Genomic DNA, 56,540 nt, shown 5'->3' on the forward strand with positions numbered 1-56,540 from the left:
GACCTCTATAAAAGTAATTTTTTGTAGATTTTCTTAAAGCCAAGGGTTTTAAACTTCCTGTGTCAGCCAGCTTTAAGAAGAGACACAATGGTTGCGGTTAAATGGTCTTTTTTTGCTTAGGAAGGTTCTTAACTGAGTGAAATGACCCTGAAGTATCTCAGTGGTAGCCATAATAAGAGCTGGTAGAAGTATCTAAATGCTAAGGAGAGGTGCCTCAGAGCTTCCTTTCTTATTTCCTTTAGTAAAGGGCGCACTGGACCATCTTTGCGAAAAGAAATGAGATAATAACCCCACAATTCCTTGCGGCAGCAAGCATGACGTTTCCCATCTGGGTCAAGGAAAAGTGAAAATAGGACATAGTTTTCTAACCGTAGCCATTCTCACTATAGGTTTCAGTTAATGCTAAAACTGATGGTGTTGTGTGAATGCCACTTGAACAAACTGTTCTTTGTGTTCAGCCTACTAATCTACAAACCCACAGTTTAATCAACCTGATGTTCACAACATGTGACAGCAGGAATCTTTGAACCTAGATACTGTGTAATAATAATAACGTGAAGTTGAGTGCTCTCTCGCTCATCTAATCTAAAGGTGTTGACTCTCGCTGAAGAACTGTCAGATGTCTTCCAGGTGTGTTTGCTGAACTGTTCTGTTCCTCGTTGGGCCACATTATGAACCCAGCAGACCTCTGCGGTCTAATAGTATTATGTGGCATTAAACTGTGCCACAGCTCAAGGTTCAAACCCTTGGACAACTTGTTCTGTTTCTCCTCAAGCAGCAGCAACACACACACACACACACACACACACACATACACACACACACACACACACACACACTGGTTTCCAGAGCAGGGCTAATCAGAGCCAAAACAGGCCTGTGTCTGCAGGGTGATTGGCCCAAAATTAACAAGAGGGATTAAAAGGGAAACACAAGGCAATCTTTTATGTGTAAAAGCAAGTAAACAGGATTTATTACTATGGTTACACTTCATTTCAGCAATGGAAAAACACTTCAACCGCAGGTGCAACTCAAAAAAGACAATGTATTATTGGTGTTTTCTACCTTTTCATTTCCATTCAACAACAGAAAACAGATGTGATGGGTGGTCATGGTGCCCACTTTTATCCATACCTGCTTTCACCTCCACCCTTGCTCACCTCTCCCATCCATTTTTCTCTCTTGTGTGCACTTGTGTCACCACCTTGCCAGATGTCATCCATGTACAAGTCAAATTTACTGCTGGGACCAATAAATGTCATCATTAGGTGGGGTTTCCAAATAAATTCTCTACCCAACAGCACAAGGGACACTGTAGGTGCACCATGCAGATCTTGTGTATTTTTAAACAAGCCTGCGCTGTGTTGGACCATGTGTGTGCCATAGTGTTGGCTAGTGTCCAATTAGGAGGATTTATCTTTGAGCTGCAGTGTTGCAGGTCAGCAGGGCTGGGCTCATGTCACACAGTCCTGTGTTGGAGGGGAGGAGAAAATGAGGACCCAGAGTTGGCGATGTGACAGATGCACCATGAGGTTTTTTTAATGGTTGGACAATCTTATTTCATATTATTTTTTCCTGAGTAAAATTTGAGTGTTTCACAAATTCTAAACAATTCAGGGAGCAACAACATGATCCACTTCTTTTTTTCCCCCTCTACGGAGAAGTCTTGACGGTTACAGAGTTTAAAATAGCCTGTTGGCAGCATGTCCTGTTGGCATAGTTACACAAGGTGAAGACAAGTCGAAATCCAATAGAACCTTTGTGGCAGACAGCCTACTTCTCTCCTTACTCTTTTCACTCTGCACAGGGCCAAACCTCTGCAGACTGCTATAGATGGCTTGTGTTCGAGGGTGTCATGTTCTTGATTCTGGCGACTCCTAGTTAATCAGGGCATGTGCACAGTTGGGAGTGGAAATGGGCTCATAGCTTGAACCAACTACGCCTGATGCCTTCCTGGTGGAGCTCATCTCATATGAAAATGCGTGAAAAGAAATTTGATTTCTTTTTATTTTTTACTATTGCTGTGCAGGTTAAAACCAGCAGTGATGGATGTTTTATCAACAAATGATCAAAAATAAAAGTATTTATTAAAAGTACTTGTTATTATTAACATGTTAGCAGTACTTTAATGTTGTGGCTACTTGAGATGGAGCTAATTTAAACTATTTTATGTACACTTTTGGGTAGTTTAATCACAGCAACGTATCATATTTTAGACACTCATTATAGGGTTTTTTAATGTAAAATCTTAACCTAAAAGTTTTTTTTTAAAACGTTTTTTTATAATTTAGAGATTAATTTGGAAAACCCACCCTGTGCCCCAAGCATTCAGAGAACTTTCACCTTAGCTCCAAACATAACAGCAGTAAAGCTTCAGACAACTGAACTGAACCCATTCAACAAGTCCTTCCATGTTGTACATTGCAATATAAGCGTAGCATCTACTGTCAGCATATCTCAAGGAGAGTAGTCTTCTTACCTGAGGGAGGCTACTTAGATCTCAGAGAGGAGCAGCACAGGACTTTGGTTGGAATGTACAAAATACAACCCAGTTTTATTTAAGTTTTACCAAAAAGAGTAAATGGTTACAAGATTTATAAAAAGTAAACAAAAGCCAAAAAGGCAAAAGCCCAAAAGCCAAAAGCCAAAAAAAGCAATAAACCCAAGGAAAAGAAACCAAAAAAGCAGCCCGAGCCTTGTTTGGCTCTTGCTTTTATAACCCTCGCCCCCTGCTGTCTGGGTGTCGAAGATCCATAAAAGGTCAAACCTCAGTACATCATCTTAGCTATTGGATGACAATATGTGAGGTCACAAAGCATAGTCGTTAGACTTAACTTTAGCAAACCTTCTGCAAACCCACATGACCTGTGAGCACAATGGAACAAACTGGAGCAACAGGACATATGTCGCATTTCATTGCAGGCGTAGGGTATCCATCAGGTGCAGAAACCACAGGCTTATTGTTGAACCACAAACTGTCTGGTCTGCTGTTAGTTTTCCTGGCAGTTTTAAAGGTGAATTCTGGTCCCATATTGGGGAAACAGGTCACTTAAAGTTCATCTTTGAGTGACAAGATGTCCATATCAGTTTATTTGAACTTAATTTGAACTGTTACTTGGAAGTGAGATGTCGGAGGAGGGTATGACTCGGGCACATTGCAGGTGGAAACCTTCAAAATCAAATTGACATTAAGCTCTTAAAGACGTCCATGTTTGATTATTGTTTGTCTTGTGAGGCTAATTTCCTAACACAACCTGTGAGTCCATCTAGTCTCCAATGTGAGGGCTTCTCACGAGAGCTTGAACACAACATGTGAAGACATTGCTGTGGCTTTAAACGGCATTTTGACCTCAAGCAAGGTATCCATAAGATGATTTTTATATATTCTGGACTATGCAAGTTGTTAACCGCTTGGACGATTAGATATCAACCTGAAAACCTATGATGTGTTTGGAAACACAAAACAAATAATAACAACTATATTCCTTAACGTGACATAAGATTATTAATTTGTGGGATGATCATATGAACTGAAACCTGTTTTACTGTCATACATCAACCCTATTGTCCCTTCAGAGTTTGACTTTCTCTACTCCCAAGCTGGAGTTTCAGTAAACTGTCGAACATCTCTGTTTTCTCACGCCGTCAGTTTTTTTCAACAGACATGTTGGCTGCTGTCCAGCCATAGGAAACTTACTGTGTATAGAGAGGTGAGAGGGGTTCAGCAGGAAATGCATCAACATCATAAGCTGAATGACCCCAACAGACCTGAGATTTCCTGCCTGGACTGACAACATGGCCACTTGGTCTGCCGTCTCTGTATCATCAATGGCCAATCATGATTTCTTTGGTACTGTTTCATGTATTGTTTTCTGTTAAAGTTATAGCCCACTAAAAATATATCCTTTGAGTATAAAACACTCTGGAAAGTGGCTATAAAATGTTTGGAATTTCCTGTCAGCTTGATTTTTACATCACTGACAAAAGATTCCAGTAGTGAGAGGAAAAAAGTACCATTAATCCAGTGCATTAATCCATATCTAAAATGATTGATTTTGAACATAAGAAGCACTTGGTTTGAGAGGAAAAGTTGACTGTTACAGGAGCAGTTTAAGAAGTTCTTGTCACTGCTTTCATACTTTTCTACCACTGTGAAAACTTGTCACTATTGGAAATTGTAAGTGACTTGAACCAACTGCAAACTTTTCAAAGCCACCATTCAAGTCTACAGAGGGTACAGAAGGTGTTTCATACTGAAAAGGTAGATTTTGGATGAAGTATCTCTTTAAAGCAGCTGTGAAACACTGGTTGAATGTGCACTGATTGCTGTTGTTATTTTTCCACTGAGAAGTTCACTTGAATCTAGAATCGACACACACTCACTTCATTTGACTCACATTCATTTCCTGGAGACGGACCTTGACCATAACCACCACTTGTCTAACCCTAAACCCTAAACCTAAACCTAAATCTAACCACCTTAAATTTGAATGATTAACCCTAAACCTGCGATGTGACTGTGTAAACTTGGTCTTGGTCAGATATGGTGGAGGCTTATTTGGGACTTACAAGACAGTTCCAGGAGCTCATTTGCAAAAGATCTGCGTACCGTTACCATACACACACACACACACACACACGCACACACACACACACACACACACACACACACACACACACACACACACACACACACAGCTTTGACAGGTTGGTAGAACTATGGCCCTGTCGCACTCTGGGATTTATTACCGTCTGCAGACGCCTCGTCTGAGGCTGATGAAGTCATTATAATGAGTCTCTGCGGTTATGAAAAACCGCCGAGCTCTAGTTTTGCAAATGATGATTGTTTTCATTTGAACTAAAGGTTGATGCTTTCCATAATATTTTATGTAAATTTCATAGCTGTGTCCAGCCACATAAAAGCTGAATAATGAAGATGTATGTTTTCCTAGGATGATCATGTGACCTTAACGATGCTGCTTTATTATCTGAGGACAGACGTGTGGTACCTGGGAGGTTATGAAACATCTGCGAGGTTGAAAGTAAAGAGCTTGTGTTCCAAATTCAATTATGTTTGTTTTAACTTCCAATTAAACTGGAGTGCAATGAATCAGAGACACGGGTCCATTAAAGAGAGTGGGAGGTTTTCCTTTGATAAGAAAAAGCACAGTGTGGTTTTATGTGAGCATACAGCGACGTGTATGTCTGTATGTTTTCTGTTGTCAGTATCAATCAGTCTCATGAGGACTACAAAACATAACAGTATCATTGTTAAGCATTGTTGCACTGACCTCTGTTGGTTGAAAGTCTTATTTTTGGTTTATATTATCACTTGGGGTTGAGAGAGATTGTGCAACATCACACAGCTGTTAAAAAAGAAAAAAACTCAAAACTCAAAAGGAACTAATTCTAATTCTACTCTTCAGGCGCCATGTTATGTTTTCATGTTACATTTGTCTTTGGTTTTCAGATTTGACCCTCTCAGATGAAGAGGCTGAGAATCATCCAGAGTTCATCTTTTCCAGATTGAACCTCATTTGAAACACTTGCTGGGACTTTTTTCCCTTAATTTACCCTTAATTTTATGTCTTCTTTTGCAATTAATGGTCAACAAGCTCAGTCGCCATGTTTCCAAACTCTCTCAGCGTGAATCTACGCCATTCACTGTGTTGATTGGCCTTTTGAAAGTCCTTAAAAGGTACAAACATGGTTGTGGTAAATAATTATGTTTTGGAGTGTCCCTGGCGTTGGTTGCCAAGATAAAAAGCCGGGATTATCTGTCATTAACTAGAAGAAAAAGGGATGTTTTAAGTAACATGAATTCATAATGAAACAACAACAGACTTCTGTGCAAGACTGTGTACATTTCTTTGGTGTCATTCATTATCTTTTACATTATTGTTTATATGATTTATTGAGAAACAAAATACGCTCACACAAAAATGGCAGACCAGTCTTCAATTGCAGTGTGTGTCTTCTCTTTCTCTTTGTTGTTGCGGCTTCCAATTCATCTGTGTTTTTTGGGCATTTGTACTTTGTCCATCTTTACTGATATGATTTGGGCAACTGAAGAGGTCCATAGACATAGATATTCCCCTATGGCCTTTAAAAGGACACAGTGTTTGTATGCTTTTCCATTTCCTCCAGTGAGCTCCCAAAAGACCGAAAAGGCTTCAAACTTGAGTGAAGGAAATGAGCTCTCTGTGCTCTTTGCTGTAGCTTACACAACTTCTTCTGATTGACCACCCTGATACGAGCATCACACGTCTCTGGCCTGGGTATTTATTGGACATTAACAAGGATAAAACCTTATAGTTTGAATATAAACTGTTCCACAGTGTACAGCACAGTGTAATCACTCCAACAAGGGAGCAACAGTAGCTGTAATCGGATGTAAATGACCTCTTTCTCCTCCTCCTCCTCCTCCTCCTCCTCCCTCCACACGCAAAGAGCAACAGGTCTAAATCCTGTCTGTGCACAACTGTACAAAGCTTGTTGATAACAAGGGCCTGAAACATTCACTCATTCATCATCATTTTATTTCATGCATTGTTCCTAAGTTTCTATAAACTGGAGCGATGATATTTCGGACAGCAGCAGAGCATGCAAAGAAGCACCCTGGCGTGAGTAATCTTTATTACTCTTTATCACTATTATTATTTGTTTCTTTTTAGTGCTTTTATTGTCAGTAACAGCAACCTGTTTTCACATCCAAACATTTTAACATGTAGCTAAAGTTTACTGAGATGAATAACAATTTGCACCTTTCATGATTTTGCAAATCACAGAGCAGCAACTTAAGTAATTAACATTATTAAATTAAAATTATTAAAATGTGGACATGTTTCACTGAATGGAATCAGCATTTGGACAGCCACAGTGTTTGTAATTGTATGTCAGATACTGTAAAAAAGAAACGCACTATTATTCAACATCGTTGCCACATTAATATCAATGTAAATACACAGGGACAATACAAATAAACATTGTTATATATAGGACAAAGAAATGTAGTCTATTGTACAGGCTGTAGATCTAGCTGAAGCTAATTTTCAGACTTTTTAAATTCAGGTTTCTGTGTTTTTCATACTAACCCAATTGTAATGTATTACCGTCTTCCATTATACCACTTTAACATAGTATCACATCCTCTTACAATGCAAGTATTGATTTACGATATATCTCTAAGAAAAAATTGCATTATGAATTTAGCCAAATAAAATTGAATTAACTGACTTAACTATTGATTAAGTTCTAGCTTTAGTCAATCAGGCAAACTTGATGATTGCCTGCAGTGCCTGAGTGTTGGTAAATGAATTGGTCAAAGCAGGAGACATGATCAGAAGCCTAATTTTCTAATCTTAATCAGATTTTATTTTAACTTTAATTCAGTCGGTTAAGTTGCTCCAGTGGCTCATTTAAAATCAAGCCAAACTTTAAGAACACATCCATGACCTTGACAAACCTCCTACAGTTAAATGGACAAAATCTAAGCATTTAGGAAATGAGTAGTTGGAATAAAATAAATATATAAAATATGAGTTGTCCCTACAGGGAAAAGGATTACTTCTGCGCTTTTAACCAGCTCTGCTGTCAGAGAGCGAAGTGACAGAGTTTTAACTTCTTGTCATCAGCCTCCTCCCAGGAGAGAGAGAGAGAGAGAGAGAGAGAGAGAGAGAGAGAGAGAAGCTGCAGGGAGGAAATCCCTATGAGACTCTACCAGAGCTCCTTGATATGGTCTATCATCCTAACAGACAGACAGGCTGAGAGACAGACAGTAAGAGAGAGAGAGAGAGAGAGAGAGAGAGAGAGAGAGAGAAGCTGCAGGGAGCAAATCCCTGTGAGACTCTACAAGCCTCCTTGATCAAGTTACAACAGTCAGACAGACAGAGAGAAAGAGACAGGCTGTTAGAGAGAGTCAGGAAGTTTAAGAGTCAGCGAGGAAGACGGAAATTCAGCCAGACAAATGGACAGATAGACAGACAGAAAGGAAGTCACATAGAGATGGAGAGAGTCTATTAAAGCCAGAGAGTCAGATTGAGAGAGACAGAAGGTCAGACAGGTGGGTGCAACATTGAGACAGAGAGACAGATGGAGTCAGACAGACAGACTGAGACTGCGTGCAAAATCCCTCTATAGTCCCACTTGTGTTACCTGAACTTCTGAGAATTATTGTACTCACTAACCAAGTGCTAACCACCATCATGCATCTTGAAGACAGAAAAAAAGTGAAATTAGTGGACTGTGTAGTGTCCAAAATGTTTTTTGATTTTGCCTTACGCACTACATAGTCCTTTATATAGAATTGAAGTGGTGGAAGAAGTAGTGAGATCTTATACTTAAAGGTCCCATATTATAGAAAGTGAGATTTCCATGTGCTTTGTGATTATAAAGCAGGTCTAGGTGCTATGAAAATAACGTGAAAGGATCAAAATGCTCAGTCCATGGAGAAATTAATTCAAAATTCATTCAAAGTCTCACTGAAGTAAAATTACACAGGTATTCAAAGCAAAAAGTACTCATAATATTAAAAGTAAAAGTGCTTGTTATGCAGCAGAATGGCCTCTGTAGTGTTATACTTTATAATACTTAAAATAATGACTCAAATTGATGGTGGAGCTTATTTTACTTGGGTAGTTTATTCTTTAACAATGTATTGTATTTTACAAGCAAACTCATTGTGTGTTTTGTATGTAAAATCCTAACCTGCAAAGTAACTAGTAACTACTGCTGTCATAAGATGTAGTGGAGTAAAAGGTACAATATTCAGATGTAGGGGAGTAGAAGTATAAAGTAACATTAAAATGGAAATATTTAAGTAAAGTACAGGTAACTCTAACACTCAAAACTGTGCTTAAGTACAGTATTTTGGTAAATGTACTTTGTACATTGTACAATGTTTCCACCATTGTAGAATTTCCTACAAAGTAAGTAGTGATTAGAATAAGTGAATATTTTCAGTGTAGTGTGAGCACAGAGACAGTGAGATTATCAGACGTATAGAGTTAACAGACAGACATAGAGAGACAAGTTATCAGGAAAAGAATGGGAGAGAGACAGTCAGACAGATGGACAGAGAGTCAGACAGGCAAATAAAGGGTCAGACAGACAGACAGAGTTTGACAGGCCGACATAATTAAAGACAAACATGATGATCATTCAGTCATGTTGCTGTGGATCTTAAGCTGACAGTAAAAAGTGTTTTGTTAAATGATCTTTGTCGACTACAAATCAATGTCTGGCTTTCTCTCTCTGGCTGTGTTTCACCAGTGGTCCTTTACTCAAGTAAAAGTACCAATAAAACAATGTAGAAATACTTTTATAAGTAAAAGGAGTCGAGAAGTAAAAAGTACATTATATTCCTCTGAAGTGTAGTGGAGTAGAAGTATGGAGTAGCATAAAATGCAAATGGTGAAATAAAGTAAAAGTAGCTCAAAAGTGTACTTAAGTCCAGTACTTGAGTAAATGTACGTAGTTAGTTTCCACCACTGCCTCACACACACATACACACACCACAATACTGTATGTCAGCAGGTTCATCAGGGTGATGGAGTAAAATCAGGCCAGTAGTTAATCCTCGAAGCTCTTGTTGGTCAGCTGCTCAGACCTGTACTGTAACACTGTTACAGTAACTATAATCTGTAGACAGGAAGTGTCAAATAAAGTATCCGACTGGTCCCACAGCAGGCTACACTTAATCTCGGCTACTTCAGCAAAGACATTTCCTACTTCATGAAAACCTTGTGGAGTATAATTCAAAGTCACTTACCATGAATTTGGAATGAGTTCATATTTTCCCTGCTGCTACGGGTGATGGTTGGCATGTGATTCAGAGGTGAGTTTCTTGACTTCGAAAAATGCTGCATCTGCCCTTTTTTTAATTCAAGAATGTGCTTTCACATTTGCAGATTCACTGAGACTTTCAGGCTGTCAGGGTGATGAGGTTGAAGCTGACTGAGGCTGATGCAACGTAGAAAAGGAGTTACTGTTTTCCATCATGATAAAACCTGCTTGACATACTGTGTAAATATAATTCTCCGACAGACATGACTTTGGTTTTCATGACCGGCAAATTAGGCTTTTTGTCCCTCACTATGCATATGGGTACATAGCTATGCAGTGAGCTAAACACACTTCCAATAAAGGTTGAAGACAGCGGATTGCCTTCGAAGTCTTTTCTGGAAGCACTTGTGAACTTGAGAAAACAGTATTGGACAACAATTGTAATGAAAACAAATCAAAAAAGGGACACAGCTAGCCTGGCTCTGTCCAAAGGTCTAAAAGCCCACCTACCAGTACCTCTAAGTCTTATACAGTGACTTCCTGGAAGACAAGACCTCAGGGAGTCTGGCCAAGAAATTGTTCCAGCACATAACTTCTAAAATTGTCATTTTTTATGGATTAAACTAACAAGATACAATGTGTTAGCGGTGTAAAATGCACAGGTGCTGATAGGTGGATTTTTTTTTTAATTGTGGACAGAGACAGGGTAATTGTTGTCCTCTGTTTCCAGCCTTTATGCCAAATTAAGCTAATTGCTGCTGGCTCTAGCTTGATGTAATGTGAGGTACTGAGACAACTTAAAACATTAAAGCACTTACAGGATAATATGACAATAAACATTGATACTGACATTAAATATTTCCTCTATACCGTAAGTTAGAATTTGAATACTGACTATATTTAGTATTTGACTCTCAGCCAGAGGTGAGTCACAGCTGTCTCTTCCCTCTAATCAGTCAAGCGATGTCAATCAATCAAAGAGATGTGTTGCCTGTGACAGTTATTAACTTAATTAACTTTATCTGTACATACACTATGGATAATAGTATTGCACCACTCTCTAAGTGAAGTGAAGTGATCCAATGTGTGGTCTCAGAGTCTTATTGTGAAAGGTTCACATATCACATATCAAATTCAGGAATAGCAAATCAACTAATGTTACATAAAATAAGATTTAAGAAGCTTAATCTTTTGTTTATCTCTGTCTGTCTTCAGCTCATCCCCCAGTTCTTCTTCATCTGTTTGGGAATGGGTGGGGCGTCTCTGTATCTGATCCGGTTGGCCAGAGGACCCCATGTCACGTAAGGACCTTCATTTTTCCCCACGACCTATAACATAATATATGTAATGTAAGACAATATGCAACAGAGACAATATGCAATCGGTAAAACAAAAAAACTCACTTTCATAGGCTGTCTTGAGATGTCTACTGACGGGATTCTGCTAATTAGCTTGTTAATAAGTGTGTTTTTTCTGGTTTAGACATCTGTTTAGTTCTGCTTCATATTATTTGGGAACAATTAGACTGCAAAAAAAACCCAGAATCAATGGCTCCCTACAGGATGGTCACAGGATGGAGTACACCACCATAGATGACATTAAGATATGAACAAGGAAATAATGGACTAATTAAATTAGTTAGATTTCTTATAATTTCATCCTGAAATGCAGATTTGTGACATTTTAACAAGACGTGTGGTGGGCAGATGGATATTTCTTTTAAATTGGATATTTCTATTAAACAGAGGGATTTGCTTTACGATTGTTCCTGACAACAGGGATCCCCGCTTGCTTTCCTTTCCCCCCTCGAACTGCCTCTTGCTTGGACTTCCTCTCCTCCTGCTGCTATGCAAACTGTTGATTTACCCTTAATGATACTCCAATGACAGCAGACAGAGCTAACTTCTTTTAACAAGAGCCCACAGGATGCTGCACTGTCTTGTCTCTTTTCAGGTCTTTCATCTGTTCTTTGCAGCCAGGATTGTTTATATGCTCGAAAGAGTGTCCTGGTGGTGGAACAGTGGGCTTAAAGCACGTGCTGTGTGCTGAGTTTGAATCCGACCCTCAACTTTTGGTTGCTTTTGCTTTCATTTGAGTTTTTAGTGCATGTAATCTACCAAAGCAGGGATGAAATAAAACAGATCTCAGGGGTATCAAGTCACTTGAGAAGGAATATTGGCGAGCTAGGTGAGAAATGAGAGCTTTATTCATGTGTATCAGATTCTCAAAGAGCCTATCTTATCCCAATTCTGTCTGGATCTGTTTGTGTGTTTAGCTGGAACAAAACCAATAACCCTGAGCCATGGAATAAACTTGACCCCACATACCAGTACAAGGTAATAAAGCACTACACATACAAGTATTCAATGTTTTGGGATGACAATCGAACTGTAATGTGATTTATACATCATTGTTTGAATGTGAGATTGGCTACGGAAAAGATTTCTTCATGCAACAGCATCAATCTCCTCAGTTTGATCTTCTTCTTCTTCTTCTCCAGTTTGTGGCCATCGGCACAGACTACAAAAACCTGAAGAAGGAGGGACCCGACTTCTGAATCTGACACTGGCCTCCTCTCACAAGCCCAAGAGGAAAAGTAACAGAAAATCCTGATCTAGGGTCAGATTCACCCCCCCTCCCTTTTTTCCTTGATGTCCTCACAGCAGGTGGAAAGCGATCTGTAACCCTTTAGTGTCTCTATGCCTGTGTGATGTTTATAATGCAGCTGGTGATCTGGTAAATATGACCACGATTGTCAGTGAATGGATCCTGAAGGCACATATGAATACTGAAAAAGTAAAATATGTCGTATTTCTACACACTTACACTTATGCAGGAGATATATGACACACATATGCACATGCTCCTCTTAAGCACCAGACCAGTGATATTGCACTTGCTAGCCAATTTAATACAAATAAGGAATATTACATATCATACATACGTGTTTTATCAACCATGCAATCAATTATCAGACTACAAAAACCTGCAGTGGATTATGCAAATACACTTCAGGAGTCTGCTCATTGATTTTTATACTGCACAGAAATAAATGGAGGTGAATAGTTGCGTGGGACAGAGGGAAAAAAACTGTATGACATGCATCCAAAATGGTCAGAATAAATGTAAAATATGCATGATTTGTAGTTAAGGAGCTAAAACCTATCCTTTCCCATACGTTCTGTAAGTGTGAAGCTTTAACTGTTTCCTCTCAACTGGCACATGATTGTAAGTTTAGCAGCCACTAAATTCAGCAATCACTGAGTAACTTATGGTGCAGAAGGCAGAGATGTGTAAACTGGGCTGGAGTCTTTCAATAAATAAACTGTCTGATTCATGGTGGGATAAGAGAGTGTTTGTTGCCAATCTGCTCCGTCATGCACATGCAGACAGACAGGTGACTTTCCTCAAACACCTGCATGGAACTGAGTCAGATGCAGATCTTTTTCCACAGCCAAAATAAAAATACTCAATTAGTAACTCTGGTGGAACAGATCCATCTGTCAGCAGTGCAGCTGTCAGTTTGCAGCCGGATTGGTGCTTCTAAGACCACATTTAGTAGTGTGTGTGTGTGTGTGTGTGTATGTGCACTAGTGTGTGTGACAGCAGCCCTGAGTCTTTGATCAGCTGCAGCAGTGGCAGGATGCTGAGCAGTCCCCCAGCATGGCGTTGATGTATGATAGCAGAGCACAGCGTGTACACGCACACACACACACACACACACCAGTCAAATTCCAGGTACCACTGCCTCTCCATACTGCAGATGCAAGCATATACACTGAGTACATGATGTACAGGATGAAAACAAAACAGACTGATGAGGTGAATCAGGTGTAAAACTCTTTCTCTGATTCTCCTCTAACTTTTAAATCCATTTCTGTCTTTAAAAACAGATACAGAAGGGGAGAGTGGTTGACAGTTTACTTTTTAAGCGTGTAGATTGAAATAACAAACTGTTCATGGATCAAGATTTTAAAGTAACCAAATCTCAGTCACGGACACTGTTTTCTAGGAGGATGTTGGCTTCATAATCGACTCTGCTTCCTCTAGTTTTGCTTCATTCTATTAAAGATGACACTCACTGTAAAGAGAGAAATGTTAGAATAAATATTTACTGGGAACTCTCAGGAGACCACAGGATTTGTCAATCCCTAACTTGTGACTGGATGTCTTATATTGTTCTTCTTTTAAGACTTTACCCCTTTGTCATATGAAATATTGGCGCACGGTGTTTATCACTCCCTTATTTTCCTGTTTATTAACTTCCTCAGTAACATCCTTGATACTTCTGAAGGATAAACTAAAAAGAAACCTGTAAATTCTTACAGGATCTTGGCTTTGTTCAGTGAAGGTGAGACTTTGTGTTTCATCCTCTTACGAAAACCTCAGACCTTCCCTTTCGGCTCTCTGCGCTGTGAGCTCATATTCATCTCATTTCCTCGCCGAATTACAACAAAAAGAGCGAATGAAGAGACAAGAAAGAACAGAACATCAAAAAATCATCCTACTTTTAAACACCACAAGAATTGTTATGGCAATAAGAAGAGGGCTAGAGACCCAGAACGATGGAACATGAGGGATGATGATTTCCCTAACAGATATTTAAAAGCCTTAAAACTCACACACACTCATCAAAGGAGTTGTCAGGTCATGAGAAACAGGGCAAAGAGATGAGTCGTTATTTGTGTTGTGATGCTGCATGTGTGTATTTGTGCGTCCTTGTGTTTGTTTGTGTGTGTTTTCTGACGACAGAGCTGAGAGCTTCCCCTGACCTTTGACCTGTGATTCAGCTGGCCGGTCTCTGTGGAGGGGACACATTCCTCTGGCAGAAGCTGAAGCAATAACCCTCAAACGAAAAATTGGAAGACAGACCGAAAAGCCAAGCAGGACACAAAGATGTCTGACACAAAACAAAAGTCCATTCAATTCTTCAGTGAAATAAATATCAAGCGCTTCAATGGGCAGCAGCAGCAGCAGCAGCAGCAGCGCTTCATGTTGCAAAGCTCTTTTAGTGCTACTTTATACAAGAGGAAACTTTCCTTTTAGAATAAGAAATAAATACATCGAAATAAAATAACAACCAAGTTTATAATTTATAAAAAAAGAGGAGGCCTGCTCTTTTTTTGTCTGTGTGGGAGTATAAAGATCTGACTGCAGCAATTTGAGAAACAGTGGGAGAGGAGTTTCAATAAATAGAAATGAAATTTCTGAAGGTTTTGTGAGGACAGGGAAGGACTCTGGTGTTACATAACGCTCTCATCTTCTCATGTATATAATGAACGGCCTGTGTTTATTAGCATTATGTAATGTGGGGTAACGGTGACATAAAGAGACAGTAGCACAAAAATAAAAATGGTATCAAAGTAAGTTGGAACTTTATAGCGGGTACAGTCTGGTTGTTAGTCTTCATGCAAAATAAGTTTAATTGAAGTCATGAAGCAATCCATTCACATAGAAAACAATACCAGCTGTCCAACTATCTTCCTGTCAGATCTCTGTCACTGTCTAAAGATCAGCTTTTATTTTCTTTTTCTGAGCTGTTCCCTGGAGTTGACAGTGAGAGGAAATGACCAGAGGAAATGCCAGCAGCTTAACACGGATCAATGTTTATAAACTCTGCAGAGTCTCCTCCCGCCTTGTACTGAAAACATAAATCATCTGCCTCTCTAACAAATGCATGTGTATGTGTTACATAACAGCAAGTGACAACAAAGAGCTTATGAAATATTAGAAAATCCAATAAACTTGTAAACACTCAGGATCAGATTTTATTGCACTGAAGGAGATCTACTGTATATACATTGTACATTCTTCACAAATCCTTTACAATACATATGAAAGTGAAGGTATAGAAGGTGACATTAATATGTTTTACAAAAAAATAAGCCTAAAAACATAGTTTGTGCTGTTTATCTGTTTTTGGTTCATGGTTTTGTGGGTGTAAGGTGAGCTGAGCGTGTGTCAGTTCCAAACAAGAGCTGCTTTGAGTTTCCCAGGGTCGGGGACAAAGCCTGCCGTTGATAAGGCCTCTAAAAAGAGCTTAATGACAAAAAGCCAAATACCTAAAAACACTCACGGTCCTTCTTGGCTTCTCGGGCAGCAAAACAATAGTCCTGTCTGAGAAGTGGAAAATGCATTAGAGCAAGTGCAGCAGCTGTTGATGTATTAACTGCAAGATCATAACTTGCCTGCACAAAACAAATAATTTTCCATTTCTAAGTTCAAAAACATTTTGCCAAAGTGGCCTACAAGAATTTTGCACATTACTGTAATAAGTTGTCAAAGTGCAATAAATTGTTCCACTAAATGAGTTTCTAATATAATGAAACCTGCTGATGTGTGGTATCATTTCATAAGGAGCATAAGACATTTAGGCAACACTTAGTCCCCCATATTCAGCATTTATAAGCTTACAACTACATTATAGTGTGTTATAAACCATTTATTAAATGTTTATATACTGCTTTTAAATGCTTAATAGGGGACTTAATGTTAAGTGTTACCGACATGTAATAATAGCAATAATAATGACACAAAAACCTGTAAAAATGACAATGCAGTAAGTTATTACATTATTATTAAGCATTATTATTATTATTGTTACAAAAAAGTACTAAATGTGTCATAGAGGAATTATTTTACAATTATATTGTTTCACTCAACACTGGACTTTTCTCTTTTGATCAAAGTTGAGTGTTGATGTTAAAAATTATCTGGCGATTTGTATTATATGACTTTTTATTATCAGGCATATATTGGCATCACATTACATTTTTCATGTTATTTGACAGATATAATGTCATTTTTTCACATGGAAATGTGATGACCGCTGATGCAGCACACTGACCAAACTGACATGAGCCTGACTGAGAAATGATGCTTGTTTCCATGGCAACATTATCAAAAAATCGAAGACTACTTCATTAGATGAGTTCTAAAGGATATATGTCCATGATGTGGTGGGTAAACTGCCTTTCTTGCGTGTGGTGTCATTAGTGGTCAGTGAATCCGGGCATGGGGAAGGGCCTGGCAAATAGCTCCACCCGCTGGCGGAGCTCTGTGACGCGTGACACTGTCTCTGGGTCCTGCAGCAGGAAGGACTTGAAGCTGGCCAGATTTCCTGTTAGGAGACATGAAAGCAAAAACAACTAGCTTAAGGTTTTAATAATATAAATATGCCTAAAAATATCCTCTAGTGCTGTAAAAAACGTTCATGTTGTCCTTGTACGGACAGATGTTTCTGTTGTTTTGTCCATCCCATTACAATAAAGGAAGGCTAAATAGGTGGAACACCTCTCTTTATAATGCAATACAATTCAACGGCACCACAAAATACTCGAAATGATCATGAAGTTGATTTAACACCTCTTTAAAACAGTTTCAACAAAAACTCATTATAACCTTCATGAAGACTTATTGCAGGACTGTTGAAAAAGACTGCATTCATTTTAGCTAGGTGTACCTAATAAACTGGCAACTGAGTGTGTATGCACATCATCATGTCATTTGTGAAGACATTACCAATGGTTCACCTTAGTCATAAAGCATTAGAGAGCCTTCTCAACAAACAAGTGATGTATCTACCAGTATATAAAACCCCAAATAATACCACTGTCACTGGATGAAAGTCCACTCAAAATAGAGAAACTTCTTCCTCTCTCACCAGTCTTCTTCTTCACATCCAGTGCAATCTGTATCCCTTCATCAATAAACTCCACAACCTTTTCAAAGTCTGCCTCTTTGAACTGTCGCGAGGTCAGAGCCGGAGCTCCTGTAAGAAAGCAATGACAGATAAAAAAGGTAATGGTACTTTTTTTTAAAAAGATATGACAACATTAGGGCGATCACTGTTGATAAAGTTGATAAAGAGGTCAAGACTGGTGCGGTTGAGAGTCACAAGCTGACAGACTGACTGACAGGCCGCTGGATATCCAGACAAATATACAGACAGATCAAAGCAAACAGAGACACATCACACACAGAGAGAGAAGAAACAGTCCAGTATCATACAGGTAGGAAGACTGACTGGTTGACAGATTCTGCCCAAACAACCTCCACTCCTGCAACTCTTTCACCAAGAGTAATAAATTAACCAACAAATCCTGAACAAGCTTTAAATCTACTCATTTGAGTACCGAGCCTGAGTCCCCCTGGAGTGAGAGCGCTCTTGTCTCCGGGGCAGGTGTTCTTGTTGGCGGTGATGGACACCAGCTCCAGGACCCTTTCAGCTCGAGCCCCGTCCATCCCGCAAGGTCGAAGGTCAACCAACACCAGGTGGTTGTCTGTTCCACCTGAGAGGAGGAGGTAGAGCGATTTAATGTTTTTGTTTGGTTGATGGTAAACTTATATTCAGTTTAGCTCAGGGGAAAATGTGTCTGACAGTGAGATGAATTGTCATTTCCCTTCTCTCTCCACTCTAACCTTCGTAGAGACATGATAACATTTTCATAGTTTTTCTAAAATTCCTCTTAATGTTGGCTTTTTTTCCAATTCAAACTGTCAAGCAAAAGTTAAGATAACTTTTCTTAAGTCACAAAAGCAGAATGCAAACTAGGTTGGAGCAAACACAGAAGCAATCCAAACGCGATTGCATCAGGTACTTTGAGGGGCAGAAATGCAATATTATTTCACTAAACCTAACTCCATAGTCAGTGGGAAAAAAATAAAAACATAAACAATGCAGTGCATCTTATTATAAACAAACACTCTTCTTCTCCCTCAGTACCTGACACCAGGGTGTAGCCTTTCTTCAGCAGGGCGTTAGCCATCGACTTGGCATTCAGCAGCACTTGAGCGATGTACTGTTTGAACATGGGAGTGGAAGCCTGCAGAGACAGAAATGATGCTGTGTAAAGAGAACGACCATATCAGGACACTCCAGATGACAAGCAGGACTTTGCAGAATGTTTTTCTCAAGGATTTTCTCTCTCGTTTGTTGCAGGCTATTGAATATTAATAATTAAAGTTGGACCTGTTTGAGGGCGACGGCCACCCCAGCAATAGCGTGGTTGTGAGGTCCTCCCTGAAGTGATGGGAACACAGCAAAGTTCACCCTGTCCTGGAGGTCGTAGGTCACCTCCCGACCTTTCTTATCCACAGACCGCACACCTTTACGGTAGAAGATGAGACCGGCTCTGAAAGAGCAAGCCAAATGCACTCAACCTGAAAAGTCCCCGTTAAATGTTTCACTTGACAATAAACAGTTTGATCCTGTGTTATTGTGACCAGGACCACCATTAACACTTATTCTGTGACAGATTGAAAAACAATTAACACACATAACATCCAGGCCCTCACCTTGCTCCACGCAGGGATTTATGAGTAGTGGAGGTGACCAGGTCAGCGTGCTGGAAAGGAGAAGGAACAGCTCCTGCTGCCACCAGGCCGCTAATATGAGCCATGTCTGCCAGCAGGTAGGCATTAAGCTCCACACACAGCTGAAACACACAATCACACATATTAAGTGATAACATTTTAAAGCTTTTTTCATTATACATCATTTTTGTACCCTGTTTTCTCTTGTTTGTGTTTCCTGTTTTTATTGCCCTTATATTTAGCTGCTGTTGCTGTTGGAACTTAAGGAATTTCTTTTTGATAGAGTTATAGGCTATTCAAATATTTTATATACCACTACTCTGGAATACAACATAGCAGACATAATTCTTGACCTAAGAGGTACCTTCTTCATGCGAGAGTAGTCCATGAGACGGGCATAGGCGCTGGTTCCTGCTATGATGAGTCTGGGTCTGAAGAGTCTGGCCGTCTTCTCCAGCTCGTCATAATCTATCAGACCTGTTTTGGGCTGAGGTGATACGGGAGGACAGGGATGATGGAAGAGTCACACACACTAGTAAAAAGTGAACACCTTGTAATCTTGTTTTTACAGCTAGAGCAACTGTCTTCTTTGGTTCGAAACTTTATTTCTATTTTAAAAAAGTCAACCAAACTACTCACATCCAGCTTGTAAGGCATCGATTCAAAGTAGATGGAGGTGGCAGAGATTCTCTTGGTGTCTGTCATGTAGCCGTGGGTAAGGCTGATATGAGGTGGAATAAAAAAACATTTAGAAATTAACTTTTAGTAGAGAGTGAATCCCAGAAGTTCAGCAAGTGAGGAGTTATGCGAGTTCCTCTGCAACGTGGTGAACTTATTCTGACCTCTACAGATCCTTATTTTTTTCCCCATATAACCAGTATATTTATGTAATTAAATATGGTATAGAATAATTTCTGTGAAACTGAAAAACCTTCTTCACCATGCCTCTTTCCTCTGATCTACAGATCCTCTTTAGTTACTGTAGCTTGTAGATGAATACAAAGACTAGATCTATTACATTGTTATATTGTTGATTTTTTTAAAGAAAAATGCGAGAAGTTTCATGTTACTACATTGTGCCACTGGGTGTAAAAACTGCGTATGCATTTATATAAAAATCCAATCCTTCTCTTCTTACTGTAAACCTACCAATTCCCAGCCAGCCATCATACAAGTTTTATATAGTGTCTGACTGGCATATAATAGTTGCAGATCTGCATTCAACTTAAAGCTAACTATCACCTGCAGCAGTAACATGGCTAAGAGGTGCGTATTTGGGCATCAGTTTGGAAAAATTATTGTTTACATTTCCCACAGTTCTGTGGTTGTAGTTCAAATAAAATTACATTCATTTCAAAGAGGGTGGTATAATGTGACAACTCCAGACTGCATGACTAACATTTTGTCATTTACATTAATTCCTCTTGACGTTAAGTCCCATAACAACATCCAGTTTCATGCAGGAAAATGTAAAAACCACACAGGCAAAATCTCAAAACATTTCGTGGCACATTTAACAAAACTGGAGCAACTAATGACATAATGGTCAGATAATGTACTAACATGTCTATCTAAATGCATTGAATAAGATTATCTAATAATTAATTGTTAGGAATTCCCAGTGATGGCACAACATCACATTGTTGCTCTATACCCAGTAATTATTAAAAGTCATAAGAATGTTATCACCATTGTCATTTGGCAGTGTTATCATTATGTTTGGTAAAATTTGATTGTTAACTCTAGAAAAAACCTATCCAATTAAAACTAAACTGAATTGTCACTTTTGTAGAAACCAGCAGAATCAAGTATGGAAGTAGAAGGTATAACTAGATTTACTCTAAATGTATGTGTTCCTTCTTCTCCTGGCATGTATTTTTTGGGGGGTAACTTAATACATTATTTGATTTTGGTTTAATTTAGAGTGTTGTTTCTATCACATTTTGACAAGCAGTTGTTACACTGTCACTTGCTATACATATAAACAAAATAAAGGACCCAGGACCCTCTATATTTGTGTATCTCTGGCTTGAACATGTTCACTCACTGTCCTCCGTCAGGCAGATCCAAGCCCATGATGCGGTCATGAGGCTGCAGTACAGATGTGTAGGCTGCAAAGTTAGCGGGGGATCCGGAGTACGGCTGGACGTTGACGCCCCACAGATTTGGGTCCAGACTGAAGGTGGTGAGCGCTCGCTTCTGACATAGCAGCTCAATCCGGTCTATGATCTCCGCACCTCCATAGTACCTGGGAAAGGCCAAAGAGACTGATTGCATCATAATTTATCATATTGTATCGCATTTTATCACATCGTTTCGTACTGTATCATACCGTATTGTATTGCATCATTTTGTATCCTATCATATTGTATTGTATTGTTTTGTAATGTTTTGTATCGTTTTGTGTTGCACCGTATCATATTGTTTAAAATAGTATCATACTGTATCAAATTGTTTTGTATAATATCACATCGTATTGTATCATATCATGTTGTCATATTGTATTGTATTGCATTGTGTTGTTTTGTATTGTATCATATATAATTCTGTATCATATTGTTTTTTTATCATTTTGTATCATATCATATTGTATTGTTTTGTATTGTATTGTATCATATAATTCTGTATCATATTGTTTTGTATCATTTTGTGTTGTATCATATCGTAGCATTTTGTATCACATCTTATGTATCATTTTGTATCACATCTATCTTATCATATTGTATTGTAAATACAAGGCCTGAGAAATACAATACAATCGTACAATCGTAGTTACCTTTGTCCTGGGTAACCCTCAGAGTATTTGTTGTTCAGACAGGACCCCTGGGCCTCAAGCGCTGCACGGCTGCAGAAGTTCTGACAGGACAAACAAGCACAGTGTCAAGATCCAGAGCCACACACTGTACTTTCTTTATCATGCTTCTACATTCAGAACATTGTCACCATCCAAACATAACCTTTATTTACCTGGAGAAGGGTGACTGAACACCCCTGCCCAGCGACACAGTGCACAGTCTAAACTTGAGTTATCCAGTATCCGATTTAATTAAACTATAAGCATTTCTCTTGCAAATACAAATTATAAAAACAATAAGACACGTTTCCAATTCAGAGAAGGATAATCAAGGCTATCTAAATCTGTTACATTTCTTGCATAAATAGACTTTTCTGGAAGCTGCAAAAATGAATTAAATTATCTTATCTTAAAATATTAAAGTATTAGAGGTGCTATAGTCAAATTAAAGGATGAATATAGAGGAATCTAACTAATACTGAATCCCTGGGGGGTTCAGCACAGTGTCAAATCTCCCAAAGACGCTTGAGAGTCAGAGGAGAGATGGAGATACAAAAAAGGAAATTAATGTAAATTAAATTTTCACCCTGTCTCAGTCTCTTTTTTTTCTCCCACTCTCACTTCTGCTCGTCTTCTTTCTCTCTCTGTCTCACTCTCTCTGTCCTCCTCAGCCGCCCCCTCTGCCTTGTTATTATACTAAACCTGTCACTGTTCAGGGATCCCTCAATCATTCCAGTGGGATTTAAAACCAGTCCCCCATGTGACATAAATCTCTCTCTATGACATTTCAAAACACTATCTCAACACACACACACAAACACACACACATAAATGGTCACCTCTCCTCCTCTGTCTCAACAGCACTTGGAGATCAATGGCAAAAATCAGTGAGGGAACCTAATGGGATCATTTGACTGTGTTCCTGAAGAAAAAAAACGGGGGCTCTCCATTGGGAGTCAGCCTGCAGCGGCAACTGACAGCACATGCACAAGAGTATGAAAATCTTTCAGTTGTCATTGTGGCTGATAGTGCTGTGGATTCATAATTGCTGGAGAATAAAAGAATGAAAGCTCCCGTCTTTTCCCACAGCTTCCACTTTGATGAAATCAGTGAAAAATGAGAAGGAAATCTCAGCAAACTCTCTGAAGAAAACAGTGAAATTCTAGAAACTACAACTCTGGTGACTTGCGGTTACACTGCTAAAGGAGGCTCCTCTGCAGTGTAAGTTGTCCTTGGGCCATTACTGTGTGTGTACTGTATTCAGGGCTGTGTAGGAAACTTATACAGTATACAGTTATTTCTTCATACTTTTATTTAAGCAAAATAATCCCAGGGATCACCCCTATTCTCCACTGTTGGATCATTACTTACAATTGCTCTCCACCCTTCTTTCAATTTTCAGTTTGAATAAGCTTAATTCGCAAGACCAATGATTTGTTTAACTAAGCTTACTGTGGAACCTCGTCATTACATGTAAGACGCATTATTGGAGGAAAGTTATGAGTGAATGTCAGTCGAACAGATCATGAAACACAAACCATCTCCACTCTGCTGCTTCTGTCTCTCTCCTCTTACTGTAATACGAGGGCCTCACCTCTGATGCGATTAGCTCCAGTCCCCGACACTGCCTGTCCTTCTCCTGCTGCAGGAGGCTCCACATCTCTGGGTCGTCCTGAGCCAGGCTGTCCTGTCCCGTCCACCCACCAGCGCTGCTGAGGCTTCGCCTGCTCGAATCCGCTGCGACCTGCCCCTCTCGGCCCATACATCCTGAAACCCTGAGGAAGATGGGCTGCATGGCGTGGTGGACATACAAATCAGTCAACAACTAAACGTCCACTTCCTCAACAACGGCTGTATAACTGTCCTCTGTCACTGTAAATAATATGTCAGTCCTATTTGGGAACACCCGGGAGAGATGGTGCTGTATTTCTTACAGCTTACTGTTCTATTTAACAGCTCAGTGTAGTTAATAAAACATTAAATAGGAGACAAAAGAGCCACAGGATTTGATGCAACTCTTCATTGTGCTGTAAACTGTCTGTGCAGAGTCAAAAAGTTTCTGAGGGGTTCTTTTTTTGTTGTTGTTATTGTCCAAGATTGCTCCTTTGGTGTCTTTTGAAAAGCTCAGGAAGAGTGAGCCTGCGCAAAAACACTTTCATCACTCAAAATTATAATACTTTGCACCGGGGGCTTGGAAACAAGGGAGTTAGAATAATGTGTCTTTTGATGTTCTAAACAATCCATTAAATGAAAGGCAGTGAAAAAAGCAAACATTCAGTGGAGCGGTTAAAACCTTGGACATGAAAAGTGTAATGTGGGCTGGCCACACACGCAGTGACTTATTTATCAGGGTCTTGTTTGTTGAAGGCAGCTTGTAGCTGCATGATAGTTATGTAACAAAGTGTTACTTTGGGCTAACAGACAGATTACTGTTCAAGCATGAATATATGTTGAAACAAGTCTCCTTTCATCTTTTGTGTTCATTATGTTTTCAAAGCCTTGAGTATATTAAGTCTTACATAAAGGGCAAGAGTGTACAGTAAACTCTCCTTCAACAACAAAAACCATTCTGGGACAAACAGTAGCACTCTTTTCTCTTTTGACGACCTGAGATAATCACAGTTATCAGATAGTTATGCAACTGGACTGACAAATTGAAAATACAACACAAAGTCATACACAACATGCATCTTCAAAACCAGACATTTCTATCATGGTTCAGGTGACCTGGGGTGACAAGCTGACCTAGTTTGCAGTAAAAAGTGATTTAGTTACAACTGCTCTTCGGAGCAGGGGGAGAGATCTTCTAGTGCAGATACATGTGGATCTGTACGAACATTTTAAAAAGCTCTGAGATAAATACATCAAAAAACAAATGTACTCACCTGTAATTTTTGCCGTAAAGACAGAGAGAGCATGTCTGTGACAGCTGGGAAAACAGAAAACTTTCAAAGGTGCAAAGGGTGAAAGCAAAATCTGTACTGGATGAACGCCAAGGACATGTGAACTTTGTGTCACTGATAGAAGTGACTACAGCAGTAAATCATCTGTTTCATTTCACTCTCTATCAGTTCTTTGAAGAAGACATATCTAATCAATCATAGTCACTGTACAATGAACAGGCAAGGAATTAATTTCATAGTAAAAAAGCACTGGAAGTCAGTCCATGTTATAAAAGATGATTCTGTCCCTCAAGATGTATCTATTTTATATTATTAATGAGCCAAGAAATCACATTTTTCAATATCAAATTTTGGATTTAAAGTCTTCACTTCTATTAATGCATATTCAGAAAACTGAATTCATAAAACAATACACACAAAGTTATATCATGGATCAAGTCACTGCTTTTTTAAAGACAAAGTGGAGCAGATGAGTGTAGTTTCAGACAACACAAGCTCGCATAATACATCTCATCATTAACAAGCGCTTAAATCATCACATTAATACACGTTTTGGCTCAAACTAGACTGCTGAAAATGTGTTTTTAACAGCGTATAAAAACAGTCAATCTCAAACCTATATTGAATACTGAACACGTGATTTTGAAGGATGTATGAAAAGTCAGAGTTTGATATCTCAGTTTCTGCATCTCAGAATCCGAGTCATCCGAAATGCTGCTGGTTCTGCTCCGTCTGAAAGTTGTGGTCCGGACAGACTTTCTGCACCAGCCTGTAATCGGTGCCGGTGAAGGCGATGAAGATGCATATAACCTTAAAGGGTTTGGCACAGATCCAGGCTGCCTGGGACTGGGTGTTTTCTGAGTAGCAGGTCTGCCCTGGGTCGTACATGCAGGGCTTGGTCTTCTTGGACCGGTTCGTTCTCTGGTATTCGACCCGGCAGTTGAGTTCGGTCACCATCATGTCCTGCTGCTGCTTCTGCTGGTCTGGAGGAGTTGAGCTGGTGGACTGAGGCGGGCTCTGGAACTGGGGTGTCAGATCCGGAACCAGGACTGAGTTTCTGGTGTGAACGCCCTGATCAAAAACCTCCCATCCTACAGCTTTGGAGGGTGGGACGATGCTGACGGATATGTTCCCCAGACGGGATGAGTTGTGGCGGAAGTAGACGCTGAACGTGCCGTTGATATGGTCCACTATTTTCCCCGTCACTAGGAGGCTGAACTTCACTGTTTTCACATTGAAGTAAAAATCGCCCCAGCCCAGGATCTTCTTGGCCTTGGAGGATGTTTTTGCGGGAGGTTTGGATTTAGGAGGAGGGCGGTACAGATACTGATCCAGGGCTTGGGAGACGTTCTGAGGCCAACCATACGGGCCGAGAGAGCCGTAAGCAGGTGTTTTGTGTTTGGTGGAGATGATCTGTAAGTCTTTGGAGATGTGTTTAACCTTCAAAGCAGCGCCCACTGCTTCTCCTCTTCCTCCTTCCTCCTCTCTCAATTGTTGGCTCTGGAAGTCCAAGGGCTTGGTGGTTTCTTGGACCTGTGGAGAACAAACCATAAATCTGCTTAAAATTCAAAGTGCTGTTTTTTCTAATCTAAAAGGTAAATTCACCCAAATCACTAAAAAGCGTTTCTATTTTCTCACTTACCTGTATCCCTAGCGATAGCCTAGCATGCAGGTAAATTTATCTGTCTCTGAGATTTCCTACCTAAACACAATGGAGGTGAATGGATTTTTGTTTGTGGTGTTAACAGTATTTAAAAATGAACATTAAAAGAAATTCTACATCAAATTTTATTTCCAGAAACAGTATCCCTGTTACTCTGGATAACTGAGCTGTTAGGTTTTCTTCTACCAAAGAAATAGTCCCTATTAAAAGAAACCCTGACAGTATGTTCTGCGCATTATCCAGAGGAACAGGGACACTGTTTCTGGAGAGACGTGCTGCTGTTGATTTTCTATGCTGTCAACACCACTAACAAAATTCCATTCACCTCTATTTTGGGATGGAAGCTGATATCTCAGAGACAGATATCTCAAAACTTGGGCAAATAAAACCCAACCTCTTTGACACCACCAGAGGTAAGTGTTGTTATTTGGGTGAACCAACACTTAAATAAAACATAAAAGGAAAAGCGTTTTGGTAAAAAGTGAAATCTGAGTTTTTTTTGGATGTCCATCTACATCTGTATCTGTACAACTTATCCTTTATGATCTTGTCTTTTTGTGATACAATATTTTCTTGTTCCATTTCTTTTCAACATGGTTATCGTCAGCATAAAATGAACGGATCTACAGCTGTAAATGTTTTCCAGGGATTTTTGATGGACCACATTTAAAACATTCATTCATTCGTATCATTAATTTTAAACAGAGTACAAGGTTTGTGACTCTTTACAACACACAGATAGCTCAAAGAGGGCCCGCCACAGCTTCAGTGGTAGTGGGTAATGTCCTGTAGGGTAAACGGTCCACAGCAAATTTGTAACTCTGAGAGCAACGGGGGTGTTTTACTACGTGTAGATAGTTTTGAAGAGCTCATTCATGTCAATATTAGCGATGTGAGAGAACAAACAATTCTTCAGTCAACAACTGTCAACTCTAAGTAATACAGTCCGTACAGTATTGTAGGATTTGTTTTGTGTGAGATGCACTGTAGAAGGTGACGAGAAAGACAAAAGAGAGGAAAAGCCTCTGGACCACCAGGACGACCGCAAATGAAGGACAGTTTTGCTGTAGCTACATTACAAGGTAGCAGATAATCGATTACAATAATTATGCTTTGAGGTGCTGGGCCCTCTGAATGAGAATGACTTGAAACTGTGATCAATAGGTCAGCTCCTTCAGGCAAGGACTAACAAGGAGCATGCACACACACAGTCACATTCATATTGCCATTAACACATTTTAATTTGGCTGTCCTCCCTGACGCTCTCTCTCTCGTTCCCCTGTTAAAACTCTCGATTCTCTTTTCCAACGACCTTGATAATGGACTGAACCTGTGGGCTTATCAATCATTATGCTTGCAAGAGAGAGGATCACGGTCAACTCACAGGTCACTGTTGAAGATACTGCAGAGAATTAAAAAAAATAACATGCATTTTACAGTAAATCATTTACAAAAGTGTTAGCAGCATCTTTTTCATACTGAGGTCCCTCCAAGCCGAACATGTCTCAGCTGTCTCAAAAAGACTAAAAATCCCTTTTTCTCATTTTCACCTTTCTCTTCTGCGTCATTGGTTTGGATTACTTTCTTGAAATTAATATGGGATTAAGCTTTCATCTGGATTCACCTTGTCATGTTATTATTTCATACGAAGAGCAGTTCGTGTTTCATTCACTTACTGTATTGTCATTGCATTTCTCTATCTCCATACACATCCTCCTCCTTCCCAAGATAAGACAGTATGGGTGAGCAGTTTGCAGATTACTTGCAAATCAACATGCTGATCTGCCTTCTTACAATGTTAAACTCAAAACAAATGACCTACTAAATGCAACAATGCCATTTATTCCTCCAAGAAGTAACATGTGGAGAAACAAACTCCTAAATATGTTTCCAGAAAGTACAGCATGTATTGCTCAAAGTGTTTAAATATTTTGATAAGTAGCAGTAGTTGTTTTTGTCATAGCGGTGTCAGTAACAGTTTTGTTTTCATATCTCACACAGAGCAGAATACATCAGTAACATACAGAAATATAGTTCATTAATTCAACCTGACTGTCCCTCTCAGTTAAAAAACTGCACCGCATAAAAAATATAAAAGAAGTGTGAAAAATTAAGTGCATGTTAAGATTAGTGAAGCAGCTTATTATAAGCCTGGCAGCCACCTGCTGTTGTGTCTATTAAAATTCTCAAATCCAAATAAATCCAGTCATTAGTGAGGCTGTTTCATGTGATATTTCTGAGATGCACTGCACCGTTGACATGCACGGCTGTGATATGTTTCAATATGCACAATGTACATGCATCATCATAAAAGGTAAGTGTAAAAACTAATGGGACCACCTTCCTGGTTAGGTGACTTCAGGAGTCAAGACTTTATTTTCTCTCATTAAAAAAAACACTTCCATTTTTAAGTGTCAATGCAGTGTGGGAGACAGGTCAATGTTTTTTATGCCTCCAGAGAATTGAGACATGAGCTGGGCAAAAAGTTCTGCGCACTCATTGTTTAGGACTTGATTTCTATTTTTATCATAATGTGTCAAAGGCAGATGGAGGTTTAAGGTTATTCACCCCCAGACTTCTGAATAAACAGCTCACCGGATATCATTATTTCTCACCAACAAGTGGGATTCACATCACCCCTTACCACCCCAGCCCTGTGTGCCAATCTCTGCCTTCTCCTGTAAGCAAGTGAGCTCCAGCTGTGCCTATTGTAAATCTCCAGCTATGTGCTGTTCTTACCTACCCTAATTGGAGCCCACTGTGTGACAGCCATGTCATTGGCTCTGTGTCAAGATGCCAGCACAGAAACTGCAACTGAGCAACAGTGGTGGAGTGGATGCAAGCACAACACCTGTGCAAAAGCATCTGCAGAGGCAAAAAAAAGACCTGAGAGCAGTAATTGCATTTTAAGGACAGACAGAACAGTCTTGCCATTGGCTAAAAAGATCCTTAATGTGTCAGTTTTCACGACTTAACAAAAAAACGAAGCGACAATGTTTCTTAAGCCCCCGGGTGACAAAACTTTATCAAACTGACAAAGACTGTGCAATCATTTAGTTCAAGTAGTAAAGCACAAAATTAGATTGCTTTGAGGTTTTCACCTGACAACTTCAGTGTTAAAGTTACAGATACTGCAGTCAGCTGCTCATGCAGCAAAGTTAAGAAAGTTAAATTAAAGACAGGTGAGCAGATTGAATTACAATTATGCCTGAAAGAGAATTACAAACCACAAGACAGGAACAAATTAAAAATGTTGAGGATGGTATATGCCCATTGGTTGGCTGAACTTCACTATGTAACAGAAGAGTCAACTTTGTTCAAATCCCAAGACATCAGGACATACAAGTTTTCCATTCTGAGTCTGGATGTAGAAAACCAAGTCAGAACAGAACAAAAGACCAGTGCAAATTCAATTCCTTGAATAAAACAGCATGTCTCAGACTTTTCAGTGAAACATTTTCAAGACGTGAAAGTCCAAGTTGAATCTCAAACCAGCAAGTCAAGTCTCAAGCAAGGGTCAATTAAATTGTAGTCACATGAGCACAAGTCAGTTCTCAACTCTGTCAACTTCTTAAAATTATTAGGAGTATTTGCTCTGAAACCAATGTAACCATGTCAACTTTTTTCAACCTATTATCCTCTAAAAAAAACTACAATAAAACTGATTTTTATTTTGAGCAATGAATAATTTCTAAGAGCATATTTGTTCAGCTGGTAGATAGGCTATCTCCTATTCCCTTTCATATACACAGAACCAACACATCCTTCCATCAAGAAAAAAAAACAGTTGAAACAAAAAAAAGACCACTGCTTGATTGTGAAACAATGCTGCAATATGATGAACAGTGGCAGAAGCAAAGCATGAGGGAATTAGAGACTAATTCCTTGACAAGAATTTAATGATGACCTATTTGTTTCACTAATTAGCAGCACATAGGCTTCAAGTAAATCTGCAGTAAAAACAACACTTCTCAGCGCCACTTCAACAACACCTTGCGTTAATAATGAGCCACACAACCTCAGGAGCAGAGCCCAGAGCGGCCGCTGGCTGATCTTTACTCACCGCTGAAGGAAGAAGCCACAGACAGGTGATGGCAAAGTTCAAACACAGCGCCCTCATTTTGCGGCAACGGTAGCAACGTGTCGCCATCCAGAGAGCCGAGTTGTCTTAGAGACAATCTGCCCGACTGAATAAGTGGTGATTTACTGAGTCAAAGCTTACACTCACTTCAAAAGTAGAGAAGACATTCCGCAGCGAGAGACTCAGAAATCCCCAAGATCTGGAGTGAATACTCGGCTTAGTGAGCCCCCCCACCACCACCACCACCATCTCCATCTCGCTCTTATTCTCTCTCTCTCTCTCTCTCTGCATCTTTTCTTCCCCTCTCTACCTCAAGCGCGCGCGCGCACACACACACACACACACACACACACACACACACACAGTCCTCACTTGCCTCCCTGATCATTTTCACCACCTGGCCGGCCCTTATTATGACTAATCAACCCGGGGAAAGGCGCTCTCAGGCGGGCACGGTTTGACAGCCCTCCCCGCCGTCTTCGCATACTTTAGCCACGGGGAAGCTGACAAAATGACAAGGGCTCTCTCTGGGAAATGTAAAAATCACTGACAAGTCTGGTGAGATGCTGCCACTGCCTCAGCCTATCAGTGGGATTTCAAGCCAACAACACATTGCAATTACTAACCAACCAGACAAGTTGTCTTTAATAAAGAATGAGAGTCTGTGTGAATACAGAAACCCATGCTTACTCATGTTCAAGTAGCCTACCTCTTAGCATGCTTATGTAATCGTTGATGATCGGGGAAACCAAGTTGTCCCATTGTTTAAAAGACATTTCTTTGGTCATATATCCGGTCCACAAGAAAATAACTCAAATGTATTGTCAAAGTGATTTTTAACTGGCCTTACAATCATAGCCGGAAATGATGGGTGTGGCTACGGCAGCCATCTTTGATTGAGTTAATAGAGTTGAGGGACTGGTCATGGACCTCGTAAAACAGGCTGAAACTCAAACTTTGTTGTACAACTTAACCAATATTTTTGAGCCAGCAGCAGAGAGGAGTCTGTGGGATTGTGGACAGCTCTTCAACTCGCGGTAATGTCACAGCATTTTTCATGACGGCAGGCAATCTTCTGTCAGTTTGTGTTTTCAAAGTTTGTCAATCTAATGCTATTAATTTGTGATTTGTCAATCGTATAAAATCGATGTCAGGTATGGCCTGTGGCTGTACCTGTAAAGGGATCAAAGGCATTTGAGGCAAGCGGGCAGATTCGGGTGTCCCAACGGGAGTGCAGCGCCATCTATTGGAAGATGTCAGGATTTATACTACGCAGGAAATACTTCATCTATTACATCACTAAATGTTGTGTTAATAGTCTCAGACTGTGGACGACTGCTCTTCGGTTATGTGTAGGCTATAGGCGAAGGTAAGGGTAGAGGAAGGCCCTAAATAACTGCAGTATCTGTAGGCCTTAAGTGAGAAAGATTTCAGTTCATTGGAAAGATGAGTGTGTAGGCCAGGTTTTGGTTGGTTTTTAATGGACACAGGTCTACAGTATTGTTTTTGCATTTTTTGCCATTGGCTATGTTTATGTGTGTCGGCTTCACATGTCAAACCCAGCCATATCACAAGTTATGAATCTCTCTACCATATCACATTAGTAAACATGATGGTGGAGGCTGTATCTAGATGGTAACCCTAACCCTTTGTCAAAGCCCAAAAAGGAATATAAACTAAGTAAAATGTTCATCTATTAAAACATGTTGTCATAAAGTTTGCGCCCGCCTAGAAATAGTTTCTCACAGTATGGATGTCCTGAAACCGCTGGAGCTGCATGAGCGGAGGACCCCTGGCAGAAATAGCTCTTACGTTAGCGCATGCGCACGATTAAATGCTTGTAAGCGAGAGAGCAGTGACACTATTCCAATTTATCGTAAACTTTTCACATCCTCGCTTTATTGAAGAGTCACATATTTTCTCTGGAGAAAGGAAAAAGAAGGGTTATGTTTTTTCTAGAAGCTATTTTTAAAAGAAACAGAGGCGTGGCCAAGATCGCCATATTCCCACAATGCATAGCGCACGTGTTGGCAGTTACAGGCTAAACTTTTTACATTTATCTCGCACCCACAGCGTTTTTGGTGCTATTATCGCAGGTATTCAGTGTAAACACGTTATATGTCTGAATTCAAAATATTTTCAAAACTGGTACGTTTGTACAGCGAAACGTAAGTGAGGATCATAAGGCGGAGAGTTAAGATGGCCACGAAAATCTTTCAAAGGCAGTACACTCTTGTTTCTCTTCAGATCGTATAAATCTTTCGCCTTTTACTAAAGATTTCCGTGGAGAGGAACAATAAGAGTTTCACCCAATTTTTTGATGCTCTGCGTAATGCGGAGCTTCCTAACTATGTGAAAATAAAATCGAAAAATCATAGGAATGATATTGCGTTATTATCTCTTTCAGATTGATATAAACATTAATGCGGTTGCAGATGTACCTCAGTTAACACAATCCTGAAATATTTTTATGTATGTTTATGTATAATTTGTTAGTATTGTCGCTATTCTTAGATTGATATTAACGGTAATACGACAGATGTATCTCAGGAAAGACCATCCTGAAATGTTTCTATGTGTATTTATTTGTTATTTGTAAGTATATAGATGTCATACTCGACTTCACCGTTTAACTTATCTTAGAGACGATTGAAATTGGTTTATCTTGTCTTTGTCTTTAAGACAAAACTTCTTCGTCTGAATTGATCACCAAATAAAACAAGAGAGCTCCGTCTCATTTACAAGTTCTCCACAGTGAACAGTCTTTGCACTGAGTCAGTTGATTTACGCGCCCATGACCACCAGAGGGCGCACACTTCAAAATAAACCCACACTATAATTGATCACTGTGTGCCCCATATCAGTTTATCGAAAAACATTTGTTTTGACGCTTTAGTTATGAATTCTTGACAGATTTATGTAAAGATGATGGCTTGCAGACTTCCCCCTCGGATTTGAATATTGGATTTCACTTTCAGTGACACAAATACAGATTCCTCTTTTTTAATAATCCAGAAATATCCTGCAAGCAGTGAGTGACATTTTCTACAACAAACAAATCAAGTTTTGTATCATATGAATTGTCACATCACAATACCGTCATAATAAACCCACCACTATATCAACGTTTTTTTGTTGAAAGTCAACATCAAAACGTGTTGCTTTAAAGAAATTCAACAAACAGCGATTTCAAAATGTGAAATATTACGCCGCTACATGACTGAGTAGCTGCATTTCGACAAGTGGCCTATAGGGGGCAGCAGTACACCAGCGGCGCTAAATCTGCAAGAAAGTGCAAGAAGAAGAAGAAGAATTTTGGCAAAAGAAGAAGAGGCGAAATAATAGAAAGAAAAACAAAATGTCGAACCCCACTAAAACTGCCCAGTCAGTGGCACAATCAGGCTGCAGGAGAGTTTATTTTTTCCTTCACAGATTTATTGTGTACATCGCTGATATTCACAGTCGCATCGCAGCCGTTCGTCCGGTGCACTAGCCGGTGAAAGAGGGGGGACGCTTAAACGCCGAAGAGCAAAGAGATTGTAAAGATTGAAGACTGCGACAATGCTGCTGCTAGTGATCAACAGCAAGACGTGGGAGATACACCACCAACTAAAAAGCAAAGGAGGAATAAGAGTGCGATCTGGAATAATTTTACCACTTGTGATGATGATGTGACCGAGGTGGTGTGCAACATATGCACAAGAGTTGTGAGCAGAGGCAAGGATTTAAGACATCTAACCACCAGTACTATGCACAACCACATGCATTACAAACATCACAATGTGGCAGGAGATCACAGACAACCCCCACCCCTCCTGCCTCACTGCCCTTTGCACCACTTGTTCCCCCGAATTTCCAATCTGAAGCCCTTGATGAAGCAAATCACCCAATGGCCCTGACAATCACTGAAAGTGTGGGTGAAATGATTTGCATAGATATTCATAGTATTTGTTTGTGGAAAGGTTTCTATAAACTTATGAATTTGGTGGCACCTCAAACACTTCCTGCGGGCACTCACCTCAGTACTAAAGTTCATCACAAACACAGCTTCATCAAAGAGTAAAAGCTAAAGTGAAAGAGAGCCTTGAGAACATTGAGGGCAATGTTGAGCTGATATTTGGACCAGAAAGTTCTCCACCAGCTCCTACCTGTCTCTTACAGGACATTGGTTTATACAGAATATATCAGGGGGTGGGGCTGTGACACATAAACGTGTCAATATGTTGCTCAATATGAAGGTCATCGATACAGAATACACTCCAGCAGAAATGCTTGCAACACCTCCAGGACCTTGTTGAAGGGTGGCAAACTTATATTTCCAAACAGATTTACTGTTGTGTCCTTTGTCATTAACAACACATGTAATATGGTGAAAGCCATGTCAGACAGTGGCATTACATTTACATTAAATGCATGGCTCACTCCCTACACTTGATTGTAGCAGGTTCTGTTGAAGAGTGCCACAGTGTGGTGAGTGTTATCAACACTGCAAAACAAATTACAAACAGTACATAGCGCATATGTCAAATAAAGCCATAGCTAAGCCTCACCGCGGCTGCTTTAATCCATGATGTACCGGCCAGGTGGGACACAGTGTTGTTCATGCTGCAGCCATGTCCACAGAGGTGGACCTTGGTGGGTCTGTCTCTCATCTCAGAGCATCAGTGGACTTTGATGGAGGCCATAGGCAAAGTGCTGGAGCCATTTGAGGAAGCAACATGCACAACGTGCTAAGATGATACATCTATTTCCTCTGTGATTCCATGCATCCAGGCCATCAGAGCTGCACTGAACAAACTTCTAGCAAATAAGCATTTGAGTGATCTGTTAGAGGCTCGCAAGCTAGTTGGTTTACTGCAGAGCCACACTTTCAATGTGTCTTTAAAATCTGGATCCCAGATTTATTTATTTTATTTATCATGCCCATGGCACTGCTCAGCAAACTGGATTTTGAAAGCTGCTGTGGCAGTGGAGGTTGAGGAGTTGTTGGACCAGGACAGCATGCCTTCAGCAGGTGAAGCTGGCTCTTCATCAGGTGTGGTGCTAGATTCAGAGGCAACCAGCAACAAGCCAGCAAGCCTTTCCTGGGGTGCAATGCAGAGTCTTACAGCAAATAATCCCACATCTTTGTCAAAGACAGTGACATTGTCAGGTTTAGTGGAGACCTACCTAGCAGAGAGCAGCACACTGTCACTGACCTCTGACCCCGTGGTTTCATTGTGGTCAGCAAAAATGGCACAATGTCCTGCGCTAGCTCGAGTGGCAATCAAATATTTGGCGTGCCCACCGACAAGTGTCTCCTCTGAGAGGCTGTTGAGCACAGGAGAAGATGCTGTTGCCCCAGATTACAGACTCCTCCCATGTGCTGCAGCTGGTTTTCACCAAGTACAAATTTGGTGACATTAAATAACTGTCTTTTGTTGCATGCTCTCTTGTCTTAATGGTGCTGTACTCTTTGTCTTATAGATGCTACTCTGTTTGACATGTCATTGTTCAGACCTTAAATTAAGGATGCAAAAAAACAACAACATGGACATTGACACGAGTGGGGCAAAAAAGAAATGAAAAGCTGGATTCATAGTCTTTAGTATATGGCTGTGTGAAAATATGTGAAAGTTCTGATGCTGTTAATTGAAGAAGCCGTTGTAAATGCTGTAGAGATGTAAGCAAAATTTGTGCCATGTTCAGTTTGAAGAAAAAAGTATCTTCTACATGTTCCCCAAAAACTTTTAATCTTCACTGGTCACACATCATTCTTAATGCTTTTCACAGTCATAAATAAGGTAGATTGTGTCTGCACAGAGGCCAAGTATTATTTTGTATCTGCAACTCATTGCACAGTAAAGTTGTCAAAGCAGTTTTTTCTTTAAAATGTTTTTTTGTATTTTTGATAATTTCATCTTGGGTGTATTTTATTCACTTAATATTTCATACTCATCACTCTATGTAGCAACTTACATTTTGATTTGTATATTTTAACATCATAAAATATTGTATTGATCTCTCTATTTCCTTTAAATCCTTGGCCTTCATGAGTGATGCAAATTGTGCTTTATATGTAAAGATCAGGAAAATCAGGATTTTTTTTCTATTGAGAGTTGATAACAGTACTCCAATTTCAACCTCGATTTGAAACTGGATTTAAGCTGCCAGTCTGAACACAAACACAGGATATGATGTGAGCTAAGCCAGCGTAGGCTACAGATAATTTAAGCAGCAACAGTACCAAGTGGTACTATTCTGCACATACTGCAGCACTGCTTTATGCATTACACTCCATCAAGAGCAGTTCCTCTGCATCTCTGTCTCTTTTAAATACAACGTTGCCCTTTTGGAAACATTTTAAAGAAAGTTTCACAGGGAGTTTTTAAGTGCACTTCAGGTTTAATATTTGAAACTTGTACACTTCAAGCATTCGGCTACTTTTAACAGCAGCAAACATTTGAAACCATTTTGAGCAGTATTTCTGTTTCTTTTCATATAGCTTTCCTTCAGTTTGTCAGGGTCACAAGTAAAATTATGTACAAGCCCAATCTGGGAAATGTCCTTTGCACCGTTTATTTTCTTTGTTAATATAAAGCTATGTACATGTAGAAATGGCTTTGAAGCGTCTATTTACGTAACTATGAATGACCTAGCGAGCCTTGCAAATGGTAACAAACACTCCACAGAATTTTTACCATGCAAAATATTTGTTACTATATTAACAGTAATGTTAAATGGGAATATACAGCTAAATTCATGTTTTTAACAATATACCCTGTTTAAAAAAAAACCCTGAAAGTTCAATGTGAAAGTTCATGTTACATTTAGATTTACTGTCTGTTTCCTATTCGCTAACTCTTATCACCATTGATCTGGCACTCAAAGGTTTTGTTATGGCCAAATTTTCATAATCTGCTGTGAGATGTAACAGGAGCTCCAATTGTCTACTTCCTTTAAAAACTGTATTGTCAAATTTATTTATTTATATATATATATATTAATGCGTGTCTTAAATCTTACACCTTCATATCAATTGATGAATTGATTTATGACCTTTTTGCAAGGCTCTCCAGGTTTTCTCTACCTCTCCTCAATGCTAGCTATAATCAGCGGGTAGTAACTGAAAGCATCTGAGCATTTATATTACCATGCTATTCACAACAAAGCCATTATTAATCTCTCCTCTCTCGTGCTTCACTTCAGGTGAAAGGCACAAATATGTCACAGCAGCGGACACAATAATTTTCAGGTAACAAATATGGAAAATTGCTGAAAGATCAGGAGGGCTCTCCCGCACAGTGAGTGAAGTGTGTTGCAGGCTCTTTTATCGTCGGGGTCTTTATGTCACAGTGATCTCCTCCAGCAGATCAGCGGGGAAGTAGCCCAGCTTGCGTCCAGTGCTGACCTTCAAGTAGCCACCTTTCTCATCTCCTTTCTTCACCACGATCTGAAACACAGACAACAGCACAACTAAACGTTTGAGCATCAGTATCCACTTGATCCATTCTCACCAAGGCCTCTACAGATTGATTGATGCACCATTTGTATGAGCGTGGTGCACAAAAACTTCACTGGCAGATATGAGATCTTACAAATGGGCAAGAAAGAACCAACTCTTGAAAAACTTGGTTCAGTGTTTGTGCAAAATCTGATTAGAGATGTTGGATATTGTTCAATTACGTACACTTCCACACATTAGTGCAGTTACCTGATCTTTCTTTAGTGTGATTTGTCCCATCTCTCTGTTCCCTACAAAGGAGCGTGTCACCTTGAAAACTCTTTCCGCTGCACGCACTTTTATGAGGTAGTTGGTGGGAAAGTAGCCTGTCTTGTCCCCCATCTTTCCCTGAGAGAAGAGAGTGAGCAGACTTTGAGTTCATCCTCCACATAAACTTTAGAAAACAAGAACAAAAAAGGATGCAACTGGAACTGGTTTACCACAACTGAAACGGCACATTTAAATTACAAGCTAAAAGAAGTTGAACTCACCCTCCACCACTCTTCATTGGAGTCGTCCAGCACTGTGATCCGATCACCAGGGCTAATACACAAATACAGACACAATAAATGTCTTTTATCGCTGTCTTTTTGTTTAACAGTTTAAAAAGAATTAATAAATGCTTTGTTCTGTATGTAATTACTACATTTCCAACGTACTGGAAGTCGAGGTCATCTTTCTCTATGGCCTTGAAGCGGTAGAGAGCCAGGTAATAGTGGGACTGGGAGAATGTACCTTTACTCTGTTGACAAAACACCACAGAAGCTGCTGCATATGAGTTATAACAAAAACCATGTGCACATACAGTTTTACAGCTGGTGGAACAGGGACGTACTTTTAGTCGCTGCTTGGGAGTAAAACCTGACTGTTAATTAACATTGTTTCTTACCTTGTCATCTGCTTTGTCTCCTCCTTTCTCCTTCTTATCATCAGGCTTCCCTGTATGAATAACATCAGAGCCATCAACAAATTCCGTGCTTTTGCTGAAGGTTTTAAATCCGGTAACTTCAAAATCATTTCCGGTTATCCTCACTATTCGGGGTATGTAGCATCCTTATTTAATTTCTGACTTTTTAATGTTTTTTTCTGCACTTTGAAGAAATCACATTTTCTGAAGTGTTTGAATTTGAAGAAATATGCACAAATTGTTATTTTTATGACCAGCGTAGAGTACACCACACAGATCTAACCACCATGATAGTTTCTTTGTACCTTCTCCTCCCTCCTCATTCTCTTTGGGCTGTTGGTTCTCCTCTTCTTCTTCCTCCATCATCATCATCATCTAGAGGACAAACATTGTTAATCAGAACTGTTCAAAAATATCATTTCACATTATATTTCCTTTTAATACCGTTATGTCTCGATTGCTGCTTGAACAATTTCAATCCCTACTGGTGTTTAATGTCTGAGTGAAAGACATTTAGGAGTTGTATCTGAGGTTGATTAAAAGTACTTTGTACACTCACATTTTTCTTGTCATTTTCATTCTTCTTGCGCTCCTTATTTGCCATGATGACACCAACCCGCAGGGTGTCAAAGACGGGGTCGTTCCGGTTCGGGTTGTCTGGTTAACCACAGGAGTTATGATTAAGTAATTGTACAGAAATTTTAATTACAGACTTTCACAAATAGGCTATACTCTTTCACGGACAATAACTTGATGGATAAAAAGGTTAAGATAAGAAACCTAGATAAACATGAGACATATTGTCATTCAGTATTCAGACTCACTTGGATCTGGTTGGTCACTGCTGTACAGGGGGGAGCTGTAGGCCCTTCTGAAGCCAGGTGGCTACAGGAAACACACAGAGAATATCATGTTTCAATATTTCCAACCATTTTAGTTATGAATCTCTGTCTCACCAGAGGTAAAGTAATGGGAACCTGCATAGGTTTTAGTGGCCTACTGTACTGTAGATACAGTATATTGTTTTGGTTTTTTTATAGAGCATGAAAGCAGAAGGAACAGGACTCACAATTTTGCCAAAGCACCTCTGGAACTCGACGTAGGATTGACATGAATGGTGGATGTTGGTCTTGCAGTTTTTACACCTCAGAGCAAACTTGTTGTTCACTGAAAAATGAACAAAGGAACAACGACTGGGTCAGTCAGAAAGCATTATGTGTAGAAAACATCACACATATATAAGATGTAGATATAAGATATAGGCGAAATAATAAGTATAATGTAATGCTGATGTTTGTGTATTTATTTCTTGACATAATTGCCAATACATACAGACTATCATACGAGCGCAGACGTCACAGAACTTGGGTTTCTTGCAGTAGTGGTCCTTGAACTTGTGGGGTTTGTCGTTGACCCGGAAAACAGGTTCTGGAGTTTCTGGTTCCTTCTCCTCCACCTCCACCTCCTCCTCATATATGAAATAGACCTGGACACACAAAGGGCATACCTCAGTCAAAAAAAACCAATACATGGGCACATGATTGCCTGCAGGGGGGAAAGAATTTGATAATGTGGACTAAGTTCATGTGACTGATATAATGTGTATGGAGTGTATGGATAAAAGTACTGTTAAAATGTGTTAAAAGTTGATGTTGGTCTAAATTGCCTTTATTCTATCATGGTCGTTAGAAAGGGACAGTGATTAAGTGTCAAATTTGTGTGAAATATTTTTGGTTGTCTAGTTCTTTAGTGTTGCCCACTTTTCTTCATTTGTTGTTAAATGATGACACATATTTTGCATTGTATAGAGTTTTGTTCTCCATAAAGTGATGTATGCTCCAAAGCAAGCGATCACTCCAGAGTCAGTATAATTTCTGTCCTTTTTGTGGCATATTTTCTTTTGGCAGAAAAACTACACAGCTAAAGTTTACATACACTTTGGGTTGAGCACTTTTTCTAAATGCACTTTCATTGGATAAGTATGTGCACATTATGATGTTTGGCAAGATTTGCAGTCTGTTGTTCAACTTCATATTCTTCTTTTTAGCGTCTCTGTAGGGTCACTTCTAAACCAGCAGTGATCCTCCCTCACAGATCAGCCAGTAGTTTGACTTTATCTCACGGGGCATAAAAGACAGAAACACTCAAGTCAAGGCTCATATTTTTCCAATTGAAGCTGCACTGCGTTCCTGCCCCAGCTGGTGGCTATTTTAAACTGCCCAGGAACGGCACCACTAACAGTGGGGGGGTTGACATGGTCCTGTCACTCACAGTGTCTCCTTCCTCTCTCACTACATTGTCAGGAGCTGGAGGGTTGTCATGGATATCCACAGAGTTTTTGTCATCCTCCCTGACACACACACAAAAAGAAAAGAAAACACAAAGCCATGAGTGAGGTCAAAACATGCAGCTACATATCATGACTTTGATGTGAAAAGTTTGTCTCTCCACTTTAAACTTTTGTTTTTAAACTTGTTGACCTCTTGTTTGTCAGTAGGTGAACTTGTAGTACTTAAACTTAAACAGGACATGTGAACATAAAAATGGACAAAGTTAGGGTTACAAGGTTTTCACAGGATAACCTCATGGAGTGACCTGACGTAACTGACATGCTTTGTGGCGGTATCAAATTGCCATTCCACCTCAAAATAGTTGAGTGATGATCTTTTATTCTGAGAGACTCCTGTGACACAGTTTCTTAAATGGACATGGAGCTGCTTTATAGTAATTGTATTTGAACATACTGTAGAAAGACATAGAGGAAAACTACATTGGTTCGGAGGTTTTTGTACTTTTCAGTCTGGACTGTTGCAACATTTAGCTCACTAGAATTTGAATGGAGGCTTGTGGAGATGGTGAAGAGGTGCAGACAGGCAAAGCAGAGGAAGCAACATACTCGCATTGCAGAGGTAATCGAACTGATGTCAGGAAATATACTCACTGGTCCATGGTGTTTGGTGGATAATGTCAGTACCGCCCCACCTATAAAGATATATATATATAAGTATTTAGACATATATATGTATAAGCCAATAATTATGAGGAGTTTTACAACAAGTAATGCAAATTCATGATAGCAGAAATAAATGACAAGGATTTTAACTTGTGTGTTTCAAAAGATGTTGTAAGTAAATTGTGAACTTGGTAAAATCAACAAGCACCACAAGAAATATGTGAATATTTCTAAATGTTCATAGACATACAACTGAATGAAATTAGATGAGAGTTTCCTTCACATGGCACCCAGTCAAAATGATTCTATAAGCGGTGAATGATTTTAAAAAAAGTACACGGCAGAATTGCATATGGTACTTGTGATGTGGAAACTAGATCAGCACACACAGCACACAAACAGATATACAGGATGTATTCTTGTGTCTGTATGCACACTTAACAGAAAAGTTACATGTAGCTATGCACTGGCATAGACACACATACTGTACGAGTGCACTTGTCCACCTGACCCAAACTATTCTAGGGTTGTGAAATTCAATCTCATCACGGCTAAATTTGGGTGCCACTGCCAGTCGGGGAAAAGAAGAGCAAAATTCTAGAAAGTGTGACAGCAACAAAAAGCAGTCTTTGTGAATTGGCAAAAGAAAAAAAATCTCAACTTGACAGTAATTCAGCTAGTATTTCAAAGCTTTATGTAACTGCCTTACTGGAATTTAATTGAATGCTGATTTACATGCTTTTGTCATGCAAATATTTTTTTTTGCAATTGAATAACTCAAACTTGAAACTTATACTGGAACATACCTCTTGTCAAAATTCACGCAGCTCGGGGAAGAAATGACAAAATCCAGTGTGTGGGTGAATCTCCCTGTGAATGAGTCCTTCACCTGTTGGCGATGACTGGAGCGCTGTACGGTCAGTGGATCTGAGTCCCAACAAACCAGCCGACTAACCTGCCTCCTCACTTCAGGCCCTCAGGATTGTGTGTCAACGCTCGCACAGTCTGGGCCCTTTCTTTATTCCCTCTTTTGTCTCTTTAGGTGATTTCCAAAGTGATTTCAGGCTCGGGTGTGAGCATATGTCTGCATTTGTGTACTTATTTATGTTTGTGTGCGTGTGTGTTTCTATGTGTGTTTGCGTGCATGCTAGGCTGAGCACTCGTGTTAAGCTGACTGTTGGCGACAGCTGGGGACCTCGGACTGAGCACTGATGACGAGGGGAAATCAGATACTGTCTTTCCCCCTGTCTTCATTACACACATATAACACACCTCTTTCCCCTTGTCCCACTTGCTCACAATCAACAGAAACACAGACACACACACACACAGACACACAAACATTCATACTGCTCACTGTCCTTTTATCCAGTGGAACAATTCACAAAACTGTGTTTTTATTAAACATTTGATCTGATAATTCACATCAGTGCTGTATTAAATATGTGTACTGTAGGAATTTTTAACTACTGGGCACCTATTCTGATATTAATAGGTACAGTATATGACCTACTGTGCAACAATCTGGCGTTTGGAAAGAACTTAAAGAGAACTTGAACTGTAAGTATTTTTAACTATAGGGTACCTATTCTAATATGAGCCTGACCATCCTTGAGAGCAGCACAGAGGTCACAAACAAGCATCCACCATCAACATTTGCTGGTGAAGTGAGAGGCAGCTGAGACTGTCTGTCTTGTTAAGGGACGCTGTAGGGATGTTTTCTACAGAGAGAGATGTTTGCCTATGGTTTTGGCATTAGGTCTGCTCAGTTTTGGATGCAAATTGAAATTGTTTGAAGTTAGTTTACCGTTAGAAGAGATGTGGTTTGAAAGTTATGACATAATCCATTGTTTCATGTTTTAATTCAATCATTTGTACAATGACTGTTAATAAAGCTTTTCAATTACTTTAGTGTTCGTATGATTTACTGTTCATGGACAGAACATCGATCATCTTCTACAACTGCCTTGGCTGTTAGATGAACACCCCTGGCTGGTTTTCAGTTCAGCTGTATAAGTAGAAGCCTGCTTCCTGTACATCATAACAGCAATGAACAGCACCCTGTCTAACAACATCGTCAATACACATAAATCTGAACCACCTCACCGCTTCTGAAGGACAATGTGAGTACAATGTTGTACCCAATAAGCAGGCCTACTTTACAACATACACAGTAAGATATAGGCTATAGGCCTACTGTATGTTCCTGGCAATGGTAATTTCCCCAACCTCTGTTTGCTCCAAAGTAAAAACACAAATGCACCCTGTAGTTATTTAGGAACTATGTAGTTTGCCTTTCCTATTTTTGTTATCATTGGTACCCCTCCAGTGTATTTTTTTTTCATGTTAGGTGCTTGACTGTGCACCACAAATGATGTTTGTTTACAACTAATTGTTCACCTGAAAATTTAAGGTTTGTCCTGCTGGTGGTGCTAGAGGTAAAATCAGGTAACCAAAATCAAGGCCAGATTACCCATCCAGGGGCCCAGCTGTGGGCCTCTACTGACAGCCCCTTTCCCCACCTTCTGTACACTGTGTATTGGTAATGTAATAAGGCACAAATATATTGAATTGATAAAGACTACATTTTAACCCTCTACAAGAGGGGACCTCAAGATTATGTAATAATTCAGGTGTCACCTTAAGGCCCCTGTCATTTTAGTTTATATTGTGCTTTGATGGTGCATACAAACAAATTTGTAATGAATCAAATTACCACACACTAATTGCCATACAGTGAACCTGGAGCCCATTGCCCTGAGGGTCTGGGGCCCCACGGCAGTTGCCGGCTTTACCAAAGTCAGAAAATGCTTTCTGAGATATGTCAATAACAGACAACACCAAACACATACAATTAAGGCAATTACTTTACTGCCTTGGCAGACATCTCTTTATATAATGTAACATTAAGGTTACTGTATTTGGAAACAATAATGAAAGGGCGCTCTGGGAATCAGTATGGAATTTGATATATATTCATAAACTGTACACTTTCAAATATATATATAATCGTGTAGGCTTATGTCTTACATTACATTTCTGTATCTTGATAAATGATGTGTTAGATGGGCTAAAATACAGTGTAGACAGGTTTTAGACAGGTTTTCAGGAATCCATTATTGTGAACTGCACACATCCCGGGCCTGTTATCATTCTGTCATTATCATGTCCTCTATCAAGGAGCTCCGCACTGTTGTCTGTCTGGAACACTACAAAGGTCCCGTTGCATGTCGGGTACAATACTCCCTGAGCACTGAGTGCGCATGCCCGACAGAAAACTCCATTATTTTTTTTTGCTCGGAATATGTAAGAAAAAAAAAACAGTGGGAAACTGTGAATTTGGGATTACATAGGTCGTAATGGTTGTCGGAATACAGTTGAATGCAAGACGGTTTAGCAGAGCAGAGACCAAAGCAACGGCTGGATAACTGTGCACCGGGAGCGGGACATCCTTCAGTCTTGTTGGGACACTCCAGAATCAAGTAAATTTCAGTCAGTTAGCTCTGCTAGCCTAGCTGGTAGCGTTAGCCCCGAGATCCCAGGCGCAGTAAAATGAAGCGTTATTGCCCTTTGTTTTTAAATCGGACTGGCAGACGTTGCATAAACGCTGAGAGCTGATTGACCGCGCTAAAACGTGATTTGAATGATGGAATGGCTTATTTCACGGTTATTTATTAAAGTATCAGCCGTTTTCAAAACATTCTCTGGCTAGTCGGCTAGCTAGCCAGCTAACTCTTGATTCTCCCGCGAGCCAGAAAAGCGAAGACTCCAAAACTTCGCCAACACAGAGCTTGACGCAGAGAAAGGTTGATAGGTCCTGCTAACATCAACGTAAGCTAACGGCTGTCATTAAGTAAGTGCAATCTGGTGATGAAATTCGTAGAGTTTTTTTCCGAAGCAGTATTGTGCCTGGCTCATTTCTCGTTACCGTAGCTAACACGCAAGAGTTTTGCATCGGAGTGTTTTGTGCGCCTGACAGCTGTCACGACAACATAGTACAAAGTAGGGTAGCTTGCTAGCTTAGCGGTTAGCCTAGCTGCTAGCCTGCCGTGTACCAGTCGTGTAGTATAGTTAGTGAGATATTGTTCCATGGCTGCACACTGCAGAGATGTCGACTTCAGCTCAACTACGAATTCCATCAAGATTTTATTTCAAGCTCCCTTGATGTCGTTATTGCTTGTTATCTTGTTGCTGGTTGTTAGAAATGCAGCTGCTTATATTGTGGCTAAACATCCAGTAAACCACGGGCCTATCCAAACACACCCTCCCACTTCAAAGTAGCCGCAGCTTGTTCTGAAGTTGTGTTCGTTTTGAGAGAGCGTCTGATGTAATCATTTTTTGAAATAAGCTTAGATAACATCAATTGCAGGAAATAGTATATTACATCAGTTCATTACCGTGGCTCTCCCTGACAGATTACATAATCCACCTCCACCTTTCTTTGCAGACTCTCCATCTTCATCCAAGACCCTACTCTGATGTGAGCTGAACTAATAAATCTGCAGGAGTCATCCTCTAAGTTGAGGATCTGCCTCATAGCTGAAGAAAGTCCAGGTGTTTGGGCATCAAGTCAGGTTTTACTGGCAGTTTGCGTGCTTCTCACCCACCAGCATGTACATTGGACAGTGGATACCTTAGCCAAAATAGATCCTGGCTTCCCAAAGATGACAAGGTAGGCAAAATGTGTTCCAGTTATTCTATTTTTTATTACTTGACAGTAAATTAAAATCTTTTTCTTTTGCTGTGGCCACACCCAGTGGTGATAATCATCTTTGGGGTTTGAAATGGCAGAGACAACATTCTGTAGAGGATTGAATTGTCAGGAACATAAGGAAAGTAAATCTTGGGCATTTTGACAGACCTTTTTGGGGACGTAGAAAATGGCTGGAAAGTAAAGTCTCATTGACTGACATTTAAATAGTGCAATACTAGCAACCATTATTGTGTGCATTCTCCATGATTCTGTTAAACCTAGGCTGATTTCATCATGGTGCCAAGGTTACATTTTGTAATGTTTAATGTTTGACGTTGACATGTGGTGTTGTGTAATCAGAGGAACGTGGCCCACACATTTGGCATGCAGGTTGCTTTAATTAGAGCATTGATATCCCGGAGACTTCACTGCAGAGACATTCGTTCACCCATTTTATGCATGCGTTTACTTATTTAGTAAGGCACAACAAATAACACTGATACATGAAACAAACTATAGTTGCGTGTATACATACAGTTTTAAAAGAAGTTCTGCTGGGTTGGGAGCCTTTGCTGATTTTGGGCCATAAAAATGAACCTGACTGTTTTAAAGCTCTGGCAAAGTCCAGTCCAAAACTCCAAAATGACATCAAATGTGACGTCGACTATGAATTTAAAGATTGCAATAGTACAATTCAGTAATGAATACCACTGATGCTGTAAGATGTCTTTAGCCCATAACTTAAAAAATGAACACATATAATAATATATAATATTTTAGACAATGACACTTTTGAAAAACAGAACAATGATTTTCCAGCTAAAGGAATATAATAATAATTATTATAATAATTTAAAGCAAAGAATGAATTGAACCTCATGTAATGGTATGTATTAACACTTTGCTGCTTTTCCAAGGTGCTGGCAGGCCGCAGCTACAAAATGATGGGAGGCAGTGAGACTGTCAGTGGGGACAAGGATGGGGTCCACACCACTGCAATACACATCCCCATTGGCTGGCAGAGGAGAGTGGAGGGCGGGCAGGTGATCTATGTCAGGTGGGTTGGTTCAGTTGAACAGAAGAGCTTATGCAGACTTGTTACTGAAGTGAATTAATATTTGGAGAAAGGATTTTGATGTGAAGGTATATGAATGTATACATGTATGAATGTATATATATGCATAAAGATGCAGTATTTCTTTTCCAATAAAATGTACCATTACCTTATTTTTCTTTACTGTTTATTTCGATTTGAATACATGCATAAATACATTTCATTGAGCAGTGGTTTAGATCTTGCTCAAAATTGAAGTGTGTAAAATATGACATTTTAGATATGAAAGTGCTTAGGACTGATTGCTGTATAAACAGCAATGAGCTTGTTAGTATAATGTAACAGCAGCCTATTCATCGTGTCGATTATAACCTAGATTTGTGATTAGTCAAGTCAGTAATATTAACTAACAAGCCAAGTAACCGCAGTGTCTAGGATCACATTCAAATAAACTCCTGTGTATAATAAGGCAAGTTTTTCCATCACCCCAAATATCCTGTGGGCTGTGCAGACTCTGTTCTTTTCACTTGACTTTAGTTGACTTTGTTCAATTTCAGAGATTTCTTTCATGTCATACTTTATGTATGCTGAGAGTTTTGGGGCTGTATTACAGAATCTGTTCTTAATTAAGATTTCCCAGGAAGGATTTTTCTATGTTAAAATCTTTTATCTACATTTCTAAATTCTAAATTGTGTTTTTCAAATTACTACTTGGCAGCCATGTAAAACACAACATCTTTCAGTTTGCATATGCAAGGTGTGAGGTGTGTTCAGCTTTGCAGCTTAGAACTTTGCTTTAACATATCTTTGTTCAAAACTTTTCAGTTTGCTTTGAGTTTGCTGTTACAGTTAGCTCCTGTCTTCTTCCTGCAGTCCCAGTGGCACTACCCTATCCTCTCTGGAGGAGGTCAAGACCTATCTGTTGACTGATAGCACCTGCAAATGTGGTCTTGAGTGTCCACTCATCATCCATAAGGTAAAGTCAGCTTATATGTTTTAAATGTGTCTGTGTGGTAAGTGTGGGCAATACAGACAAAATACATGCGGTGTATATACAGTATATCCCCATATTATCTGGTATTTTGAGTTTTCAGATTTAGTTACTTTGTGATACTTGAATTGTAACAGCATAGCGATGACTTTTTAACCTCTACAGACTCACTTGTAAAGTGTGGTTACGAGAGGAAAGGAAAGGGGAGTAGAAGAGAGCAGGAGAGTTCCAGCTTTCTTCTCCATCTTATCTCTTTAGAAACTAAAGTTGTATTATTTTGCGCTACAGACGCTTCATATCCAGGTCAATTCACACACTTGTGAGCAAAGCATATAAACAAATCTTTGTGCTTACCTGATAATGTCAGCACAACAATTATAACAACAAGCACTTATAGGTAGGTAGATGTCAACAATGAAGCAAGCAATGGATTCCCTTGAAGAAATGTCATAAATGTAGGTCATTTTGTAATTGAAAATGTCACTACATTTGAATAAATTTACACTGTTTGATAATACAACAGTGAGGTGATGCATGTTAATTCTGGGGGCAAAAAGGACAGTTAAGAATAAATAATAGGAAGAATGAACAACAACTAGCTAGCCGCTAGCTGACACCCAGTGGATGTATCACCCAGTGAGTGATATGGGTCACACATAACTAATAGCTCGTTTGTCAAATCACATGTTTGAATTTTTAGATGAGTTTAAAAGACTGGCTGATCAAAAGAAGAAGTGATGCTCAAGAAACTGTGTACGTGTCATGTAGATTTAAAATAGCTTCTAACATCAGACATTGTATTTGCATAAAGAAATTAATAAAATTTAGTTAAATTCATGATAATATTCGTGATATTCAAGTAGCAAAGTCATTATTGGCAGCACTGCTAGGTTTTTATTAGGAAGGAGGAGCAGGCATGTGACATCTCCACAGGTGTGAATTAGATATCTATGACTGAGTGAAGTTTGTCCAACTGTGTGGAATCATGGCTAACCTTTTCTTCATAAACATGAGTGCACATAGTCTGCAATAACCAATGACCCTTGTGTGACTATGCATATTATAAGTGTAAAATCCCCCACTGATGCCCTTAACTGTCCTAAATTTGATTAAATGTTATGCAAAGAATTGGATTCGGTCTAATCCTCTTTTATCTGGTTTTCTGCAGGTGTTCAACTTTACCGTGGGAGTGAAGGTGGAGCAGCACAGCCAGCCATTAGGCAAAGCAGAGCAGGACATGACCAAACTGTGTAACCACCGCAGGAAAGTGGTAGCGATGGCTGCTCTGTGTCGGAGTATGCAGGCCTCACAGCTGCCCTTTGCAAACCTTCATCATCCAGGTACATTTTGAAGCATTGAGACACGCTACACCTGTGTACTATAAAACATAATCTAAAGGAGCCAAACTTGAAATGGCTTTTCTATACAAATTTCTACATATTTACTGAACAGATGCTGATTGGCATCCTGTAGGAAATTTACATTTAAATTTTGGTGTGGATGGAGTTTTCAATTCAAACAAATTCGAGCAAAATCTACTTTTTTCCACCATATCTTTTGATACTGGGGTTGAGTGTGCTTTTTGCGCAGTACTAACCATATGTAGAGGGCTGCAATGACATTATGATCTTGCAGGTCCAGCAGGACCCAACACAAATTTACTGTAATGTGTGTGGGAGCTTTTTGGCAGTATCCTCATCATGGTAGGATGAATTAGAGATGAAATTTCATTTATGAAATTATGCGAGGCTGTTATTATTGGGCTTAACCATGCATGTAAATTCATTGTCTTTCAGTAAACCATATTAGGGCTGCAACTAACAATTATGTTCATTATCGATTAAGCTGCAGATTATTATTAATTGTTTAATGGTTTAGTCTGTAAAGTGTCAAAAAAATGTGAAAAATGCTTATGACAATTTCCCAGAGCCCAGAGTGATGTCTTCAAATTGCTTCTTTTGTGCAACAGTTCAAAACTCAAAGACTCTTCATTTACTATCATTGAAGACAAAAAAAACCCCATCAAATCCTTACATTTAACTAGAACCAGCAAATGTTTGACATTTTTGCTTGAATAGTTGGCAGTTAATTTTCCTTCGATCGACCTATTGGTTGCAGCTTTAAACCATATGCAAAATACAGAATCAGATGTTTCCGTTTAGTTTCTCCCTCGCTCTCTTGGTCCCCCATTTCCTTTCTCTTTCTCTGTCTCTGTCTGATGTTTGTCTGTTTCTATGGAAATCGACTTAAGCTATCAGAGAAACTGTGACATGATCCATATGCATGTTTAGATACACTCTTAGTTCGTACTGCCTCAAGCAAAATCCATAAAAGAGATAAATGTGTCTTATTTTCCCTGTGCGAATGGCCAGACAGATTTTCAACAAATCATTTTTGATGGTGTGTGATAGGAATCACTACAGGAGTGGGCGGGAGTGGGGTGGGGCATCTGTCAGAGAAAGCAGTGATGGTTGGAAATCCTGCGGGAGCAGGTGGGTGTGGGATTGGTCAGCCACACATAATTGAAACCAGTGATATTTTAATAACAGTAATGTACTTCCATATTGGGAACAGAAGACATTCAAAAATAATCATGTTGCAGTTTATATCCATCAATATATTTGAATCTTTCGTTGTGTAGCAGAATTGTTCCATCATTGTGGTCCTGCGGATCACTCTTCGTTTCTTACATTTTCATCCTTAAAGTCTGTTTATATTTTGACAAAATGTATGTCAACTTCCTTTATATTGTTTGTTTTTCACCATTGTCTTCTACTCTCATTCAGTTAACACAGATCTTGCACATACAGTGTTGGGGAAATAACAAGCTCATGAACATGTGCAGTTGGAATGGGTTAGATCACAATCTACTACAGATTTCTACATCACACAGACATGCATCAAGTCACAACCCTCATGACCATTTACAAGGCTTGTATGGACTTGAGGTATGCAATGATATACTATCCAAAAAGTACAGTGCATCCGGAAAGTATTCACGGCGCTTCACTTTTTCCACATTTTGTTATGTTACACCCTTATTCCAAAATGGATTAAATTCATTTTTTTTCTCAAAATTCTACACACAACACCCCATAATGACAATGTGAAAAAAGTTTTTTTGAAATTTTTGCAAATTTATTAAAAATAAAAAACTAAGAAATCACATGTACATAAGTATTCACAGCCTTTGCCATGAAGCTCAAAATTGAGCTCAGGTGCATCCTGTTTCCACTGATCATCCTTGAGATGTTTCTGCAGCTTAATTGGAGTCCACCTGTGGTAAATTCAGTTGATTGGACATGATTTGGAAAGGCACACACCTGTCTATATAAGGTCCCACAGTTGACAGTGCATGTCAGAGCACAAACCAAGCATGAAGTCAAAGGAATTGTCTGTAGACCTCCGAGACAGGATTGTCTCGAGGCACAAATCTGGGGAAGGTTACAGAAAAATTTCTGCTGCTTTGAAGGTCCCAATGAGCACAGTGGCCTCCATCATCCGTAAGTGGAAGAAGTTCGGAACCACCAGGACTCTTCCTAGAGCTGGCCGGCCATCTAAACTGAGTAATCGGGGGAGAAGGGCCTTAGTCAGGGAGGTGACCAAGAACCCGATGGTCACTCTGTCAGAGCTCCAGAGTTCCTCTGTGGAGAGAGGAGAACCTTCCAGAAGGACAACCATCTCTGCAGCAATCCACCAATCAGGCCTGTATGGTAGAGTGGCCAGACGGAAGCCACTCCTTAGTAAAAGGCACATAGCAGCCCGCCTGGAGTTTGCCAAAAGGCACCTGAAGGACTCTCAGACCATGAGAAACAAAATTCTCTGGTCTGATGAGACAAAGATTGAACTCTTTGGTGTGAATGCCAAGCGTCACGTTTGGAGGAAACCAGGCACCGCTCATCACCAGGCCAATACCATCCCTACAGTGAAGCATGGTGGTGGCAGCATCATGCTGTGGGGATGTTTTTCAGCGGCAGGAACTGGGAGACTAGTCAGGATAGAGGGAAAGATGAATGCAGCAAAGTACAGAGACATCCTGGATGAAAACCTGCTCCAGAGCGCTCTTGACCTCAGACTGGGGCGACGGTTTATCTTTCAGCAGGACAACGACCCTAAGCACACAGCCAAGATATCAAAGGAGTGGCTTCAGGACAACTCTGTGAATGTCCTTGAGTGGCCCAGCCAGAGCCCAGACTTGAATCCGATTGAACATCTCTGGAGAGATCTGAAAATGGCTGTGCACCGACGCTTCCCATCCAACCTGATGGAGCTTGAGAGGTGCTGCAAAGAGGAATGGGTGAAACTGCCCAAAGATAGGTGTGCCAAGCTTGTGGCATCATATTCAAAAAGACTTGAGGCTGTAATTGCTGCCAAAGGTGCATCAACAAAGTATTGAGCAAAGGCTGTGAATACTTATGTACATGTGATTTCTCAGGTTTTTTATTTTTAATAAATTTGCAAAAATCTCAAACTTTTTTCACGTTGTCATTATGGGGTTTTGTGTGTAGAATTTTGAGGAAAAAAATGAATTTAATCCATTTTGGTATAAGGCTGCAACATAACAAAATGTGGAAAAAGTGAAGCGCTGTGAATACTTTCCGGATGCACTGTATATGGGCTCCTGGAGAAGGGGTCATATTTTTGTCTCGCACTCTCCATTCTGCTTCCACGGGTACATCAAATTTTCTAAAACTAATAGCTAATAAAGTGGAAGGTTTCAGCTTCTTCTGCTCATGCTTGGTAGTATTTCCAAGGTGGGGTCCTTAAGACTTAGCATGGCTTCAAAATTGCACACCAAGTACCTTAAAATCAAACATCCAAATGATCCCCCAGAGCACTCAAATATAGTATTTTAATTCTCAGTTATTAGCTTATAGACTGCATACAATAGCTTTTTATGAAAGTAAATAATGCTGTCATATTGAAGTAACAGCAATTAGTAAATACTTTTTTTTGTGTGTGTATCCACTTTCAGAGATGAGCAGTGGAGTGGACAGCCGCGATCCAAAGCGAGTACTCATGGAGCGGGAAGAAGAGGACCATGGCATTTACCATCCCAAACTCCATCCAATCCCAGCCCGACCCCACAGCAACCTCCACCCAAACCCCTGTGTCAGTCCCAAATCCTCCCACCAGTTTATTTATCCTTACAATGGCTCCTCCCCTGTCCTTCACACAGGCACAAACCCTCACCATCCCCTAGAGGCTTTGAGAAGGCTTCACCATCCTCCCCCTATCCCTGCCTCTTCTAGCTCTTCCTCCAGCTCCTCATTCCCGTCGTACAGCACTACCCAGAGATCACCCCACACCCCCACACCTCAGAACGTCAGTCAGGGTCAAAGAACACCCAGAACCCCGGAGACTCCGGGTTCTCCTCGGCTAGGGCCCCTCTCTTCACCTCCTCCCTCTTCCCCTATGATCATGTGTGGAGGAGGAAGGGGAGCACAAACTCATGCTCATCATCCTCACGGTGTCATTGTGGGAGGCTCCCCCCTCTCTCCGTCTCCCTCCCTCTCTCCCTCTATCCATAACATGAACTGTGTGTCTCCTCACCAGCGGTCCCGCCACCCTTCAGCCTCTCCTTCACCTCTCTCTGAGCAGGGAGGAGGCTCAACACCAGCAGCAGCAGGAGGAGGAGGAGGACTGATGGGAAGTAACTTGCCTCAGAGAAGGAAATCCACCTCTTCCTCTCCACACTCCCCTCTCTCCGGTGGCTCCCCAAACCCTAGCCCCCACTTCCCCAAGTATAAGCTGGAAGACATCTTGGAGCAGTTCAAGAACTCAGGCAACAGCAGCACTAATAACCACCACCTCCTTATCCCTACTAACCCCTCCTTAGTGACCAACCAAAGCAGTAGCAACCCTCATGTTCTCTCCTCGAAGCCCTCAAAGAGTACCATGAGTCCGACTCCCAGCGCAGGACCACCAAGTTTTGGGTTGAACTCTGCAGGACTTTCTAGTTTACCTCTGGGGCCATTTCTGAACCACCACAGCCATCAGGGCAAGCTGCCACACCCGGCTTCTTTCCCTGCGAGTAGCCTGCTCTCTGCGGCTGCCAAGGCTCAGCTGGCTAGCCAGGTGACCCAGGGCCAGAGTTCAAATGTGGCCAGCAACCCGGTGAGCTTGCCCCCTTCTCTGGAGGTCTTGAAAGAGGCACAACAGCAACAGTCATCAAAGGTAACAAACAGCACTTTACATAACAGCCACCCTCCTTCTTCCATCGCTTCTACTAGGCCTCCCCATCCCTCCCTTGCAGCAGCCTCCTCCGTCCTCTTTCCTCCATCCCACTCTCTGGCCCAGTCCCTGGCTTCCTCCTTGCCCCACCTGCCTCCCACAGCAGAGCGCAACGCGTCGCACAGGAAGAGGCAAAGGCGATCTCCCACAGTGCTCAGCATGTTAAGAGACACCCAGCAGTTGGCTAATGGGCCACGGAAGACCCCACCAGGAGATGCCGTTTCTGCTACAGTTATCAACCTATCCTCTTCCTCTTCCTTCCCCTCCCCCTCGCACTCTTCCTCTACCTCAGCTGTGCAGAACCAGAATGCTGTCATGTTAGAAAACCATCATCATCTCCTGCCCGGACAGACGCCAAGGCTCCCTGCTCCCCGACAGATGGCACACCTTTCCAGGCCTCCTCGACAAAATGAGGCTCTGGATTTCACTACAGGCATGACACCCACGCCTCTTGGCTTGGATCCTCCAACCCAGCCTCTGTCTGCTCTGTTACACCTGCTCAGTGTGCAGAATGCACAGGCCACAGCCTCAGCATCTAACTCTGCTTCAGCTCAGCCAGGATCCATGTCTATTGAAGGAAACGGAAACACTAATAAACAGAGCCCCAGACTGTCACCCTCTTCTCCCACCACTAATTCTAACGTTAGGCACCCACAGACTCAGTCACCGTACCGAATCAGTAACACTAATCCTCCACCCTCTGCGCCACAACCGCGTTCTCCTCCTCCCACTTTGTCTCAGTTCAGATCAGTGCAGTCTCCATCACGTTCTCGGTCTACTAAATCAAGTCCTTTACAGAGACATTCTCCTTCTTCTACAGTGCTGCCCAACTCAAATTTAGCTTTACACAACAGCCCATCTCAGCATATGTCCCTGACTCCCTCAGACAAGCATCAACATACGGAGAATCACATTCCTACAATAGACTCCCAGGGATCATTGCGGGAAGCCTCACCACGGGGCACTGTGGCAACAGAGATTGGTAGTAACAGCATATCTACATCAGTGGACCTGAGTCATTCTCAAGGCAGTGTTTCTATGGCGATACCCAGCTCCCCGAAGCCTCTTGATCTTAGCAACCATGTCCTGGCCCTTCTCGCAGCATCTTCCACTGTTCCCCCGGGGGAGGGCAGCTCCTCTGACCATACGACTGATGTTGTGATGTCTTCCCAAGGAAATCCCACTGCAGGTGAGGATATTTTTCAGCCTGAAGTGTGTTTTTAGTCTTAAAGATATAACTTTTGAATGCACATTGAAGTAGTATGGTTTGTAGAGCTTGCAATATACTGAAAATGTACCAATATAGACATCAAGATTCTCTTCCAGATTTTGCCCATTAAAGTCTGATTAATGTGAACTATGTGTGTGGTCATGAGCTCTCTCTTTAAATCAGATGACGGTATCTCTTAGGATTGTTCAGGGCAAGGGGTGCAAGTGGTTTCTCATGGTTGCACTCTTTAGGGTATTGCTCTGAATCGATGTGAGTGCCCATGTTTATTGATGTGTTGTTGCTACCTTGTAAACGTAATGCTGTTTTGTAGTTATCAGTGCTCAATGCTGTACCAGAGTCCACCATCACAGTTAAATCCTGCATACTGCCCAGCTCAAGACCCTTGTTTAAAATCTGTTAACTGATTGATGAGTCAGCCTGAACAGATGTGAATGATTCATGCCTGTCCCACAGGA

General features: G+C 40.3%; 4 protein-coding genes and 1 non-coding gene across 5 annotated transcripts; 2 read left to right on the forward strand and 3 right to left on the reverse strand.

The window, feature by feature from the left end:
* The first annotated feature begins 6,381 nt into the window (after positions 1-6,381).
* Positions 6,382-13,120, forward strand: ndufa4l2a (NDUFA4 mitochondrial complex associated like 2a). The gene is made up of 4 exons (XM_070910736.1): positions 6,382-6,623; positions 10,999-11,084; positions 12,059-12,119; positions 12,284-13,120. Exons 1-4 carry the CDS (start codon positions 6,579-6,581, stop codon positions 12,338-12,340), a joined length of 249 nt encoding a protein of 82 aa, XP_070766837.1. The 5' UTR covers positions 6,382-6,578; the 3' UTR covers positions 12,341-13,120.
* Positions 13,121-16,775: 3,655 nt separating this feature from the next.
* LOC139288981 (serine hydroxymethyltransferase, mitochondrial-like) lies at positions 16,776-24,857 on the reverse strand. Its single transcript, XM_070910464.1, has 12 exons — positions 24,778-24,857; positions 23,487-23,681; positions 21,875-21,954; positions 21,146-21,346; positions 19,738-19,819; positions 19,463-19,585; positions 19,081-19,220; positions 18,755-18,917; positions 18,509-18,608; positions 17,919-18,074; positions 17,447-17,554; positions 16,776-16,903 (listed from the first exon to the last, which is right to left on the reverse strand). Exons 1-12 carry the CDS (start codon positions 24,808-24,810, stop codon positions 16,776-16,778), a joined length of 1,509 nt encoding a protein of 502 aa, XP_070766565.1. The 5' UTR covers positions 24,811-24,857.
* Positions 24,858-25,497: 640 nt separating this feature from the next.
* On the reverse strand, positions 25,498-30,608 carry LOC139288488 (neurexophilin-2-like). The gene is made up of 2 exons (XM_070909791.1): positions 30,522-30,608; positions 25,498-26,328 (listed from the first exon to the last, which is right to left on the reverse strand). The coding sequence occupies exons 1-2, from the start codon at positions 30,606-30,608 to the stop codon at positions 25,498-25,500; spliced, it is 918 nt and encodes a 305-aa protein (XP_070765892.1).
* A 2,158-nt stretch (positions 30,609-32,766) lies between these two features.
* Positions 32,767-32,881, forward strand: LOC139289594 (U5 spliceosomal RNA). The gene has a single exon (XR_011597463.1). It is a non-coding gene; the product is annotated as a U5 spliceosomal RNA (small nuclear RNA).
* Positions 32,882-37,821: 4,940 nt separating this feature from the next.
* On the reverse strand, positions 37,822-41,878 carry stac3 (SH3 and cysteine rich domain 3). The gene is made up of 12 exons (XM_070910869.1): positions 41,871-41,878; positions 41,201-41,279; positions 40,262-40,415; positions 39,999-40,096; positions 39,754-39,814; positions 39,489-39,586; positions 39,235-39,304; positions 38,912-38,961; positions 38,682-38,764; positions 38,514-38,565; positions 38,233-38,370; positions 37,822-37,971 (listed from the first exon to the last, which is right to left on the reverse strand). Exons 1-12 carry the CDS (start codon positions 41,876-41,878, stop codon positions 37,864-37,866), a joined length of 999 nt encoding a protein of 332 aa, XP_070766970.1. The 3' UTR covers positions 37,822-37,863.
* Between the last annotated feature and the right edge of the window lie 14,662 nt (positions 41,879-56,540).

Source organism: Enoplosus armatus, chromosome 8, assembly GCF_043641665.1.
Source record: "Enoplosus armatus isolate fEnoArm2 chromosome 8, fEnoArm2.hap1, whole genome shotgun sequence".
Taxonomy (NCBI): domain Eukaryota; kingdom Metazoa; phylum Chordata; class Actinopteri; order Centrarchiformes; family Enoplosidae; genus Enoplosus; species Enoplosus armatus.

What these genes read in the sequence shown, in the direction of transcription:
- ndufa4l2a (XM_070910736.1), top strand. Translation starts at nt 6,579, where the DNA reads ATGATATTTCGGACAGCAGCAGAGCATGCAAAGAAGCACCCTGGC. An exon ending in ATGCAAAGAAGCACCCTGGC is followed by an intron (nt 6,624 to 10,998) that starts GTGAGTAATCTT and finishes GTCTGTCTTCAG; the next exon opens with CTCATCCCCCAGTTCTTCTT. An exon ending in GCCAGAGGACCCCATGTCAC is followed by an intron (nt 11,085 to 12,058) that starts GTAAGGACCTTC and finishes TTGTGTGTTTAG; the next exon opens with CTGGAACAAAACCAATAACC.
- stac3 (XM_070910869.1), bottom strand. An exon ending in AGAGGTGCTTTGGCAAAATT is followed by an intron (nt 39,815 to 39,998) that starts GTGAGTCCTGTT and finishes TGTTTCCTGTAG; the next exon opens with CCACCTGGCTTCAGAAGGGC. An exon ending in CCAATGAAGAGTGGTGGAGG is followed by an intron (nt 38,371 to 38,513) that starts GTGAGTTCAACT and finishes CTCTTCTCTCAG; the next exon opens with GGAAAGATGGGGGACAAGAC.
- LOC139288488 (XM_070909791.1), bottom strand. Translation starts at nt 30,608, where the DNA reads ATGGCGACACGTTGCTACCGTTGCCGCAAAATGAGGGCGCTGTGTTTG. An exon ending in TGTGGCTTCTTCCTTCAGCG is followed by an intron (nt 26,329 to 30,521) that starts GTGAGTAAAGAT and finishes TGTTCTCCACAG; the next exon opens with GTCCAAGAAACCACCAAGCC.
- LOC139288981 (XM_070910464.1), bottom strand. Translation starts at nt 24,810, where the DNA reads ATGCTCTCTCTGTCTTTACGGCAAAAATTACAG. An exon ending in CTTTACGGCAAAAATTACAG is followed by an intron (nt 23,682 to 24,777) that starts GTGAGTACATTT and finishes CACGCCATGCAG; the next exon opens with CCCATCTTCCTCAGGGTTTC. An exon ending in ACTACTCTCGCATGAAGAAG is followed by an intron (nt 19,221 to 19,462) that starts GTACCTCTTAGG and finishes TGTGTGTTTCAG; the next exon opens with CTGTGTGTGGAGCTTAATGC.